Source organism: Microplitis mediator, chromosome 5 (genome assembly GCF_029852145.1).
Source record: "Microplitis mediator isolate UGA2020A chromosome 5, iyMicMedi2.1, whole genome shotgun sequence".
Lineage (NCBI taxonomy): Eukaryota > Metazoa > Arthropoda > Insecta > Hymenoptera > Braconidae > Microplitis > Microplitis mediator.
This window is the reverse complement of record NC_079973.1, coordinates 19,288,206-19,360,294: the sequence shown is the minus strand read 5'-3', so window position 1 is coordinate 19,360,294 and position 72,089 is coordinate 19,288,206. Positions and strand designations below refer to the sequence as shown.

At 28.9% G+C, this 72,089-nt stretch overlaps 4 protein-coding genes across 4 annotated transcripts; 1 reads left to right on the top strand and 3 right to left on the bottom strand.

Moving 5' to 3' along the window:
- Positions 1–5,511: 5,511 nt before the first annotated feature.
- Positions 5,512–7,689, bottom strand: LOC130668034 (fork head domain transcription factor slp1-like). The gene has a single exon (XM_057470021.1). The coding sequence runs from the start codon at positions 7,427–7,429 to the stop codon at positions 6,164–6,166; it is 1,266 nt and encodes a 421-aa protein (XP_057326004.1). The 5' UTR covers positions 7,430–7,689; the 3' UTR covers positions 5,512–6,163.
- A 30,062-nt stretch (positions 7,690–37,751) lies between these two features.
- LOC130667350 (trypsin 5G1-like) lies at positions 37,752–40,382 on the top strand. Its single transcript, XM_057468863.1, has 4 exons — positions 37,752–37,815; positions 38,008–38,348; positions 39,903–40,109; positions 40,185–40,382. Exons 1-4 carry the CDS (start codon positions 37,752–37,754, stop codon positions 40,380–40,382), a joined length of 810 nt encoding a protein of 269 aa, XP_057324846.1.
- Positions 40,383–54,317: 13,935 nt separating this feature from the next.
- On the bottom strand, positions 54,318–63,793 carry LOC130668033 (uncharacterized). The gene is made up of 5 exons (XM_057470020.1): positions 60,726–63,793; positions 59,511–60,608; positions 57,294–57,821; positions 56,873–57,178; positions 54,318–56,780 (listed from the first exon to the last, which is right to left on the bottom strand). Exons 2-5 carry the CDS (start codon positions 59,568–59,570, stop codon positions 56,385–56,387), a joined length of 1,290 nt encoding a protein of 429 aa, XP_057326003.1. The 5' UTR covers positions 59,571–60,608; positions 60,726–63,793; the 3' UTR covers positions 54,318–56,384.
- A 147-nt stretch (positions 63,794–63,940) lies between these two features.
- Positions 63,941–66,290, bottom strand: LOC130668037 (uncharacterized). Its single transcript, XM_057470024.1, has 3 exons — positions 65,387–66,290; positions 64,532–64,834; positions 63,941–64,450 (listed from the first exon to the last, which is right to left on the bottom strand). Exons 1-3 carry the CDS (start codon positions 65,903–65,905, stop codon positions 64,055–64,057), a joined length of 1,218 nt encoding a protein of 405 aa, XP_057326007.1. The 5' UTR covers positions 65,906–66,290; the 3' UTR covers positions 63,941–64,054.
- Positions 66,291–72,089: the final 5,799 nt, after the last annotated feature.

Below are 72,089 nucleotides of genomic sequence, written 5' to 3'. Positions count from 1 at the left end.
AAGAAATATAACTGGACTGATGCGAAAAAAAAAAAAAAATGTTTGAATCTGAGGGCAAGAAATGAGAAGGCTGAAGCATTTTGTGTGTCTATTAACCACAAAGCAACCACCATCACTATCATCAAAGAACGACTCAGAGAAAAACAGTCACCCTATAGGCCATCAACACAATCTGGCTCCCCCTCCGCCCTTCGAATCCTTTTTGCTGATGAATAAGGAAAGCCAAAGCTAAAGCTACATCCACTACGATACACTTCTGTATACTAGTGCACTAAACTACACTCTGGAGCTCTCTCTCCCCTTGTTCGTCACGTCATTGAAATAAAAATCTAGCAGACGGGGATCTTTTTTCTCCCCTCCATATTGTATATCTCAGTAGCTGGTAGCTGGTAACCAGCACACACCCCAAGTGAAAATAATAATGTAACACACCGTCACTAAAATCTATTGACGTTGCTCCAACATCCCAACTGACGATCATTTCATGCATTCACGTTTACATCTCTATATATCTCTTCATGTATACATATGTGTGAACAAATATATACATATAGCATCATTGAAATATCCCTGTACATAAGTTTTATGACTTGCCCCCATAGTAAATATTATATAGCGACCGTTCAAGATGGCGATGTGTCAAAATATAAACGTAGACAAAAATCGAAAAAAAAAAAATATATATATATACATATATAGGGGACGGGGGAGGGGATAAAACGGGGTAGGGCGGGCAAAACGAGGTACCCCCAAAATTTTATAAAAAAAAATATTTTTTTTTAAATGTTTTTCAAAAATTTGAAAATCTCTTTTGTAAATACGGTTGAGCATTATTTTGAATTTTTTTTGAAAACTTTTTTTTAAAATCGAATGTCAGTCCGAAAATGTTAATGACTTTGGTTTTATGATAAAAACTATTAAAAATTTTTTTTTTCTTCCTTTCTATCCAATAATTATGTAAAATGTAATTATGTTAATTGCTTACAAAAAAATTTAATTTAATCAAGGTTATTTAATATCCAGAAATCGTTTTTTTTTTTTTCACTTTTTTTAGGGGGTGCCCCATTTTGCGCCCTAAAATAAAATTTTCTTTTAACGGCAACTGAAAGTTTTTTCTATTTACTTTAAATATCCAAAAAAAAAAGATAGCGTATTTGAGTTTTCGAAAACTTAGTATTTCTTTAACTACCCCCCCCCCCCCCCCTCCTCCTCTCCAAAATGATAAGCTTTAAAAAAAAATGATTTAATAAATAAAAAAAAAAAATCATTATCTGTATATAAATATGTAAGCAATATAAAATTAATTTATTGTCATATAATTAATTTTATAATATGAATCATAAAAGTTGTTTTTAAAAAATTTAATGATATCTTCAAAAATAGAATTGAACAATAAAAATGTGTATCGTGGACGATATTTTAATTTTGTTGTTTACTAATAAATAATAAACTAAATAAAAACGTCACGTTAATAAATATATGTATGCATGTATGTATATAGGTTGATTACAAAAGCGTTATACGGTTAGCATGAAGCAAATGCGATTGCTCGTGATGGATAAGACGGCACCGCGCAAAAGCAATGGGTAAATACCTACGCATTGAAGCTGTCGTGCGCGACACAGCACAGAGACCACTCGCCACTTGGCGCAATTGGCCACGCAAGTGTTTACTGTCCCCTCAAGCTGATGTACACTACGTGACGCTATGCAACTTATTCTCCGTTCCTACATTACGTTATTCATCCCACCATAAAACGCCGCCACACTCGTCTAAACTCTCTCACAATCTGTTTACAAGATCATTTACTACATTCTCACTAACTCTTTTATACATTATACTAAACCGTTCATAGTATTATTATTATAATATATAGACTGTAATCAAACAATTAAACGTTTTTTCTGTTTAAACACTTTTCAACTTTTAAATTCCACCTTAAATATTTATGTCAAATACTATTTTGTCTTGTTGATTTGTAAATAAATAACATAAACACATACAAAAAAAAAATTCGCTAAATATGAATCATCATCATCATATTAAGTAGCATCTGAATTTGATGATCCAAAGTTCAATTCGCAAGAACCCACGCGCGTCTTGTTGACGAGTCACCCATTTATAATATATATGTATATATATATATATATGTATGTATACTTAACATGAAATACATTAGACAAACTAAACATTACTGCATTAGTGTATATATAATTTGTGTAACTCCTGAATTAAACCCTAAATCTTCTACTCAACGTCGTTGGTGCCTCGGGTGGCTCACATATATATAAGGCTCGAGACAACATATATGTATATATATGTACATATATACTGGATGATCGAGTAGACCATACAAAATTACCTTAATAAGAGAGTGGTACAGGCCAGTCTACATAGTTCAACATACACATACATATTTACAATAATTTATGTGTATACGTATATATATATATATATAAATATATAGTCAAGAGGTATATAAGGATGCGAAGCACGTCTACCAGTGGGTAGGCTGCGCGGGTCACAATCCCATCTGCTGATTTGAACCGGTCCCTCTACTCTGCCTCTCCGCGAATATACTCATTCACTTACCAACTCTTTCTCTCCTTACGTATTATCGTATATATGTATGTGTGTGTATGGAGTGTAAAGTAAATATATGTACTTTCATTTGAGTCGCACTACTATGCTGTGATGATCTACTGTGTGATATATAGGCTACATAACACTGGCTAGATAATATGTACAGAACAAGAGCACAGCAGGCGAGTACGGGCCCTTCAAACGCGCTTAAAGTCCACGATGTGGACGCGAGCGTGGACCATTATCTTATTTACGCCTCATTGTCTCAATGTATCATACCAATATACTGTCGCCCGCACCGTGTACGCGCCCTGTAAACTCATCTGGATATGTGCACGCGTATTACTTCGTGTTAACTTATGTGCCATTACATGTAGCTAATTTATACAAATAAATATACATCTATATAGATATATTGATATACGTTGATCATTATTATTGTGTATATTATTTTATTATCTTCAATGCTATTTCATTTTCTAAGTGGACTACATTGAAAAATTGTTATTATTTTTAATACACTGGAAAAATTTCCAAATGGAAATTTATGTAGACAATAATTTTAACTCAATTTTACACTCGAGCAAAGTAATTTTAATTTTTTTGTACGATAAAAAAATTTTGCTTTTTAAGACAGTCATTTGTGATATTTATTCATTTAAAAATTATATTTTGGTTCTAGGGTAGACTTGATATTGTTATTAAACGTATTTAAACTTGCCGAGTATGTATCAAATAATTTTTTAATAGCAACGAGTCCGCAAGAGCGTCATAAATAAAACACTGAATAATTTTTTTAACCATTTTTCCAGTGTAATAAATTATTTCAATTACAATTTCTCTATTAAAATTATCTGAAAAAAAAAAAAACGTGGAAAACGATTGACCGTGCGAGCCAAACCTACAACTTCTTCAAGCTCAAAAAAAGTTATGTTCTGTCTCAAGTTACGAAAATTCAAAAAATTACTAAAAAATGAGATAAATTGTTATTTTTTAAATTTTTCATCGTCGATATCTTTTGATCTCATTAAACGATTTTGGTGTTTAATGCGACGTTCGACGCAATTTCCAGCTTCTCACGTCGAAAAAAATTTTGGATTCAATCGGTTCAGTAATTTCGAATTTATTAGAAAAAACGTTGTTTAGAAAAAAGAATGTTTAGTTATTCAAAAAAAACCTTTTCGAAAAAAAAAATTTTTGGGATACCTCGAAACGCACTGTACCGATCGAGTTAAATTTTTTACAGAATCTAGGAATTGTCGAGCCGCTTTGAATATCGCATCAAAAATCCAAATCGATTCATCCGTTCAAAAGTTATAAATTAATTACATACATACATACATACATACACTCGGGCATTATCTTGAAAATAGTCTGACTATAGCTTCCTAAGACCTCAAAACTTTGAGATCTGTTCAAAACTCGGTTTTCGAAAATCGGACTGCAACCTGTCTTTCCTTTTTTTTTTAAACTTTCAATTATTTTAACGGGAAGTTAAAAAAAAACCTAGAATAATGAGAATTTATAAAACCAAAATATTATGAGTATTTTTAAAAATTATAAGAAATAAACTATTATCATAAAATCTAAAATATTTTTGAAAACGTCATTCATCCTTAATCTCTTCATTTTTTATTGATTTTCATTAATAATATCAAGACTCTTCGTATTAAATATTTTTATTCAGATGAATAAATTTGATTATATTTTATATATAGAGCTTATGGATTATTCATTTCAATAAATTGATAATAATATTTGTCATTTATACACTAGATATTTTTATTTTTTTAATCGGATCAAATCTCAATATTTTACTAAAAAAATTTAAATAAAAAGTTACTGGATATATATTTTGATACTTATAGAATAACTATGAATGTTCTGAACTTAAAAAAAAGTGTGTTAATAGTTTTTAGTACGTGTATGATATTACATGTGATATAAATAAATGTAAGTTGTAAGGTGTCAATGAAATGTCAGCTAAAGCATGCATGCAAATAGTGTAATATTTTTTAATGTATCGTGACATTAGAACACCAGTCGATGAACATTATCTACGGTAAATGTAAAGAGATTGAGTTTAATAGTTCATAACGTTCAATCAATATATAATACATATTTTCACTCAGTTCTGTGCTCAAACGTCATAGGCTGATCAATTACAAAGAAAGAATGTATGCACAATCTGAATTATTAAAAATGCTACATAGTAAACATCAGCTCGATTTATTTTCAACTTAAAAAAAAAAATTTCAAAAATCTTAGCTTTTTTTTTTTTTGGTTTTTCTAACGAATAGCAATAAACCATCAATTTATCTTCATATTACTACTCGGAGAAATTTAAAAATGAAGAGACACTTGAAGGCCAAATTTTGGCCGAAGACATTAAACCCCCAACAAGATGGTGAACCCCAACAACATGGTTCAAATACAAACAGAAATATTTTTCTGAAGGTCACAATATTAGTTTATGGTCATTTTTGGGATAGAGCAATAAACAGTTTACCTGCATACACAACAAGAAAGTTATCTTGGAAATATTGTTTATACCGTCTCTCTATTTCAATAATATTATTCAAGCTACTGTTACTGTATTCTAAAATATACTGTATTATCATTTTCAATATTTTGGGTACTTACTTTGACATTGACATTCTTTTATTCTTAATTACATCGAAACGAAAGAACCGCTGGCTAATTGATTTTTGACGATAATGACGAAACAATTAAAAAGTTTAAAAACTTTATGAAAACAACGAGTAATAAAAAAAATGAGACTATTGTCTACCTGAAAAAAATATTATTACACTAAGCTATAAAAATTATGAATAACTTATTTTAGGTAATTAAGCAAAAAATTAAATTTAAAGAAATAATCTAAAGGGTTTAGGTAATTGATGATCTTAAAAATAATAAAACAAATAATTTATATAAAATGAAATTTTGAACATTTATTTTCACATTTATACAGACAATATCTGTCACCCTCTCATTGCTTCATTTATATACAAGAAAAAATTTTGATATTGAGATATCAATAATAAAATTAATTATCTATTTATTCTCTCTCTCCTCGCTCTATATAATTATTTACATCTCAGCGCTCTATTAACAAAATCAATTGCAGTACAAATACACATCGTACATAACGAGAGTTTGATGATAAACTTCATACATTTATTGGTGCATAAGTTTATCAATACATATAATATATACATAATTATAATTCCTATGTACAATTTTATATATATATATATGTGTATATATATAATATATATTTGTATATATATATATATAATATATATAAGTTATATTCTTACTTTTTAATATCATCACTCATGAGACTCATAGCCTCAAATTTGGTAATTGCAACTCATTATCAAACTCATCAATAATTAATAAAAACAAAAAAATCTACTTGTTCAAATTTATATAAAATTATATCACTTTTGTTAAAAGAAAAATCCAGTCAATAATCACTTTTGAATTTAATTTTTTTTATTTTAAATAACATAATTTACGTGAATTGAATAAAAAAAAAAATTAATAATTAAAATAATAAATGAATCTAATAAATTCAACTTTGTCGACCGGTAAGAACAGTTATAGGCTTAAGTAATAATTGGGGGGAATTTGGTTGAAGTTGTCGTGTCTGTTGTCCGACGGAGTTGCAAAGAGATACTGGTGGTGAATGTGGTGACATTGGCTCGGGACTGCTACCTGGAGATGCCGTCGTCGATGTTGGTTGACTCGGAATATGCTGTCCCAAGTGGTACCGTGGCTGTCCGAAAACAGCTTGATGATGTTGCTGCTGCTGTTGCTGTACAGCCAAATGCCTCAGTGTCGCATAGAAATCGTAAGGATTTGTTGGCGTTGGTACACCAGTAGGTGCTGGTATACCGTTTGAATAACCAACTGGGGCAGATTGGAGCAGCCTTTCCATGGAAAATCCTCCATGAGCAGAAGGTGCTGCTGATGCTGGAAGTGCATGTGGCTTACAAGGCATGCCAGCATTTGCAGCACCAGGTAACAAACTTGCTGGATAACCAGCTGGAGTTCCGTATGGACCAGTTGCCGGTGGATATCCCGCCGCACGATGTAAGTACGGTAATGTATAGATAGATCCTGGCCACGCATGCGGAGCATATGGAGTTGGATAAATTGTACTCATAAGAACATTACGTTTAAATGCAGCTAATCTCGATCTTGATGCTGCTGTTGTTCTTCTTCGTAATTTTCCAGTACTTCCACCAATAAATACATCTTCAGAACTTGCATCTAACATCCAGTAGTTGCCTTTACCAGGGTCATCGTAATGACGTGGTACTTTTACGAAGCACTTGTTCAATGATAAATTATGACGAATTGAATTTTGCCATCCTTGCTTATTATTTTCATAATACGGAAAATTTCGCATGATGTACTCATAGATACCATTTAATGTCAAACGTTTTTCTGGACTTTGACGAATGGCCATCATGATGAGAGCATTGTAACTGTATGGCGGTTTTTCAGTTTTTTTCTTACTCTCATCGTTATTTGAATTTTGTTGACTGGATGGACTATCAGATGATGATGATGCGTTTCTTGAACAATCTAACGGCGGTGTTTCAGCACCGTCGCCAGTAACATCCAAATCACTTGATTCATCACCACTGTCGTCAACATGAGATACATCTGATACCGAAATAGATTCACTTGTCACGGGTGTTGAGGATTGCGTACCAGAGCATGCTTCTGGTAAGATGCTCCGAATACTAAAGTTCGTTTTTAATGCTGTGCGCACTGGTGGCGGAGATGCCGTAACAGTGTGTTGCTCACTTGAACCTTCCATATTAACCATTTTAAGTCACTAATATAAAATTAACAAACAGTTTATCCAATAATGAAATAAAAAATAAATAAAAACACTTTTATTTATCACTTCAACTGATCACCACACAAACTTGATTTATTAATACAAGTTATAGTTTGTTAAAAATGATGATTATTTTTCAAGAGAACAAAATCCCTTCACTGTGAATCCGTGATAAACTGAACTGAACTAGTGTCGAACTGTGCTGCTCGAGTGATCTCTCGGTTCTGTCGGTTTCCCACCCTCTCAGACCCTTATATAACCAAGTTAAGCCCCGCCTAAATTTTCTATAAGACGCGCCCGTACTTTGATACTCAACCAATGGCAGTGGATTGTTGTCAAGTTAGATCCCCACTCGGTATTATGTTTGTGCCCAATGTTTGACAGCAAACAACGCAAACAGAGAGAAGCTCAGCGTTGGTTGAAATAAATAATAGTGGGGAGCGCAGCCGCAACACATATTCGAATACAAACAAATCCGGTTGAGACTTTACACACTTTGTCTGATCTTATGTAGCTCCGTTTTATATACAATGCGATATTAAATCCATTTGCTTCTGTATCTTCACCGTTTATCATACAAACACATACAAGGTATGTCTGAAAATACTTTATTTGTATATATGTTGAAGAGCGATAGATGTATGGATGATTTGAATCAATGTCGCTGATGCTCTTATTATGTGCATCAACCAGTCAATAAATTTAAAACAGTTATCAACTTTATTATTACTATTTTTATTCATTTTCTTGACACTTAACTTTGTGTTACATAAATCGCTGACACATATGCTAGATTTTAATGGGCATTAGTTGACGATGATTCACTCATCTATGCATCAATTCATTCATTTTGAGGTTGGAAGGTTACTTATTCTTTTATAAGAGTTTATTAATCAAATATATAGCGATTTATGAGATGTAATTAATTTATTTTAAATTATTTCATTTTTTTTAAAATCTAGTATAAAAAAATTATGTGCTTGGAAGTGATTGGGAAGACATTTTCAAAAGAGGAGTTTGCACTTTTTTCTCTATTGCACTTAAGTCCACGAACAGTACTATCTTTGTTGCACTTGTGCAGTAAATGGAAACTTTATTGGTCGAGTTTTTCTCTTAAAAACGAATATTATCAAAAAATTAAAGCATACTTCGCAAGATTAGACAGTAGTGCATCAATGTACAGTCCGTAGTGTGTATTTAGAGATTTTGCTTCCGAAAAAAACTCAGCCGAAAATATCTGATAACTAATAATAATTTTGAGTTTGGTAACGTAGAAATTTTAGACAAGGAAATTAATTGGTGGAAACGTAATGTTAGTGAAATGATTTTTATCAAAATAAATGATACTGTGAATAAAAGAACGGACACCAATAATTTAAGTATTCTATATGATGATATAATAAGAAATTATAAATCTACTAGAAGAAAATAATTTAAATTGCAATTTTAGTTTAGGTATGTTCATGAGGATTGGATATTTATTTGTAATTATATTTAGTTTGAATTTTAGTACGTAGCGCGGTCGGCGCTAGTATAGTTTACTGATGTTTTTAAATTTTTTAAATTGTATAGTATGTTTCATGTACCTAATGTTTTTAGTAGTGGGCTAACCGTTGCCACGTAATGACAATTTTTATGAGTGGCGAGTTGACTTTATTTCTGGAGTTTTGTAATAATTAATAAATTTACCAGTTTTGTTAATTTTGTAAAGATTTATATGACTAAGGCAACTGTGCAATGTAGGATAGTGATTGTTAGAATTCATATTATGGTAAATATTGTAATTATAGCAATTGTTATGTTATGTTGTTAGTTATTAACATGTGAAATTTTCAGATGCCTGATGAAGGTCGAATAAACGACCGAAACGTCGCAAAAATAATAATGTAATTTTATTATGATGATCCTATCTTGTCCACATTCCTGAGATAAACAATTTATTTAATAAAACTATGGACGATAATATTAATTATAATATCTGATAACTTTTGTTAGGCTAATTCACTTGCGAACTGATTTTTCTGAAGAATTTAATGAAATTTAAATTTGATATTACGATAAATGTCCTGAATGTACTTCTAAAGATATCGAAATTCTCGAGTAATTGTGATGCGAGATATTGATAATCAAAGTGCATATAATTAAGCTGTAGTTAGTCAGACTGGCCGACAAAAAAAAGTTATTTTCACGTATATTTGAAAATATTTAGCTTGATAATCTTTAAAAAACTAATAGATTGTAGGAAAAATATTATAAAGTAAAAAAAAAAAAAATTTATACTACTCATTATTGTATATCGAGTGTAAACGATATTCTGAGAAAGAAGAAGTATTAGTGATCTATAGTCTGATGAGCGATAGCAAAAACTATAAGACGCAAGTGAATTACCTTTGAACTCACAAAAGTATTAGAAATATTCCAAGTACTGAAGGAGTTAAATAGATAATCTTAATGACTATGACAAACTTTTACTTTAGAAAAAAACCAATCAAAGTAGATGACGACATTAAAAATAATCCTGATTGACGCGATAATTGCCATAATGGTTAAATTGCCTATGCTGTAGCACTAACTTTCGTTGTTTATAGATAATAAATGTAAAGTAGTTAGGCTAAACTCAATGGTCATAAAAGTTATCAAATTTTACTCGTTTTTGTAAAAATAACAATAGCCTTTGTCAAAAAGAAAACAGATTGTTTTCAAATGAACTGATTTTTGTATACATGAAAATTTTAACTATTTATGCTTAAATTACAATATAGACACCGCAAATTTATGACATTCATTTGAAAACGGTTCCTTAGAAATGAATTATAAGTAATTTAAGTGAGAAGAAAAAGTGATGGAGGTATAGCTGAATAGAAATAATTAAAACGTTACTTTTGAATGCAAGTAAAATTATCTTGGCGTACTAATATCCCAATTTTCGAGTAAATAGCTCATACTTTCTATTGTAGCACAAAAATAAAATTTATTTCTGTCTGAGTAGACAGCTGGACAAAATTGCAGAAGAAAATTTTGGACTATTAGAAAATGTTTATTGATTTCACTCACACGCAGAGAATTTATAGTAAAAATTGCCCAAAAATTGCACACCTCGAAAGCGAAGCGGCGAGGTTCTGCTTTATCACGGACCTGTCAATTTTAAGCAATTTTGAAATAAACTCGATATTCTTGAGAATCATACTATTTGTTTCAGTAATTTATGTTAAAATTTTATAATAATATACACGGAAAGAAAATTATGGCAGCGGTTCCCATAATTTTGTGAAATTTTTTCCTATACCATCATAGGAATTACGACCATAAATCATGGGAGCGGTTCCTATAATTATAGGACCAGTTCCTATAATTATGAGAATGATACCCATAACACTATAGGAATGGTTCCTATAATTATAGGAATGGTTCCTATAATTTATAGGAATACTTACTATAATATTATGGGAATCATTCCCATAATATTATGGGAATAGTTCCCATACTATTATAGGAACCATTCCTATAATATTATGGGAATGGTTCCCATATTATCATGAAAAAATTAATTTAAAGAAGTATGGTAATCACTTCTACAATACACAGAAATATTATTAAACATAAAAACAAAAATTCAAACATTGAAACAAAAATCGTATTTGGCAAAAAAACATTAAAATTTTTAACAAGAATTTTTTGTCAGCACAAAACATTCAAGAAAATTCAAATTTTGGGAAATTTCTACACTATTGTGCAAAAAAAAAATTTTATGATATTATAGGGATGGTTCCCATAACATTGAGGGAATAGTTCCCATAATATTATAGGAATAGTTCCTATACCAATATGGGAACCATTCCCATAATAGTATGGGAATGATTCTCATACAATTATGGGGATGGTTCCCATAACATATATGGGAACCATCCCTATAGTAGCATAGGTACTATTCCCATACCATTATGGGAACTATTACCATAATGCATAGCAAAACTTCCCATAATTTTCTTTCCGTGTAGACTCTCAAAGATGACTATTTTTACTATACCACATAGCGATAGATATTTCCGATTTTCAAAAAAATCTATTACTTCATTTAAATATTTACAGTAACTAAAAAACAACACGGAGAGAAGTTTTTGGTACCGTTCCTAGTTAATGAAATATCATCCCATACCGATATGGTAATGATTATTTGGAATTATGGGATGTAGGGCCGCCATGCTTTCTGGGAAAAGTTCCCATAAGTATAGGAACAATTCCCATCATTATAGTAACAGTTCCATATCTCATGTGAAAGAATTATGATAATGATTACCATAATATTATGGTAATGGTTACCATATTAGGGGAAGGGGGGGGGGGTGAAGGGGGGGGGTAGGCAAAACGGGGTACCCCCAAAATTTGATAAAAAAAAATTTCATATTTTAAATGGTTTTTAAACATTCCAAAATCACTTCTGTAAATATAATTAAGCGTTACATTGAATTTTTTTTGGTGAACTTTTTCAAAAATCAATTGTCAGTTGAAAAATATTAATGATGTTTGTTTGATGATAAAAACTATTAAAAATTTTTTTTTTCTTTGGTATCCAATAAACATGTAAAATATAATTTTTCTTCATGTAAATTACTTACAAAAAAATTCAACTTAATCAAATTCGTTTAAAATCCAGAAATTTTTTTTTTTTACCTTTTTTAGGGGGTACCCCACTTTGCCCGCAGAAATGAAAAATTTTTTATTTCAACGGTAACTGAAAATTTCTTCTATTTACTTTGAATATCATTAAAGAAAAAAGATATAGCGTATTTGAGTCCGCGAAAACTTAGTATTTCCTTAAGTACCCCCTTTTGCCCCTCCCTCCTCTATATGATAACGATTCCTATAATATTATGGTAATGATAACTATAATATATATATATATATATATATATATATATATATATATATATATATATATATATATATATATATATGGGTGCCGTTCTTATAACAGCAACACTTTATACTACACAGAATAGTAATTTTATCAAAAATCTTTCAAATTTAGGTTCGTTCGGAAATATTCGGCTCTTTACGTTTATTTTAGTACTAACGGGTTAGAATGAATTTCGTGACGTATTGAGTCGTAAGCGAGCATCTCTATGTAAAACATCTTGTTAATTTTATTTTATATTAATATTGTAGATATGTATTCAAATGCTTATGACACGTCCTCAATATGGTAATTATTTCCGATAACTACTGTATTGAGGTTCGTTATGACGAGCAAAATTTGTATGTAATCTCAGCATTTGGACCAGCATAACTTTACCAAAGTCAGTTATTTGAGGTTGAAGGGGGGCGAAAATCTCAACGAGGAACTTTAGGAAAATTTAATGACTGGATGGTCTTTATTGTCGTTACACGGAAAACAGTTGATCTCAAAATTGATTTATAATTACTATGTAGAAAACAAACCGGAACCATTAATGAGTCCAATAGCTTTCACTTTTGGCATAAGTTAAACATTACTAATTCATAAATAACACTTAAAAGATCATACAAATGCTTTTAGTTATGTTTAATTTATGATAACACATTGTACTTATGGAATAATAATTATCTAATTTAATCCGAAGTAATAACAGCTATCGGATCTCATTAGTAGTTTCCGGTTTTTTTCCACAGTAATTTTTGCTCACTCTATTTTCCATGTAACGGTAACTTATTCAAATAAATAAATTGTAATTTATTCTAAAAAATTAACATGCTCATATTTTAAGGTTACTGAGTGATTGCATGTATGTTGAGCTAATAAATGTATCTATCCTATTTATGTTACCAGTTTTCTTTCAATTGCATTTTTTTTTTTTTTTTATTTATTGCCTTTACTTTATATTTTAGTAAATACTGTAATTTAGCATACAAAAATTTCTAAAATAAAATTTAATATATTACTTTGTTAAAATTACAATACAAATTGTAAATTATCTATTCTATGATTTTATCTGATTATTTATGAGTATATATGATTATATATGAGATCCTATATAATTATATGGAATTATATATGATTATACATGGAATTATATATAATTAGATCTGATTAGACCTGGCTTATGAAGGCTAGGTATAATCACATATACGTCTATATATGATCAGATCTAAGTATGTATAAGTCTATATATAATTAGATCTCATTAAATCTAACTGATGAAGGCTAGGTTTAATCATATATAAGCCTATATATGATCAGGTCTAATTATATATAAGTCTATATATAATTAGATCTAACTATACTTGAGTCTATGTATAATTAGAGCTGATCAGACATGACTGATATAAACTTATTATATCTATGTATGATTAGATCTGATCAGACTTCAATGATATGAAACCTATGAATATTTAATTATGTATATAGGTCCAATATATACATATATCTATAACATAGTGTGACAATTTTAATATTAATATTATTAAATTTTTATTTTGTAGTTATCAATCAAACTTGGATCCCCATTACTTGAAAAATATTCAAAGGTTTTGGCAGCAATTTGAAAGTATAAATCGATATCAATTTATATATGGATATTTATAAATTTATAGATATGATTATATCTATTTAATGAATTCTATTGTCATTTATGTACAAAACCAAATTCATCATTAGGTGCATTATTTACGAAGGATGTATCAATTTGATTATTTGAGTTAACTAATGCCATGAATTTATCTTAATTATAAGTATATAGTAGACTAGAGGATCAGACTATCGTCCAGCTATTACTAGAGTTGAGCAGCATCGACGTGGGTCATTAATTGGACGGGTGACCCCTTAGTATAACAATAGTTATATAGTTAACCGATAGTATTTTTTTTTTTTTCAATTCAAATTCAACTGACATTTATATTAACGAAAACAATAAATGTTAATTAAATTACTTAATTAATAATTTACAGATATTTTCAATAAGATTTTAAAAATGACTATATTCATTCATGCATGATTATATCTAATCATATATGATTATATATGATCAGGCCTGACCAATTTTCAGATCTGATTATATATGGACTCATATATAATTATATATAATTATACAAAATCATTTTTTATCGGGTACTGAGTATTTTATTGAAAAAAATTTAATTTATTTATTTAAATAACGTTTTGAGACTTGTAAATTTGATACGCAAACATTTTTGACTATACAGAAGTATGTACTTTTAATATAATTAACTCGAGTAACTTATCATTGATGAGATTAATCAAATTTGTTGACATCATCAGCAAGAGGTTAATCAACGAATCAGACAAACTAGAATCAGCGTCAATTATTATATTATTATATAAATTGACACAAAGGAACTCGAAAAATTCCTCACTCAACTCAAGTGACATATAAATTTAAATACACATAATGTGTACATATTTTCTGATAAAAATGGAATTTTTTTTTATAAAAACAATTTTTCCACGTAAAAACGGAGAGTATCAATCTTTGAAAAAGACCGCAAGCAAGACCACCTGGATAAATATAAGTTTTCCGTTCAAAAATCTAATAATCACCATAAAGAAAACTCAATGCTTTTTTTTATAATACATAAGAATGTATTGTCAAGCTATGTCCACACGGTGGTCGCTCGCCACCGAGAAAAGAGCTTCAAAACGTGAAAAAACTAAAAAACAATAATCCGGAGATTGAGAGCTAAAAAACGAGTATATTTAAAATACACACAACTTATAAGTTACAGGAAAAAAAATTATCTTCTAAAGATTGTGCCGCTTTTGACTCTACTGAAATGGCGGCGGCACTTTTTGTGTGTGTACTACCGAATGATGTCTTTTATTCATCATGCGCACCACTCGCTCCTCCTGCCGTGAAAAACGTCGTCACCCCGTAGCGTCACTAAGATTTACTTCCATCCCTTATTCTCTTATTCGCGGTATTTATAATATTTATATGCTTCAGTGAATAGTATAATACAAATTGTTTTATTTATTTGCCAAATTCTTATCTACGAAATTTTCATCTGACAGATTTATGAGTACGTAATTTAAGAGACTTTAGATATTATTCAAATAGTGACCATCATACCTAAGAATCCTTTCTGTACTTAAAACTTACTTAAACTCTTGAATGCTAATATTACGGTCTATTGATACATGAAATTTATAGTTATCATTTGACATTTATTGAATTTTGAAATTATGCCACTGTGTTTTCACTCAAAACTATAGAAATGTTAATTTATACAAAGAGAATGTAGTAAACATACAAGTTGTAAAGAAAATTTAAGAACCAGACCCTTATTTTTCGTAGGCTAATGAGGGTATGCACTTATCTATATTCTTTTCACGCAATGACAGAAATATTTATAGCAATACAAACAATTATGTTGACGTATTTGAGTTTTTCCGAAATAAGTAGAGGAAGAAGTTGGATGGTGGGGTGACTTGGTCAGCCCAAACAGTAGAGCCAATTTAAAATTTGAAAAACAATTTTTCTCTTTATTCGAGTGTTTGAAATCTGATTTTTTTTATTAGAAAGTAGAAAAATCCCATTCTGAGGTAAAATGAGCCACTACTGAAATTTTGGAGATTAATTAATTTAATTATTGAAATGAACTTTCATTTTCAAGGATAATGTACAGAAAAATTCAAGCAAAAAACTGGGTTTAGTTTTTGCAATGGCCCATTTTGCATCAGTTTCAAGGTCTTCCCAATTCTCAATAAAATAATTCAGATAACAAACACTTGGGAAAACAATTCTTTTTACTACTGATATTTTTAAATTTGCCACACAGCCTGGGCTGACCAAATTGCCATGATCCTGAAGTTTAAAAGCAATAAACAATTTTCAGATTTTTTTTTTCTAAAAATTAATTACAAAAAAAATGCACATGTAGAAAATTAAATAACTACAGGTGCAATTTTTTAAATATTTTTTTTTTTATAATTCACCGTTTTGAAAAAAATCCAAAAATTATTAGCTGTCAGCTAACTTCCGTATCATCAAATTGCCATCACATTCTCTTCTAAAAACTGTAACTAACCATTTTTGAACAAAAAAACAAACTTTTTCTTGTTTAAAAAGTGGTGTCTGATTTCGCCCCACTTTTTCCTATTGTAGCCAATGTTAATAAATTTATTTGACATGAAAAGTAAATTTATCTGGCAGTGTAGGCATATAATTGATGTGCAGACTTTGGCCCACCGGGAATTTAGATCACTAAAAAAAGGGAATAGTCTAGGCAGGCGTAACTAATTGAAGACCCCCAGAGCACTCATTACATCGTTATCATGGAAGCACGCTGCATTCGACACACCCCGAGAAACTGGCTCTCTGGAAGTAGCAGATATTGTCGCCGTCGAGACGCTTCTCTTTTTTTACCAAGAATACGTCTTTAATTCTTTATTTTTTTTCTTTTTGTAGCTTTTCTTTTCTCTTCTCTATTATATTCACCTGCATGTGTATAATAGTAAAGTCAAGATTCGAGACAACTTATTTTTGGGTACTTCTTGCCATTTATTTCATTTCATCGTCATGGTATATTACAAGGGAATACGTTTATATTATTAACTGTGAGAAGATGCTGAATCGGGTGTATTATGGATGAGTTGAGTAAGAGGTACACGGACCAGGTATCCAAAGTGGACCAACAAATACGAGTCTATTTCACCAACAGATGAAATTTGTAGCACGACAGTAGACATCTGTTGGTAAAAACCTTAAATTATTTACTTGTCATACTAGTTTATTTCAATGAAAAATGGAAATTTTGTATAAACATTTAATTTTTAACTAGAAATAGAAAATTTCACTATCATTTTGATTTCTAAAAATATAATAATTACGGACAAAAAATTCAGTAAATAATTTATTGTAATTACGTATACACATTCAGAAGAATATGGAGTACAACAATTCAAAAAAGAACTATAATGGTTCAAAAATTTTGGAACAATAAATATTACTTCGAATGTAATTTTTAACTCTATAGGTTATTAATAAAAAAAAAAAATATGAAAAATGATAATTTTGAATTGAATGCTAGATCGAGATGGGGCAAAACGGCCACCCAGAATGTAACGGTCACGTTAAATTTTCCAGTTTAAAAACAATTAAAAGATCTCATAATAAGCATTTTCATACCTTTTTAGTAAAAAAAAACCGTAAAGAATTTTTGATCTGTTACTAATTTTGGAATTGAGACACAAGTGACATTGTAATCTGTAAATTTTTAATATAAAAAAAAAAAAAAAATATCACAAAGGTACTACTAATCTATTCATAACTCTTTCAAATTTGAGATTTCGGCCTCTGTTAATTATTGAATAATACAATTTCAATTTTAGAAATTTTATTATGTATAAGATTTATAACAATTCGATTCTATTATTGTAATAATAGACCACAAATATCTGCTTCCAGAGAACTATATGTCTCTAAGAATTTTTTGAACGGAGAATTTCTTATAAACTGATTCAAAAGTCAAAACTTTTACAATTTGTTAATAATTCTTATCTTTAACTCTTTATTTTAGAAATATTCTAATCTAAATGATATTTTCGTTTGGAAATTTTCACATGACCAAATAAATTAAAAACTCTTCAAAATAAAATAAATTATCAATATTGTCGATCAGGGTGTCTGTCTATTTTTTTTCTCTCTAAAAATGGATTAGTGAAGTTCACTGCAAATCAGTGGATAGTCATTATTTCTACAGCTATAAGTAGACCACTAATTCGACCAGTGGTATACTTATAGATGGTTCCCAGTGCATATTCACTAATTCGCAGTAAATTTCACTAATTCATTTTTAAAGAGGGTACAAAATATAAACTTTTTAGCGGAATTTTAATTATTGAAATATTACTTATAATCATAATTTAAAATTCTATTGACTGAATTGGGTTTGAAAATAATTTCTTGGACTAGAGTCAAGAAAATCTTTGTATAAGTCAACTAAAAATTCTTAGTATTCATATTTAACCATATGAAATAAAATGAGGTTACTAAAAACTCACAGGTGACATTAATCTACCCAAGAATTTTATTTATCCAATAGTCAAAAAGTCAGAAGCTTATTTTTATAGTAAATCGAAATTCTTAAAAAAAAAAATAATAATAAAGAAAAAAGCGGCAAAATAAAACGTGTTCAAAAATTTTTTTAAACCAAAAATTAAACGAAGAAAACACACGGTTAATCTTTTTTTCTTTTGACTAGATCGTGGCAAGTTGCGCGCTTGAGATGATCCGTACCGCAGATACGCGACGTGTGAGAGGGTTAAATCCGCTGCCGACAAGGGAGAAAAAAGTTCAGTCAAGCAAATAAATCGAGCAGAGACTGGATTAGATTTGCTGAGAAATGAGAATAAAGATATGTCAGACAGAAGGATAAACATGCGCGACCATTTCGTAGAAACTGACCTACGTTTCAGAAATATATTTCATCCCAATCGTTTTTTTTCTCTCTTGCTTTCATACTATATTTTGTATATGTTCACTTACTTTTTCTATTCACTAATGCGATTTGAGTGCTAACTTAAAAAGTTAAGCAGGTTAACCTGTCGACGTAAGCGGCTAAGCTGCCAAAATCTTTGGGTCACTTGTATATTATTCGGATCGCGTCCAGTATTTCGTAAAAAAAGAATCGTTTATATTTTGAAATCACGTGTGTTCCTGGACTTGATATTTTCTCATTTCAATAATTTTTTTACAATTAAATTTAAAAAATGTCCAAAATTAATTTTGGAAAAATTTTTAACATCAAATAGATTTCGTTCATAATAATTAATTTTTTTTTTTTAGAATTTCATCAATTGAATTTCAAACCATTAATTATATTTTTAAAAATAAAATTTTTTAAATTTTTAAGTATTAAAAAAAAAAATCATTTTTAGAAAAGTATTTAAAATTTAAAGACAACATTGACGAAAATACTTAGACGTGTTGTCGGATAATCCGTCGTCAAAGTTGTAGGTTAAACTAAATAATCTGATGTATTTTATCTCTCGTTTAACTTATATATTTTTTCCCCTTATGTATAAAGGGAAAAAGATGGCTATGTAGCTATAGATACTAAAGTAGTAAGAAGTAACTTAGGAAAGTAAAACACCATAGGGCGTTGAGCTTGAAGTGAAAATAAAAATAATGAACAAGGACTCAATGTCACGGGGTGGTCTGTTGTTGAGTTTAAACCGTCGTCGCGGGCACTAAACAAGAGAGACGGACTCAACTTTGAAGGAATTAGAAAACTTAAACATTAACTTATCTTCTCTAATATAATAGGCGACTTGGGAAATAGATGATGAGAAGTCTCAACACAATGCGTTTACCCAGTAAATATATAAGAACTAAAATCAGCGCAAAAAGGATCACCCTTTCGATAATATTGTAGGATTTAAATCTTTTAAGACCACCGACTATACGTAAGCTGTCTGCACTCCTTTAAGTCAGGATTTTATTATTTGTTAGAAGAATACCTCAATCTCATTTCTGCCTATTAAACATACTTATAGGATTCAAACGTTTCATTTTGAGCATCGGATAACTTTGAATACAAAAACATTTACCGTAAAAAATAGATTTTTTTCTCAAGTTTTTTTTTTTTTCTTCTTTTTCAAAACAAAATCTAACGATCAAATTAGAAAAAGCTATAAATATTGATGTATGTCGATGACATTACAGTATCAAATACACACAAGTTTTTACGGCAAGAGATACACTATACTGTCTTTTTATCGTCGTAACCAAACGCCAATTATCGACGCCCCCGAGGAGCGAAAGACGAAACCTTACGAATGAGTCCAAGGTAAGTTGAACTCTCTTTATTAACATTGGAAATAAAAATTTTCATGTAATGTAAAATGATCCAATAACAATAAAACTTAAGTTATTAAATAAGTAATAATAAAGTTATACCAATCGGTAGGATTATAACAATCCTATAAAATTTTAAAATTCACATTTTTCTGTGACAAATCGAAAAAATGTTTGTGTACTCTCTTAAATTTGAAACAGTAAGAATAGTGACTATTTAATGTTCACTAGTGAAAAGTATGTCACTAATTCAAATAGTGGTATACTTTTTACTAGCAATAAGTGACTGCTATTCACTGCCAAATAGTCATTGTCACGTGATTTTTACTTATTCGTTTTCAAAGAGTATCAAAAAAAAAGGCTCTAGTTTTTTATCTATGTTGGCATAGTTACTCATTTTCATATGCTTACTTTTTCTACGTAAAGCAAAATGATGTAACTTTTCCTTTGTAGGCATGTAAAAGACATTTTTATGTTAACATAAAGATTATTTCTATACATGTAGTATAGAAAGATTACAATACAATATAAAGAAGCTTACTTTTTCTTCCGTGTACTTTAAAATGTATTGCACACCTCAGGCGCAAAAGCGCTTTATTCTGAGGGTGCTTTACGACCGATCTGATTTTTTTATTAATTTCCTACAATACCGGCAGGGTAAGGCGCTCATTTAACGGAAGTCTGTGGTTCGAGTCTACTTCGACGTAATTTTTATTTATTTTACATAATATGGTTTCTATTAATAATTATTTTGACATGTTAAAAAAAATTCACACGGAAAAAATGGATCAAAAACTTTAGTTATAATTACTCTGTGCAAAGTAACCCAAAACCATTAATGGATCCGATAGCTTTTACTTTTGGCATAACAGGGGTTCGTACTTCTCTCTCTATTACACTCAAGTCCACGAACGGTACTATCTTCGTTGCACTTGTGCAGTAAATGTAAACTTTGGCCGATTTTTTCTCTTAAACAAACGAATAATGTCAAACAATTAAAGCGCACTTCGCTAGATTAGACAGTAGTGCATCAATGTGCGGTCTGTATTTTGTATTTAGAGATTTGGTTTCCGAAAAAAACTCAGCCGAAAATATCTGATAAGTAAAAAATTACTTTATTCCATAAATAAAAGATATAAACGCTTAGTGATTTTTCATTTTACTTATGAAATAGTAATTTTTTACTTTTGTCAAAAGTAAACCTATCAGATCCCATTGGTGGTTTCAGGTTACTTTCCATACAGTAATTTTTGCACACTTTTTTTCCCGTAAATCTGTTTAATTAATGTTATGAAATAATTATAAACAATTCGGAAATTCTATATTCTTCTTACGAATGCACTAAAAATAGTGAACAAAAAATATATATATATAATATGTACTTGAAATTGTTGAATGCAAAACATCGTCACCTATTTCTGATTCGACAGCTTGTTAAAAGTAACAACGTACGTCCGAACAATTGAAAAGGCTCTTGAACGGTACATTGACGACTAGAGACTAGACCGGAGATAGATATATTTTTTATTTTTCTTTCATTCATTTTTTTCCAATCGGTATAGTTGGATGTTACGTATCTAAAACCACTGCTCTATAAAACTTCAGAACATAACATCTTCACTAAGTTTCAGGTAACACTGTAAAAACTTTGACGCTTATTGCGGTCTCGGGGCATATTATTTATAGCCAGCATTTGTGACCACGTAGAGCTGCGATGTATATAGCCCCGCACATAACAGAGGCCATACGGCGCATAATAAGGAATACGGCTTTTTTAGATGTTTAGGAGAGAAAAAATGTAGAAGCCAAAGATTGTGAGGACAAAGTGGAATATTGCTGTGTACACTACACACCAGTATAGCTAAACACGGAAGAGACCCGTTAACAGTCTTTATTGCCGTCATTTATGACTCTAAAAAATTTATAAGCCCAATTCAAGTTACTCTCAAACCACAAACTGCCGTTCTGTGTTAATCAGTAAGAATGGAATAGATGACACGCATCAAGTTAAACCCATATATAAATATATTGTTACATAATTCACGTGGTATAAACACGTGAAAGTCAATATAAATTCTAACGTCTGATGATGCCATGTATGTATTTTTATAAAAAAAAATTTATAATAGAAAGTAATTTTTAATATCAATATAATATTAAAATCAGTTTGAAAAAATTCTATAATTCATTATCATAAACTTTTATTATAATTTATTATTTTATTTCTATATTATTACGATCGTTTATGACATAACGGATTTTACTATAATCTTTACTAAATATTTTTTTTATTACATAAAACAATAATTTTTACTGTTGCACCTAATTTTATATATTAATCATTTCAAAAAATGGTCTGCAATATTTCAAATATTTTTGTATATGCACAGAGAAAAAATTATCGACTGAAAATAAATATTCGTGATTCAAGAATTTTCATTTTGAAAACCTCAATTTTCTCGGATAAAGTAGAAATCTCCTCTTACCAAAACAAATTCTCTTCGCTCGAGAAAATCTGGACTTGTTTTCCGAAAACGTTTTCCAAAATATTTTCTTGACTCAAAATATCTTTTTCTTCTGTTTATAATTACTTTTCCGTTGTAAGCATGTTAAAGCCTGGGTCACAAAAATAACTTAATTTTGATTTTTCTGACTTCTAAACTTACTTTTGACTTAATTTACTTGATTTTGGCTACACTTACTTTTTTTACTTCAATATGATTTTTTTAACTTAAAAATTTAAGTCAATTTTGACTTGGATTTGACTTAAAAATGTAAGCCAACTAAGTCAAATTAAAGTCACGTTGACTTAGATAGTCATTTAAAATTTAAGCCATTTAAGTCAAATCTAAGCCAAATTAAAGTCACATTGTCTTGGATTTGACTTAGTCATTTAAAATTTAAGCCATTTAAGTCAAAAGTCAAATCCAAGACAAAGTGACTTTAATTTGACTTAGTTAGCGGAAATCATTGCTAAGTAAAATAAATAAGATAAAGATAAATAAGACAAAGATAAAGATAGATAAGACAGCTTAGCCAAAAGCAAGTCAAAACCAAATTTGTTTTCATATCTTCAAATCTATTTTTAATTTAACAAAAAAGAACGCAAACTTGACTTGCTTTATTTTCAATTTTTCAAATTACGCCAAAATCAAGTTATTTTTTTGATCCGGGTAATAACAATAAATGAAAACTTTTATACTAAAAATAAAAATTCAGAAAAATAAAAACTCCAATCCAGAGTCAAACCTTGAACCTTTATACACGGAAAGAAAATTATGGGAAGTTTTCCTATGCATTATGGGAATGGTTCCCATAATGGTATGGGAACAGTACCTATACTACTATAGGGATGGTTCCCATATATTATGGGAACCATTCCCATAATAGTATGGAAATGATTCCCATACCATTATGGGAATGGTTCCCATAATATTATGGGGACCATTCCCATATCATTATGGGAACCATTCCCATAATGGTATGGGAATCATTCCCATACTATTATGGGAATCATTCCCATACTATTATGGGAATGGTCCCCATATTGGTATAGGAACTATTCCTATAATATTATGGGAACTATTCCCATAATGTTATGGGAACCATCCCTATAATATCGTTAAATTTTTTTTTTGCACAATAGTGTAGAAATTTCCCAAAATTTGAATTTTCTTGAATGTTTTGTGCTGACAAAAAATTCTTGTTAAAAATTTTAATGTTTTTTGCCAAATACGATTTTTTTTTCAATGTTTGAATTTTTGTTTTTATGTTTAATAATATTTCTGTGTATTGTAGAAGTGATTACCACACTTTTCTTTAAATTAATTTTTTCATGATAATATGGGAACCATTCCCATAATATTATAGGAATGGTTCCCATAATGATATGGGAATGGTTCCCATAATATTATGGGAACCGTTCCCATAATGGTATGGGAACCATTCCAATTGCATTATGGGAATCATTCCCATAATATTATGGGAATAGTTCCCATACTATTATAGGAACCATTCCCATAATATTATGGGAATGGTTCCTATAATTTATGGGAATAGTTCCTATAAATTATAGGAATCATTCCCATAAATCATAGGAATGATTCCTATAATATTATAGAAAGTATTCCTATAAATTATAGGAACCATTCCTATAATTATAGGAACCATTCCTATAGTGTTATGGGTATCATTCCCATAATTATAGGAACTATTCCTATAATTATGGGAAACATTCCTATAATTATAGGAACCGCTCCCATAATTTATGGTCGTAATTCCTATGTTGGTATAGGAAAAAATTTCACAAAATTATGGGAACCGCTGCTATAATTTTCTTTCCGTGTAGCTTACAAGAAAATTTTCGTCAAAATAAATTAAAAATAAGCTTATGGCTTCAAGTACAAATCAATTAACGCAAAATTTATTTGATCAACAAGCCCATTGAATGTCAAAAAAAAATTTAATCAGACTAAACGAATATATAATAATATACAATAATAAAATAACCCAATTGTATTATGTGAAATTAAATAAAATTGAATCGGACGACTCGTCCCATGATATGTGTCTTTGTGCGTATAAATATAACTATTCTTAGCGCATTATAACACTTCCTGTGTTCACACATGATAGCACTACGCTCATCAACCCATCTATATACATTAATAAGTAAACTAATCACCATAACCTGGTCCTTTTGTCCATCAATGGAGTCATTGTTGAGTTAAACGTCTAGTGTGGCCCAGAATGGTGACCGCGGCCACTTGTGCGTTTGCTTTGCTACACCCAGATTAAATTTTATTCGATAGCATCGACCTTAATATTCTCTCCGGTGTATTGAGTATGTCTTTGTCTAAGTGTTGGATATACACGTGAGCGTCAGACCGCATAAGCATCACAACAACGTTAAATATATGTATATACCTCTTACTCGACTGATCGCTTCCTCCAATATATCGAATTACTTATTTCCAAGGTTTTTTTAATTTTTTTATTATCATACTAATACTATTGCCTACAGTACAAAACAGCAGTGGTATAGAAAACTAATCCACTGCCTGAATAATATATTAAGTAGTGAAACTAATAATTATTATCAATATATATTGTATATTATCGTGATGAACAATAGGAAAAAATTTTCTATTGAATTGAAAAATATGAATTTTTAAAAATACAAGTAGCTACTTTGATTTTTTAGCCTGATGGACACTCGGAGTAATTTGATACAGCATATGCTAGATAATATTTTAAATTAAGGTCTGGTTTACTTCATTCAGTAGCCAGCACAATGGATTTCTGTTTGTGGTTAAAAAAAGTGGTCGAGTTGTTTTTTTTAAATTTCAACGATTTTAAAAGAATAAAAAAATGTTATATATTTAAATTTTTATTACAAATATATAACATTCCGAAGGTAGTTCTTTTGTAATCTATGATTTTTCATGTAACAGATCAAGTATTTCAGGTTTAAAAAAGCTTTGGATATACATAAATATAAATATATCAATCGTAAAAATGATGACACCTGGGCCATCTGGAAGTGAGAAATTCCAGTGGTATGGCGGTGGGTATAAGCTATAGTTTTTGAATTCCTACAATTTATATATTTTGTTCTGTTTGTGGTGGTGGTTATATTATGGTGTGTATATATGGCGGCACGCACTTTACATTGATGTGTATATTATAAGAGAAAAAAAATAAAATAACAAGTCAGGAAGTGAAGGAAACAGCAATGAATGATGGATCTACATCCAATGGTCACGTCTTGAGGATATGAACCCAAGTAGGCGTGAATGGCTAGATGATTGTATAAAGAATTTAAAAGTTTGTCGCGAGTATTCTTAAAAATACACTGCCCAACAAAATAACCAAAACGATCAGAAATGAATGGGCGGTTGCTCTTGTTGCAAATTCTTTGTGATCTTATATAAAAAAAAAAAATATATATATATTAAAAAAAATGTCAAAGAAGGAGAAAAGAAAGCATCGGTTATAAAGAAAAAGAGACCGCTGAATATAATGTTGTAGCCAATTCCTTTTATAAAAGGCGACAACGAGCACGACTTGGTCGTCAGATTCAAATAGAAAACGAATGGGTCCCTTTATTTTTTGTATTTGGTTTTATATGTAAGCTAGTTTTTGGGATCAAGTCGTTACGTTTTCATTTTTAAGGGAATGCATACATGTGTGCATGTATGTATGCATATAAGTGTAACAGGAAATCATTTGGTAGGACATTGTCGGAGGAGTGATACCTATTCTGACTTTCAACAAAATGACATTTGGATACTTGTGTATTATAAATAAGGACAGCATCATCATCCAGCTTTCAGCTCCTGTGTATGTTGGATATACCGGCTATTTGTTCATCATGCTGGGCTATTCTTGGTCGCGTGACTTGCGGAAATTGATCGTGTCTAGAACACGATGTATCTTGTATACAGTCTGTATACATATAATAATGAGTAAAATAGAATATAATACATGTGCTGAGACGTGAGACATGATTTTTATTTACTTACAATAAAATATCAATTGACTCAAAGATTCATGAAAAATTGATTTAACCAGTAACAGATGCTCTTACCCTGACTAGAATTTTTCATAAGAATCTGACAAGGCCCTTATCAGGTCAACCTTATTTCACATAAGGTCCAGATCAGGATTTCGTCATCAAATCCTTATCAGGGTTACCTTATTGAAAATTATTTGAAAAAAAATATTAGATTGCAAAAAAAAATCTGAAAAACGATTGACCCTGAGGGCCAACCCCAAAATTTCTCACTGTTTTTGAGCTCAGGAAGCTCAAAAACGTTATTCTTCGCAAATTTTTGAGCTCTTCGAAGTCAAAAAATGTTTATTTTGTTGTTCAACCAAAAAAAATACATTTAGCTGACAAAAAATTAATTTTTGTTATACGATATCTTTGGAACGAACCAACTGATTTTGACGTGCTTGGCGGCAATCGAAAAGGCTCATCAATATTTAGAATTGATTAAATCTTAAACGAAATTGGGCAAGTAGTTTAAGAGTTCTATAAAAAAAAAACAAAAAAAAAATTAATTTTTCGTATAACTCGTAAACTACTTGACCGATCGAGTTCAAAATCTAATCATATCTAAGTATTGATGAGCCTTTTCGATTGTCGCCGAGCACGTCCAAATTGGTTGATTTGTTTCACAGATATCGTACACTGAGAAAAAAGTTTACTAACATTTGATAAAATGATTTATTAACATTTGATGCATTATATGTATTAAATATTTGACTTTACTTATTAAATATTAGTCTAAAAATATTAAATATGAATTTTTTACATCGACTCAAAATTACTAAATTTATATTAATAATTTCATAGGTCGCTGATCAATATTTAATATAAATTCATTAATATTTGATAAACTTGTATTTATTATTATGTGAGATTTATATAGTTTTTAGACGTCGTATCTTTACCCAACATTCTTACTGATAGACTTGTTACAGTTAATAAATTGTTTTCATGCGTGTTTAAATAATAATTAAAGACAAAAAATAAAGTGTCATGGAAGAATTATTAAGAAAATGGGACTGGCAAAAATTATTTTTAATTTTGATGTTTGTGTCCATATTTATTAATATTTGATAATGGTTTATTTGGAAACAAGCTAAGTAAACCGTTTACTAAATATTGATAAATTTTACACGGAAAAAAATGAACTATATAAATTAAGAATGACAAGTAAAATAATGACAAAGTGATCAGTAAATTCCATCATTCTAGATAGTAATTTTGTCATTTATGATTAAAACGTGAATAATTACAGGATAAGTATGAAAATTTATTGTCTATGTAAGAAAAATTACTATTTGAACTTTAAAAATCGTAACTGATATTTAGAAAATAGACGACACGTATTATAAAATTTACTATTTGAATGTTCAAATTCCCCATATTGACAACCGGGTTCCGGGTTATAATTTCAAATAGTAATTTTTAAAGTTTATTTTTTTCCGTGTATTAATATTTGATAAATTGTTCTCTCAATGTACGACAAAAATTAGCTTACACTCATCCATACATACACGGCCGGACATCCAACCAAAAATAGTCAGAATAGCTTCCAAAAACCTCAAATCACCGAGATCTGATGAAAACTCGATTTTCAAAAATCGGATCGAAACCAAAAACTTCCCTTTTTTTGAAAATTTTCAATTTTCATAACGGAAAGTTATAAATAACAAAATTTTAATTAGATCCGGAGTATGATCTAATAGATAATACAGATTTTGTTACATAAAAAATATTGTTATGTACTTAGCCTCCTGTCTGTACTCGTTTTATAAATTTGAGCTGTTTGATTGTTGAGATGGGTTTAATAGCTTTTGAAGTCATAAGAGGAGCTTCTTATTTTTTTCATTAAATTTATGTTACGAGTGGCATGTAGCGATGAATGTTTTACTGTCCATAATTTTGAGAGGCCCATGTGAAAATAAACACCAGTAAACGTTATCTTGTACATTAATTCTTAATATAATAAATAAATCTCTATACTGTTCTCGGTACGAAACCTCTCCATGAATTACTTTATTATCAATTTTGAGAAATCAAAAATATAAATCCTTGAAACTAAAATTATATGTGAACTTAAAAATATTTATTTGCATGAAATAAAATAATAAATAACGATAGACAAAAGTTGAAAATGAAATATTTCTGGATTAAATCATATGAAACGTATGCAAAATTTTAGCTCATAACGTTTACATTCTCACAAAAATACCAAAAGCTGTAAATATAGACTATAGAGAAGAAATCTACATCAAAGCAAGCCGCAACTCAGATTGTTTAGCTTCCCTCCTGTGGAAGTAAGTGTAAACTATCTGCTGAAGAGTTTACACAAGCAATAAAAAATAATTATCACACTTATACACAAAAAAAACAACAGTCACCGATTTTCATTAAATCAATTCAAATTTAAAAATAATAGCACACAATAAAAGAAAAAATCAACATACGTTAAAAAAGTCAACAAACTATGCTAATAATAAGCAAATTTACTAACATAAGAAATAGAAGATGAAAACTATGTTTAGATGAATAAAATAAAGGAAAGAAGTATTATCATGATTATTATTCTTTTTTAATCTATAAGATATAGATACATGAGAACTAAAAACCAAAAAGTAGCATACATTTAACTCGGTTGATTAGAGAAACGAAGATTTCCAAGAATTACTGCTACATGGTGGTCTGGCTACCGTACGATAAACAAACTTCTCTCAACTTTCCGACCTTTGATGCTACAGCGTTGATTAATCACAACGTGAGAGACGATTCACCGAAGTCTTATTCAAGTGTGTAGACATGAGTTTTATAAACAGTTTGTGAACTTGAATCTCTATTCAATAATAATAATAAATTAATCATCTGTACTAGTAGTAGTTTATCGCTTTAATACTCATACTTAATAGCGTAACTATTTCTTGTGTACTAAATCTACGAAATCATCGTACAAATAATTGCTAAATGAAGATCATAAAATTATAATTTTCCAGGCGTTATACTCCATAGCTAATCAACCTGTTTGAATAACAACCAAGTCAATTTTCATTCTTTCTTATACATTTTGTTCTTGCTTCACTTAGAAGGCCGTAAAAAAAAGTTTTGATTTTAACAAAAAAAAAAAGTCTGTAACGTACTAGTTAGCAGTAATAGTATAAGAGAGTAAGTAAAGAGTCTACATTCTGCATAGTGTTAAAAATGGTCACCTTGGTTAAAATCCGTGACTAACACGAGTAAAATCGTGCGTGGGCCCGGAAGATCCACCGCTGGCTAATGTCGGGTGAACCAGTCGGGATTGGCATCACGCTGTTACCCTAGACCTCTCAGCACTACTTCGAATACTGACCAATACAACCGATCTATTCAGTGTCTTTCTCAGACCCAAGACATTTTGGATCCATTAAGTTAAATCTGTCATCTCGTTTCTCGTTCTTTTTCGTAAAATAGTTCTAACTGGGGACAGGCACACCCCAGGACATGGACACGCGCACTTCGCGGTGACCTTACGGGCATTCTGTCTGATTATCGGGTCTTGGGCATTGTCACGAGCCCCGAGCACGCCTTGAACAACGCCATGGACCCAGCAGGATTTTAAACCAACCTGGACTCTGACATATCAACCATTTTCTGCCTTCATTCAATCTAGTATAGTATAGTGAAGTATAGTATATGCTACTTTAAACGTGCGCTAAACGTGTAACATGCGTTTTCTATAACTGTAAAAAAACGCGCCCCCGGTGTGAGACGTTCATTTACCCCGAAATTGCGCGTTAGTGCTTCATACCTCGGACTAAAAGTCTCCTGCTGTAGTAAACCTAGTCTCCATTTATACAATTTTTTACGTGTATTTATATAGAAATGTATGTAACGCGAGGCGTCACGGATTTCAATTTAGTTTTTTTCGCTGAAATCAATTCAAATGAAGCCTGTTACTAATCATGATGATTATTAACTTGGAATTTATACAGTTCAAATCTTTTTCGAAGAAAAAGTTTATTGAAAGTGTTGAAATCTCTCGTAAAATCAACAATGGAAATAAATATATTTAAAAAAAATATTTTAATTTTAAACATTTAACTTTTTCTATTGAATGAATTATTATTGAGTGTAAGTCAGATTTTGTTGATTGAATACTAAGAGAATTATGACTTAATCTGGAGTCACTGGGTTTGGTATTATATACAAATTTAGTCAAGAGGAAGAGTCTTTCATTCATTTTTAGTGTTGTTATATGGATATATAATAAAGTTTTTTGGATGGATATATTATCCTATAAAGGACAACCTGCCGAGCGAGTATAAAGAATTTAAGATGCGCGAGAACTACATACAGTTTACAAACGTGAGATATTTGGAGTAATTCACATACAATTCAATAGCAATCAAGGTGTATTCAAAAATCTACCGAGAATGCAAATTTTAAGTTACAATAAATATATAATCGGATTTCTTTTTTTCTGTACTTTTTTAAAAGAACACGCATCTAAGAAGTGTCAAGAATCACGTTCATTGATGAAGGATCACCAAATGATCCATCATCTCCAGTGCTCAAGTTTTCATAGAAAAAAAAAAGAAAAAAATTCTAAAAATTAAAATAGTTACTTTAATTACAAAAAAGTATTTTACTATTTAAATAAAATCCAATTGAGCTCACAATTGTCACAAAGTTAATTTGGTTTTATAAATAAAAAAACAGCTGTTTTTTTTTTTAATAACCAAATAAAACGTTTCACTTCCGGTGGATTCTTATAATCCCAAAATCCAAAAGTAACTTGTTTTTAAAACTATTCAAGATATCTAGATCTCGTAGCGAAGGAATGTGTCAAAATTATAATACCGGAACCTACAGAAATTCAAACAATTTTAGTTTCAACAAATGAGGGTGAAGTGTCAACGAAAAAAATATCTAACATTGATATCACAGTTAAACTAACTAGTTAATTCAAAAGAGGAAACTCTTGACAGAATTTCAAATGTATACATATATATAAATATCTGGTATGTGTACAACTAAATGGCTTTAATACAGCGTGTGTTTTACATTTCATAGTTGACGCAGTAAATCCCACAAAATCTCTAAATCTCTACTCACGATTTAAAACACCCTGTGTGTAAATGTGTTTATTAATTGCACACCTCAAATGCAAGTCGACTGGGTGTGCTTTATTTTTAAATTCTAATACGCAGTTGTATTGTATGTTTACCAATTGTACACAAAAAAATACACGGGGGGGGGGGGGGGGTGGCGCTCAAATTTTTTCAAAATTATACAAAGAAGCAACACGGACATCACAGGGTAATTTGGACCACTTGAAATTTCTTAAGAAAAATTTTGTAATTAAAAATAATCAAGTTTTCAAATTTATGATTTAAGACGAGTCCATTTTACCCCTTCCTCTATTTAATTTTTATTAATCCAACCATCGTTAGATTATCTTATCAAAACATTGAATAAAAATATAAATTTCATAATAAAAAATAATTTTAAGTCGTTTTTTTTTTCCGAACCAAAATTTGTTTATTTATTTTATGTGTATATATTTATTAATAGTGATTGGGATGTATAAAATTGAATGAAGTGAAAATAAAACGATAAGTATAATAAATTAAGTTGATAGATTTTTTATTCTGTTTGATCAGTCGCGACAGTGTCTGCTATAAATCAAGTTTGCACAGCTAATTCCGTCTACATAAGAGAGCCGTCCAACTGTTTATACTTTAAATCGTGAGAGACGAGCTGACACGGTATGGTATGGGATTAGAGAAGAATTTCAAATGTGTGTTGTAAGAGAGAATGAGATACTAGTATAAGACTGATGATGATATGTGTTACGCTACAGTGTTTATGACTGAGAGGGAAGAAGAATTTGGGCGGATAGAGATGCAAAGGAGATAGACAATCCAATAGAGTCCCTTGCTGAATAAACATGCTATTTTTGTGTGAATACAAATATATTTGATGACTATACTAATTAGTTTTTTCTAACGTTTTCATAGCAGTAAAATCTTTTTTTAATTGAGATATTTATATATGTAGTTATAAATATGAGATATTTATTTAGTAACGTGTAACATATGTTTTTATAGAATATACATACTTTATTTTATAAAAATATATATATTTGATATATTTATTATGAAAAGGTGTGATTGTCATATTTAAATAATTATTTTAAATCGGGAGTTATTATGACTATCAAAGTGTTGACAAATATTTTATAAATATTTTAATATTTGTTATTTATTATATAAATCAATATTGTCACATTTCACGAAAAAAAAAACAGCTACGTAATTTTCCTATGTTACATAGTAATATTTATTTTGTTCGCATATCAATTATTACTATGGTAAATAGGAATAATTCTTATGTTATATAAGAATTATTTCTATGCGAACATAGGAAAATATTTTATGTAACATATTAGGAAAATTTCCTATGCTAACATGGAAATGATTCCTACACTCTAAAACCAAGTGTGTAGTCAAAATTAACACACTTGCAAAATAACATTGAAACGCCATAAGCAATCTATAGATTTTTAACACACCGTGAAACGTGTTTTAAGTGACTACAAAAAACTATAGTTTTGTTTATGGCAATTAAACATAGAACACATTTAATGTGTGTTAAAATAATACACTTGTAACACACTTGGTTTTAGAGTGTATACTACACAAGAATTACTTCTATGTTCTAGGACACAGTAGAAGTTCCTATGCGAACATAGCAAAATATACTATCTAACATAGGAAAATTTACTATGTCGCATAGGAAAATTTTCTATGCTAACATAAGAATAATTCCTACGTTATATGTGAATTATTTCTATGTTGACATACACGGGAAAAAATGCTGGAGTAAAATTTACCACACCAAACTAGTAAAAATTTTACTACACTTTGTGGTCGCCGCAATGACAACTGTAGTAACATAAGCCACAGTGTGCGTGATATTTTACTACTATAAAAGTTCTGCTTACTACTGTAATGTAGTAAATTTTGTAGTTTCCACAACTACTCAATGTAGTATAAAATACTTGTTTTGTGGTTTTGGGAACCACACAATTTTATATGAATTGGTATCTGTTACTATTTTTGGAGTATACAATACCAGATTACTTGTACAATCTACTCCAATGTGTGGTAAAATGATCGAAAGAAGAAAATAACAGCGCCACCTACAACTTTTTTACTCCATTCTGTGGGTATCCTCAACTTGTGTCAGTGTATTTAATATTATAAATAATATTATAAAACATTATAAATAATAATATATATAATTAAAAATATTTATATATATAATTAAAAATCGAGGCGTGCAATTATAATATATATAATTTAAAATAAATATATATATATAAAAAATATAATACAAAAAAATTTGTTTTGTATTACCTGCCATTCTTCCTTTTGCTTACCTCACCTACAACTTCTATTAAATTTTATTTCTATGCTCTTATCAATGAATCGTGATTTTAATGCAATTTTTTAAATTATTGCCTATGGAGTATTTGTTATTTATTAGAATTATAACTTTTAAAACGATGGTTTTTATATTTTCTACTAATAAAAATTAATACTTAATTATTCTAAGTTTATGCTTATACGAGAATTTATAGATTACAAATGTATTTTTAAAATTATCCTTATCAGATATTGATAAAAAGTAGGCTTTTGAAATTTGAGTCCTTATTATTTTAAGTTATTCATTAATAAATTCATTTTTATATCATTTTAATTTGATATACTGTAAGTCCGAAGAATCTAAGATTAATTTTTATATTTTTATAACGTTTTCAATATCATAAAAACTAATGATCGTTAACTAACAGATATTTAATTAATACATTACGAATAAAATATATTCTACTATGTTGTGGAGCGAAATGAACCACAGTGGTTATTTAATGCTAGTTCTTATTACTACTTACTGTAGTAAATGGTACTACAGGTTGTGTACGACAGTGTACTAGTAACTGTTACTAAACGTGTAGTTATCCTATATATTACTAGTCAGTGTAGTAAATGGAACTCCATTTGTAGTAAATTTAACTACACATTTTTTTCCGTGTAGTAGAATTTCCTATGTGAACATAGGAAAATATATTGTGTAAAATAGGAAAATATACTATGTTGGCATAGTAACTATTACTATGCAACATAGGAAAAATTCCTATTTTACATAGAAAAAATTATTGTGCTAACCTAGGAACAATTTCTATGCTGACATAGGAATTTTTCCTACGTTTCGACAGTAATTTTTACTATATTAACATAGGAACTTTTCCTATGTATTATAGGAACTTTTCCTATGTATTATAGGAAAATTTCCTGTGTAACATATAGTTTGTTTCCTATATTTCCATAGGGAATTTTCCTATGTTGACATAGGAAAAATTCGTATGTCCACATAGTAATAGTTACTATGCCAACGTAGGAAAAATAACTAATTTTCTTTTCTCCGTGTTCATTTCTATCCACTAAATTATATGATTTTGAATTTATCTTCTGTAATTTAAAATTTTTAATTGGATTATTTTAGTAAATAAATTTCTAAGAATCTAAATAATGTACAATAATATTTTTACAAATTTTAATTACATGAAAAAAAATATTATGCACGTAATTATTTCGTTTTTAATTATTATTATTCCATTTTTTTTAGTAATTTTCACTTCACTTGGCAAGCGACTTTCCTTGTTAAGAGGATCATCACGACATGTTGTGGAGACTAACGAGCGTTAAATAGAGCACACAATGTGATGAGAGAACACATTTATGTTCTTGCATACATACACAGAAAATACACCCATTAATATGTATAAATGTACGAATATAAATACAAGTGTGACCATCAGCAGCCACAAAAGCCCGTTATTTAAAACGCATACATAAATAAAACAGTTAAATTCGATGTTTTACACAGAGTCGAGGCCGCTGAAATGTGGGTGCGAACGGTACGTGGTAAAAAAATAAAAATAAAAAAAATGAATGTGTGTATTATGTACATATATATACATATATACGTTCGTTAGAAAAGCGTGCGAGTATTTTGGACCGCAGGGTGTCGTGTCTCCCTACGGAGTAACACGTCTCGTTTCGTGTATTAACATGGAGCACTTGGTCGTAAGGGGTACAAAGGGGACGTATATATGCTGAATGTACGTCTGAGAGAAATGAGGGACAATATAACTAAAATGTATGTTATGTGTACTACATATAATATAAACCTGGAGAAGTAGAGTAGAGAACGAAATGAGGCGGGAGCTGTTAAGTTGTCTAACAGATGTCTCACGACGTGAATCTGGCCAACTAAATAGTCATCTCGTATACTTTAACTACAATCACGTGTATTTTTATATATTTCAACTTAGATTTTCCGACAGTTACATGTCACATTATATAATTGGCTTTAATATCCAAACTCAATTAAAATTTATTTCATTTTCTAGTTTTCGCATTAATAAATAAATTTTTTACTAATATTTAGAACCTTATTTTAAATAATTTATTATCTGTAATAAAAATTTTAGATTTTCCATAAAACTCGAAAATTAATTCAGTACTACATTGAAAAAAATAAATTTTAAAAGATTTGAATAAAAAAATAAAATTTTTAACAAGTTATAAAAAAGTTTATTTGGCACTTTGTAGCACATCAAAGTATCCGAAGGAATTTATAAAAAGCACACGTTAGTTTAAGACGTAAAACCTTTATAATAATGTAACTATTGTAAAATAGCGTGTTGATTGAATGGAAACCATGGAGAGAATAACTTCTCACCTGGTCTCATTTAACTAAATCCACGTGAGCTCCGCGTGGGGGCGTGTAACGACTTCCTGACCTGGCAATTTATACTTACTTTATAGTTTCCCGAGTGTGCTGTATTATGTGTACGACTTTGCTGACAACTAGAACGTGTTTTTGTTGGTTAGACTACAAAATATATACATATGTCCAATAAGAATAAAAAGAAATAACGCGCACGTTCCACTATGGCGTAACTTTTCAGGCATTATTGTTAAATGTACCTTTATTTATAAATTTCTAAAGCTTGGCAACAAAATAGAGCAAACTAACAGACTGATCACCTGCCACAGCCGATAAAAAACCAATAAATGCATTCACTAACCTTGCCTTCACTTATGACTGCTAACAAGCTCTTGATGTTAATCTTTTCTTCTCTATTCACCATCAATAAGCTTCCAAAAACTCCTTTATAAATCTGCAAAAATGTGGTTCAATAGAATCATTTTTACTTTTAAATTTTTGAATTCATGCTTAGAGAACTTGATCATTTTATTTATTTTTTATTTAAACATTTAATTTGAATACCTAATAAAAATATTTTTAAATAGTTAAAAATTTTTTATTGATTCTCAGAAAAAAAAATCTAACCCATCATTTTAATTAACTCTTTAACAAAAAAAAGTATAACATTGTAGCATTTTACAACCCAAGAGCAGTATTTATGAGACTAAAAGTAGCAATAAAGCCTATAATATTAACACAAGTAGAAACCAAAATAAAACTACTTTGTAACTACCGCAAGTGAATTTTTTTTTATAAATATACATATTATATATACGAAATAATATATGGAATAATATTTAGTAGGCGGTTAAAGCTATTAAAATACTCATCTCATGCTTCTTTAAATAATAAAAAAAAAACGTTAAGAATTCAATAAAAAAATTTTTAATAATTTATTGCCTAATAAAGTTAAAATTAAACTTACAGTTATTACAATTAAAATATTAATAAACTTTCCAAGATATACGTAATTGGTCGATTATTTAAAGTATTAATATACATTGACGTAAACCAAGTTTTAATTAGTCTATTGCCACGATTATTAATTTTATTACATCCCAGTGTTATATTTTATGAAATATGACAAATATATAAGGCGAAGCAATCACAAAATTTATCATTTGTTACTGTACTGAGTTTAAATCACATCACGATGATTGAAAATAAAATCCTCTGTTTAATTACTTTCATAATCAACATCAGTGTCTTTGCTCCAGGTAATGATAAAATAATATATTTATTTATAATGTTAAGTATAAAAAATATAGAAAGATACCATATGTATTACGACTGTTCCCACATATCTATTATCATGGGAATTATTCCTGTTAAAATTTTCCCTCAGTGTATTTTAATAATTTGTTATTCATTTTATTGGTTTATATAAAATTTTGAATATTTCTACATAGAAGTGACGGCCAAAAAGCCAAGTAGAATAGTTGGTGGCGAATCAGCAAGAATAGAAGATTGGCCAGCGGTAGTTACTGTTGGAAATATTTTGACAAACGAAACGTGTGGTGGTGTACTTATAAGTCACAAGCATGTATTAACAGCAGCGCATTGTATTGTTAGTGGTCGTGAAGAAGATGATCCATCTATGGATCAATTGGAGTATTATAATGTACGAGCAGGATCAAGTAGTTGTAAAAATATGGATCAAGATAAATTGATTCCTGTGGTAACAGTAAATATTCACAGATTCTTTCTTAGATATCCACCGACGCCTGAAGCCGACATAGCGATATTAGAGGTAATTAAAACATTACACACCTCAAGCGCGAAGGTTCTGTGCACGTGTGTACTTTACGATCGAAATTATTTTTTCGACTAACTCACCCACTTTAAATCATCTCTACAATTTTTTGCTTTCACTAAAATGGATTAAATTGTATACTAGTACAAAGATAATTTATTAAGGAATATGTAATTTCGACCCAATATTAATTCGGTTCATTATTATCCATTGATTCAAAACGAATTATTTTAATCCAAGAAACCAATGCTGTCAATTGTCCTGTATGAATCTTCGGAACAACGATAACTTTTGTCGTAAGGACCCTTTTGAAAATCACTATCTAAATTTTTTTTGTTTTGTTTAATTGTACACGGAAAAAATATACAGTACTGGTTAATGTTCTGCGCAGTATTCGACGAAAAATATAGGGAAAAATCCATTTTAATATGACGGATTCATACTAGAACAGGATTTAGTCATTGCTTAAGACGTACTTTTACTTTTTAAACACTAACCAGTGCTGTGCTACACAGTACATGAAACATTTGACTGGTTACTGTGAAAATAGTCGTCGTTCATAGTTCAAGAGTATAAACCTCTCAGCACATCTCCTGTTGCTGTGTAGAATGCAAGAACTTACTATTTAGTGACAGGAATGGTTACTTATACCTCATAATCTCATTAACCTCCAAAACAGTGCTCAGTTCTGTTCTGTCATGAACGGTTACTAACTTTAGATATTTCTGCAGTGTCAAGAATAGTAAAGACACATATGAAGTTAGTAACCGTTCATGTCAGAACAGAGGACTGAGTACTATTCTGGAGATTAATGAGATCTATGAGGTATAAGTAACCATTCCTGTCACTAAATAGTAAGTTCTTGGATTCTATACACGAACAAGAGCTGTGCTGCGAGAGATTTGTATACTCTTGAACTATTAACAACGGCTATTTCAACAGTAACCAGTCATATATGTTTCATGTACTGTGTAGCACAGCATTGGTTACTGTTCAAAAAGTAATAGTACGTTTTAAGTAATGACTTACTCCTGTTCTAGTATGAATCCGTCATATTAAAATGGATTTTTCCCTATATTTTTCGTCGATTACTGCATAGAACAGTAACCCGTACTATTTATTTCTTTCCTTGAAATTAATGAAAAACTTAAAACCTATAATTCATGAAAAATTTAGCTGCCATTTTTCATTTTCATTAGTATTATTTTTTCTTTTTTTTTCCTTTTTCAACTGCTGGCAGAAGCTGTAGTGTGATAGTAGAATTCAAAAATAATAAGCGACATCTAAGAAAAAAAGGCAGAATATTTTTAAAAAATTTTAAATAATAAAACCCAAAAATAATATAATGACAATTAAATTCAAGTAATAACATAAAAATAACCTTGTTAGTTCACGGAATTAAGATATTTTGCATACTATTTTGAAGATAATTCAATGGAGATTAATTCCATACTTTTCAAAAATTTATTTAGTTCAATAAAAACGGAAAAACATCAAAATATTTTAGTAATAAATTTAGTTACAAATCTAAATTGATAATTATATTCGAAGTTGAAAAGGACTATAGACTTTGAACCAGCGTTGATACCGACAAGACAATTCAGAGAAGGTGAGACAGGAACGATTCTTGGTTGTGGATGGACCAAACCTGAAGACAGTTCTAGTGTCGATGATCTTAAAAAAGCATCAATGACTATTATAAAGGTTGATGACAGTTCTATTAAAGCAATTGCAACTACAGGAATCGCATTTTGTTATGTAAGTTATATAATTTTTCTTCAAAACATTTATCTTCTTTAATGATTTCATGGTTTGTTTCAATGATTAATTTAGGGTGACAGTGGTGGTCCATTCATGATTGGTAATACTGTCGTGGGAATAATTTCAAATTCATTTGACTGTACAGGCAATACACCTGGGTCATATACAAATGTATATACATACACAACATGGATTGATGATGTATTAACTTATGGAGGGCAAAGTATATTTTCGGGAGATGTCAAAATAAGAAAGAATAATTTTTCCTAAAAAATCGTTAATAAATGTATTGATGTGTATTGAGAATAACCAATAATTGGTAGTACAAAATAAATATAAAAACACGTAATTTTGTAAAAAAATAACGATAATTATTTTGGTCAAGTCGATAAACTCGCCAATAGACGCATAAATAATTTAAATGTAAAAAAATAACAAGGACACCCCTTGGAGACACTAACGACTTGCATCCTACACATCATTGGTAAATTTTGTTGCTAGTCTCGTGTCAGGTTTTGCTCGTCCGTTTGTAACAAGTAAGAAATAATAATGCAATGGATGTCGCGTGTGCCCTCCCCCCTTTTTTTCGTCCCGTCTTTTTGTTCTAGCCGCGGGGGCACTAAAGCCACACGTGCAACCATCGGTATCCCCCTTTTATACATAAATATACAACACAATCTCTGCGTCATAAACTTTACGCACATATAAATATATTAATATGTATAAATATTTTTTACTTGGCTAATAATTTATTACACGGAAAAAAATTAATCGTGAATGCAACATGATGCAGTCTTGGTAAATAAACATGATGAAATCATGTTGCATTCACATGATTTGTCATGTTTCGGCTACATGATAATCATGTTGCTGTAACATGAGAAAATCATGTGAATGCAACATGATTTGTCATGTTTCGGCTACATGACAATATGTGGCAGCAACATGATTATCATGTAGCCGAAACATGACAGATCATGTGAATGCAACATGACTTTCTCATGTTACCGCAACATGATTATCATGTAGCCAAAACATGACAAATCATGTGAATGCAACATGATTTTCTCATGTTACCGCAACATGATTATCATGTAGCCGAAACATGACAAATCATGTGAATGCAACATGATTTCATCATGTTTATTTACCAAGACTGCATCATGTTGCATTCACGATTAATTTTTTTCCGTGTATGTATGAGACATGAGTAATACTGAGTTATATCATCTAACAATTGTACACTTATCCAAAAAATTAAAGGAGCAAAAAATTTTTAGAAATTTTTTAGTGATTTTTGGAAAGCTGTATTTTCATGAAAAATAGTCGTATCGGAAAATCAAAAAAAAAGTAATTTGAAGCTTAAAATTTCTAGTTTCAAGATCTACTGGCAAAATTTTTTTTTGAGTCACGGTTATTGCGTAATAAAAAATAGCTCGAGATAAAAATTTTCTAAATTTTTGGCTTTTGTTTTTTGGGTATACGGGCCCGGAAAATTATTCAGTTAGGAAATTTATTCAGCTACAATTTGCTTTTTTGGTGGTCTCTGTACAATATTTTGTTGCTGAGATATCGGTCTTGAAATGAAAAAAAATCCTTTTGTCTTTGATTATCGATATGTCAGCAACTAAAGGTCGCGCCGTAATTTTGAGAGCAACTTTAGAAACTTGAATCACTCAAAATTTTTGAGTTTTAACAAAAATCACTCTGCATACGAAGCAGGAAGTTTTTTTTTCGCTGGAATGATTTTGGAGTGATGTGGATTTCATTCCAACTCACATTCACTCCGATCCGGAGTTTTAATATTAAAATAAACTCCCCTGTGAAATAAATTTCACTCCAAAGTGATCACATGAATAAAAATTATCCGCTCCGAATTCACTCCAGATTCAATTCTAATTTACTCCACGAATAATTTAGAGTTTAGGTGGATAACTGCATTTTATTTAATGTTGATAATAAAATTTTAATACTTTCAGTTAGGCTGTAATTTTTTTTTTCAGCAAATTGTATAAAATATTTGAAGACCACAAATAATTTAGAAAACCTATTTTATTCTCAAAGTTACTTTTTACTCATATGTCATAAATAAAAATATCTCAAAAAGTTTATAACTGGTAAAAAAATAAAAAATATATTTATTCAGCAATAAGCATCAAAACAAACTAAATAAAATTTATTTAATCCATAGTGGACGTACATCCCTTGTGATCGTACTGTTCACCCGCATGGGCACGTCGACGTGGTCGCTGTCATTAAACTACTCGTTACCGAGAGACTACTACCTAGCATGTCTGCGTCAATCCAAATCTCTCTCCTATTTTCTCATCTATCTTTCTATCTCACTTAATACCATAATCCTCTTTATTTTCTGTCTCTGTTATTTCAGTGACTCGAAACTAAACCAGCAACACCCGCCAGCCCATTTCTCCCCCTCTCCCCTTTTCAGTCGTTGTCGTTTCCGTTGCATTCAGTGATTGGTTACATTACCGATACGCGCGTCCCGTGTCACTGTGGTGCTGGTGCTGTTAGTGCAATCGTGGTGAACTCACTCTTTTGATGAGGAAAACAACCCCTAGATTCTACACCCTATATACACATACACCAATTTATATATACATCTAAATATATACATGTATATTTCCAATCCACGTTTGTTCATCTCAAAATATCTAAAGTCAACAATACTATACTATATTATATATATATATATATATATATATATATATATATATATATATATATATATATATATATATCTGCTTTCTCAATTCAAGACATCTTAAATCATTAAAAGCTTTCTCATAAAATTATTTTACAAAAAAACAATTTATTTATATTAATTTATATAAAAAAAATATCTATTGAATATTAGGGTGATCCAAAAAATAACAAATTTTTTTTTTCTCGAAAACAGGTTCAAAAGTTTTATTTAGATAAAAAAAAGACGCCTGTGAAAATTAGAGCTCTTAATATTAACATTAAGAGGTTCCTCATCGCACTTTGCTATTTTCCATAAGAATAACATGGAAAAATTTTTTTTTTGCGTATTCTGATTTTCATAAGTTGCTAACGATGTGTCATAGGAATAATTGGCAGGCATATTTTTGTAGGTAATTGAATACTCTACAAAAAAAGTTTCTTATCATTTTTTGATAAATCTATTTGTTCAAAAGTTATTTAAGGTTGAAGTCAAATTCATATTAAATTTTGAGATCTTTTTACTTTTCCGGCGAAACTATCAGACCTATTACAAAATATCATGGAACCTTTTGTGTAGAAAATTTTATTCCCTAGAAGTTATTTCCAATGAAGTTTTTTCGAATTCCGCATTGTTTTCTAGTTATTTTTATTTTAATGTCAAGCTCTTAAAATCGATCAGAAGACTATTTTTCTATAAGCATGAATAAAATTGTCTACAAAAAAGGTCCCATCATGTTTTGTAATAGGTCTGATAGTTTCGCCGGAAAAGTAAAAAGATCTCAAAATTTAATATGAATTTGACTTCAACCTTAAATAACTTTTGAACAAATAGATTTATCAAAAAATGATAAGAAACTTTTTTTGTAGAGTATTCAATTACCTACAAAAATATGCCTACCAATTATTCCTATGACTGCTCGTTAGCTACTTATAAAAATCAGAAGACATAAAAAAAATTTTTTCCATATTATTCTTATGGAAAATAGAAAAGTGCGATGAGGAACCTCTTAATGTTAATATTAAGAGCTCTAATTTTCACAGGCGTCGTTTTTTAACTATAAATAAAACTTTGGAACCTGTTTCCGAGAAAAATAAAAAATTTGTTATTTTTTGGATCACCCTATTGAATATCATAATTAAATATTGTAATGTTTATTATTTGATGAAATGAAAAAAAAAAATGATACATCCGTCAATAATTTGTACCTGGAATATAAAACGAGAGAAGGGTAGTAATGATGGCACTGCGGGAGATCAAGAGGGTGAAAATTATATGTCTTTATATGGTATGTAGTTTACATCCTAGATATATAATAAAACGAGTGTGTAACCCCTCGATAGTTTATGGCTTATGGAAACTGAACAATTTGGATGTAGCAATTTGTATGAATACACGCGTTCTTACCCTTTCAGTTAGCTCTAAGTCTTTATTGATAATCGTATGAATGTACAATTTACATGTAACAAATATATAAAAAATAAACATAAAAATCAATAATCACAGAAATTAAGCTTTCAGATCAACCATAAACAACAATAACAAACAGAAACCAAGTATACAAAAGTTTCTAGTTGTTATAAACATACTTTCTTTTCTTTTTTGAGTATTTGATTTTGACTTTTTTTGTGTTCCACTACACTTATGTTACTTATATAGTGTAGATTCGAAACAAGAAGCTTTGCAGCAGCTCTGGCATCGAACACTCGTTATAACCCAATATAAAGACATAGAAATTTCTCATGGTCACTAACTCTCACGTACAGACCCTTGTACTCGTCAAATAAAACATAAAGGCTCCCAGAAACAAACTACTTGAAAAATTGTCCAACACTATTACGGGATGAAAATTGTCTCTTGACTCAATAGTTTTATATTTTTCAATATAAAAACTTATATTTATATTAGACTGATTCAAAAAAACCGACTGTTATTTTTTTAAATTACACAGAAAATATTGTTCGAAATGATGAAACAAACATACTGCTAAAGTTTGAGCTCTTAATATTAATTAATTTTTGATATCCCATTTGAATATCATGGGAAAAATTTTTTTTAAAGTTTGGAATATTGTCACTGATTAGCGAATCAGTATATCGGAAAAAATAACAAACATTTTTGTTGGAAATTGAATGCTCTACAAAAGAGGTCTGTTATTATTTTTCGATAAATTGAGTTCTTCAAAAGTTATTCGAGGTCAAAGTTCAATTCATAGTAAATTTTAGTATTATTTGACTTTTCCGGCGAAACTATCAGACTTATGGTAAAATATTATAGGACCTTTTTCGAAGATCATTTATTTCTCACTAATTTTCGATAACCAAATTTCCGAACTTCTTTAATTCTTTGCATTTACAAGTAAATAATTAAAATCGGCCAGAATACGATCTTTAGGAACAATTTGACATTTAAATGCAAATAACTAAAAAGCTTCCAGGAATTTAGAAAACTTTGTATAAAATAAGTTGTAGGAAATGAATTAATCTGCAAAAAAGATCTTATAACATTTCAAGATGTCTGATAGTTTCGCAAAAAAAGTAAAATAATACTAAAATTTACTGTGAATCCAACTTTGAGCTTGAATAACTTTTGAATAATTAAATTTATCGAAAAATGATAAAAGACCTTTTTTGTAGAGCGTTCAATTTCCAAAAAAAAATTCCATTAAATTTTCCGATATACTGATTCGCTGATCACTAACAAAATTCCGAACTTTAAAAAAAATTTTTCCCATGTTATTTAAATGGGATATCAAAAATTGCGATGAGGTGATTGTTAATATTGATATTAAGAGCTCAAACTTTAATAGTATTTTTTTTTCACCATCCCGAACAATATATTCCGTATAATAGTTGATAATAAAAACAGTCGGTTTTTTTGAATCAGTCTAATATATGTCAAAAATATAAAATAGTAATCAGCAAGCATGCAGAAAAGAATTTAACAAACAGTAATTGAAATTGATGTTGAAATAAAAAATGAACGAAAAAATAGAGATGGCTATCAAGAAGCTGTCATTATCCAACATTGACAGAACAACGGACGGTCATGAAAAAAAATAAAATGTAGGCATATATATATATATAAGAATGTATGTGTGTATTAAATAATAAAAAAGAAAAGTTATCGGCACGCACAAACGAGGATAGAAAAGAGATATGATGTACATTTATGAAGTGCCAGTCACGTGTCGTGTAGCAGTGATACAAAGATATCATTTTCTGTAGGTCGGTTCACAGACTTGATGTATGTAATATCTAGTACACTGTAGGGATACACACGTGTCACGACGTGAAATCTCAGAGCTCTTGTTTATTACATAGCACACCCTAGAAACATAGACCGACGCATCAAACGATTCATCGCTTGATCATAATCGCATTTAGCTTTTACCATTCATATCCATAGATATTGTATACATCTAAATCACGTACAATTTTTGCTCCCGGCTATTTTATATCTAACAATAATAACCATCTGTATCTATTACCGTTTACTAACTCTGTTACAGTCAATCATCTCTCGTTCCCTTTTTTCACATACTTTTAGAATATATCAATTATCAAAATTCGATTTTATTTGTGCAATCATTATTTTTAATTTATGAAGGAGTTTGGGGTAAAGTTAAACATCTTTTCGAGAAAAACAAAATTTTCAAATTCAAAAATGTTTATATATCATAAATGTATGTAGAAATTTATAAAACAAAAGGGGAAAAATATAATTTCTCAACTATAAAAAAAATCTTTTGTATTAAAACTTTTTCTTTTACAAATATTATTCAAATTGATATTGGATTCGTCAATTTACTATACACGGAAAGAAAAAAATAGGTGCTGCAACAGGACGCAGTCCTGTGGGAGCAACAGAATCTTCCCTGTGGAATCAATAGGATAAGGAACAAGTTTCATGTACTAATTTTTTTTCTCCATATAGTAAAATTTCAAAATTTGAAAAAAAATTTTAAGTTAGGAAAAAAATTCTAATTTTAAAATTAAAATTTTTTTTCGAAGTTAATTTCTTATTTTCGAAATTAGAATCTTCGTTCGAAATTTGACTCTTTTTTCAAATTTTGAAACTTCAGTATACTGACAAAAAATGTTCGTACATGAAACTTGTTCCTTTTCTATTGATTTCACAGGAAAAGTCCTGTTGCTCCCACTAGTCCTGTTGCTCCCACAATATGTGGGATTAATTTTTTTTATAAGTTATTTACATAAAGAAAAATGACATTTCATAAAATTATTGGATGTAAAGGAAGAAAGAAAAAAATTTCAACAGTTTTTATCATAAAACAAGTTACAGTAGAAACTTTGTAAGTCGAACCTCGATAAGTCGAAAACCTCCTAAATTCGAAGAAATGTTTCATCCCCTTTCCTCCAAGCCCCAAAACCTCCGTTGCTCGAAATTTTTACCCTCTATAAGTCGAAATAATTAGTGAATCCCTACAAGCTATTTTTGTACATTTTTTATTATTTATTATTATCTCGAATTTAAAATTATTACCGTATGTTAGGATTTTATTAGGATTACCAGTTCTACGAAATGGTAATGGAATTTATAGCTGACGTCAGGTTTTCTGTTAGCGATTGTAAAATAATCATACCTTTAGACTTAGTTAAGATTCACTGCAATACACATATCAATTTCGACAGCTCCTGCTGCCTAACTCGAAATCCTCTATAACTCGAAAACTCTATAACTCGATTTTTTTTGCCTCTCCCTTGGAGTTCGAGTTATAGAGGTTCTACTATTTACATTTTTCGACTGACACTCGATTTTTTAAAAAGTTTAAGAAAAAAAATTTCAAAAAGTGCCCAATTATATTCACAAAAATGGTTTGGGAATGTTTGAAGGACAAACTATGTTTATAAAATTTTTGGGGTGGCCCATTTCGCCCCTTCCTATCCCGTTTCACACCTCCCACCCCTCTATCAATTTAAAATAAAAAAAAAAATTATCAATTACATTCAAATATTTTTTAGTAAAACCGAACATATTTTCTTATGAAGCCTTTAAACTAATTGATACAATGGTTCTCCTGAATACATAGAAATATATATATATTTAAACATATCATGTAATTGATTTATTAATTGATGTTAACAGAACTAAAGACCGATCCCTACTGATTTATTTAACAATTTTCCAAGTAGAATTATTGAATCTTACGTTTAACTAAAAATGTACTAGGGAGTATCTTTTTCCAAATAAGATGTAGTGTGTGTTAAATTTTAAATACTCAAATTTCAAAAGCCCGAACGACCATATGGCGTATTTATCGGTAGAATAAATTTATTATCAAGTTAAAAATGTATTTTTAAAATCGATTCTAAGTAATTTGATTCAAACAACAATTTTTAAATTTTTCTTGCTTAATTTCATCAATATTTAAATGAATATTATCTCAAATTACATTTTCTGTAATTATAAAATTTACCGGAATAAATTTAGTCTTTTTAATAAATTATGAAATTAAGTAATTAGCAATAATTATGAAAATTCATTTTCACTTAAAATTTAGTTAACGAAAATAATTCTAAGAGGGGCAAAATTAAGAATAAAGGGTTAAGGGAAAATCGGATGAAATTTTAATTTACGTCTGTGCGAAGGATTTCATATTTCTTCGAGTCAGGAAAAAACATTGTGAGTTAGGTCTATTCTATGATTAACTGATAAAACTAATTCTGAGAGCTGTAAAGTTAAGTATAGACAAAGGGGTAAACAATCATTTTGTATGGACATATGAATAGGCTTATATATCTTAAAGTATTGAATGTTTGTAAAGAACATTATAAAGTCAAGTTTGGAAGCTAAATAAACGAGGTAATTTATGAAATCCTATTATCCCAGATTAGTCTTGGATATTTCCAACAAAGCTCTAGATATTGTCTACCGATAATTTTCTATGAAAATAAAATCTTTGATATTGTAAGTCATGCAGGAAATTTACGTCTGGCTACCTTTAAATATTAAAGTTAAATAAAGATAACAGTTTTAACTCTAGCTACCGTATTCATGATTTTTGACTTTATAATGTACTTGATAAATTTATTATTTATTTCCTTGTTTACTAAGAAATATTAGTTGACAAACAAAGTCGACTTTATAATTTTCTCACTCCCATAAAATTTAAACCCCAGTAGTTGTACAAAAGATTTCTTACGGCATCCCAAGAATATTGAGAAAGTCAATTTTGAAACTTTACTACCTACATTTTAACTCTGCTGTACATTTATGATGCACTTCTTACCTCTACGACTCTGCTGTGTCTTTGTACTTTGGGGATAGAGTACGAAATTAAATTTTAGGAGAAAAAGAGCTGAAGACAAAATAAAAGTAAGGAAAATTTTAGTTACAAGTGAAAGTGTGCGGCTTACCTTAAATTTAAACTACACTTGCACCCTAAATTGACCCATAAATCCAGAAAGTTATGATTTATAGTATTTCTCTAAAATTCAAAGACTTTGGTGAAAACTCAATGCAGCCATAGCCACAGAATCCCAAAACATTCGCGCTATTTTATCTGGTTATTTTGACCTTGCGCTATTGTTAATTTTATGATACCTGCAAGTTGTAACTCATAATTTTATGATGTTTCACACAAAAGTACAGAAGCTAAAATTTTATGTATTTTAGAAAAGTTTTATAATATTTATGTCAAATATCCGAAAACCTTAAGAATTTTATTTTTTTTTTTCAACTCTCCAATAAAACAAGACGACTTCAGACGAGGGTGAGGTTTACTGTCCGAGATGAAGTATTCAATTATGTTTTATTCCCTATCACATAATATTTTTTTCATAATTATGTACTTTCATTTTAAGAAACTCCGCATTTTAATTTCTAGATCCAGTTAAAACGAAACAACTCATGACCAATAGCTCAATGTACTATACGGAAAAAAAAATAGATAGGAATACCCGGGTCAAAAAAATAACTTGATTTTGACTGCTATAATTTTTTGGACTTGTATTTGAATTAGTTAACTTGATTTTGACTACACTTACTTTTGATAACTTTAATATGATTCTTTTTACTTCAAAATTTTAGTTAAATAAGTCAAATTCAAGTCAAGTCTGACTTGGATTTGAGTTAAAAATTTAAGTCAAATTCAAGTCTTAATGGATTTGAGTTAAATTTTCAAGTCAAATTAAAGTCCCAATGGATTTGACTTAAATGACTTAAATGTAAGTCAACTAAGTCAAATCCAAGACAACATGACTTCAATTTGGCTTAGTTGACGTTAATCGGTACTAAGTAAGATGAATAAGACAACTTATTAGTCAAAAGCAAGTCAAAACCAAATGTGTTTTCATATCTTGAAATGTGATTTTCATTCATTACAAAAAGAACTGAAACTTGACGTGCGTTTGTCTTGCTAGATCTGCTTAATTTTTAATTTTTAAAATTACGCCAAAATCAAATTATTTTTTTTGACCCGTTATTATGCTACACAAGAATGATCGCAAAGTATGTAGAAACTGATGTTTGCATATTACTAGTTTTCGTCATAATAGGAGTGGATAGTTCTTATACATACGACTGAGTACGATTCAACACGACAACCATTACTATGCTACACTGAGAAAAAATTTTTTTTTCCAATTACAAATACTTCTCTTAAACAAATATTCACTCAGTACTATACAAACAAATAATATTCTTAATCATAGTAAATACATACTTCAATCGAGTAATATTTTCTTGATTTAAGAATTTCTATACTTATTTTAAGAAAATGTACTTGGTTGGAGTACTCCAATTTTAGTAAATATGTACGTAAATCTTTACTAAGATTAAACAAATATTTACCTGGTACTATGCAAGCAGTTATATACTTGAAAAAAGTTTTTTTTTCTCAGTGTACACTTATGTCGAAATTCGGTTAATTAAAATTACGTATGATGATTATTCTGAGGTTTAATAAGTATAAACCAATGCGACTTTGACAAAACTTGAATAATGTTAGAAACTAAACCTTTTCTAAAACTGTAGAAAAAGAAACCGATGAGTTTTAACCCACTAAATCGTACACGGTAAAAAATTTATGTGTGAAATATCAAGCGGTGTACTTTTTAACATGGTATGATCGTTTTATTTCTCACTGTTTAGTGCACGGAGAAAATTTAATGATAGAAATTATTATCTAGATGATTTATACAATCATATAGATTGTAACATTCACCATATTTATACACAGAAAAAACAGATATCTTGAGTCAAGAAAATATTTTTGAAGACAAACGTTTTCGGGAACCAAGTCAAGATTTTCTTGAGCCAAGAGAATTCGTCGTGGTTGGAGAAGATTTCTACTTTATCTGAGAAAATTTAGGTCTCCAAAAAAATTTTCTTGAATCAAGAATATTTACCTTCAGTCGAGAATTTTTTTTTTGTGTGTAGTTGTTGTTACAATCCTGTATGTTAACTAGAGTTAATTATTATTATTCTAAATAGTTATATTTATAATTCAGATGGTAACAGTTACTATCAGAAATTATAATGGTTACAAGGTTAAAAAAATACTAAATGTTAATAATGACCAAATGTTATTCATTACTCAGTACTTGGATAATTCTTATTTTGATGAGCATACTCAATCATTCGAAATTATTGACAGAAGCTCTCTCGCTTAGAAATTTTTATTTTACGCTGATCTAGACGACTGTACAGTAACTTATTTCAACACTTTAAACAATAAAATGTACGTTACTAAATTATGGATTTAAATAGAAAATATTTGTTTACAATTTGAAAGTAAAATTAAAATAGGGCTAGTGCGCCAACGGAGAGTTTATAATATAAATAATTTTAATACTTGTATTTTAACTTTTAAAAAATTGTCATTTTCTTGTACAAATCTTATAAATAAAACTTCAGTGTGTTTGTCATCATATTTGGATTCGAAAATTTACAATGTTGCAGCAGTACTTGAAAATGATTGAATTTTCGATCAATTTTTTCATAGCATTCAATAATATCAATTACCATCCTTGATAGTAAAAATTATCATCCTGATAGTCACTGTTACAAAATTTATTGCAGAAGTTATCATCAAATAATTAATAATTCTATTAAAAAAAATTATAACACTAACTATTTCTGCACTGAAAAACGTTCCAATCATTATGGATGATTGGAATTAAAAATTTAGCATGATTAACACAATTATTCAATTTTCTCTGTGTGTTATTAGCTCAAATACTGTCCGATAATATAATCTGTATTTAAAAATGATTGAATAATATATACCAGTACATCATTATTATTATTGATGACGATCATTTTAAAATAAAAATTAAATACCTAGCATTGAAGTAATCGAGACGTTAGAATAAAAAAATTTATGTATTTACACCATAGGTGGTGTGATCGATGTAATTCACGTGGTTCAAAATTCAACACCGGACGTCATGTAACTTCCACACCGACGGTGTTGAAAATTTTAACAATAAATCATTCACAACACACTGCAAACTTAAACTTTTTACAGTATATTTTTCTCTAATTTGCTTGTGCTTCGATCGGTTCAACAGATGAAAACAATTATAATTGTTGGATTTAATTTCAAATTTAAATTTAACTATTTTACAAGCTACATCCATATGGAGCGACACCTGTCGCTTGATCTTTATAATTATTCCCTATATTATCATTGTTATTATTACTTTTGCAATTCACATCATCACTACATCAGAACAATAAAACAAAGATAGTGTACTGTATTATTAATCGAATAAATAACAACAGTTATATTAAACAAAAGTGATTACTCTGCAACCCGTTGTCCTCTCCAATAATCCTAATAATAATTTACATGAAAATTAAGTTTACTAAAATTTTCAGAATTTTTTCTTTTCAGTAAAATTATTTATCATCAAATTCTTCATTTCGGTTTTCCAATATACATGAAATATTTTAATCATCAAAATTTTATTGACTAGATTGTAATTTACATTTTAGTTACAATTGAAATAGTCATTTAACTGGACCTTTCTTGAAAATGAAAAGAAAATCTTTTCAGCATACAATTTTCAAGACCGAAAATAATAATTTTTCATCATTAGAAAAATTCAAAAAATATTTCTTGTTGACACATTCATTTCATCCCCCATCTAAAAACATTTTAAATCTATTTTTAATTGCCAGAAAAAAAGGTTTTATATCCATTAAGACTAAATACATTTATTTTTCCGACTTTTTCTATAATTTGATAAATTGCAAATAAAGTATCGATAACAACCAAAAGCAACAATTTATAGAATAAAATCCCACGCATTTGGAATATAGCATGCGCATTATTGCCCGCATCTTAACATCCGTTGTCAAACATGACTGTCGTATTTTATTCTCCAGACAGGGTCTTTAGCGCATCAATTTACTTAATCGCGTTTGAATATGGTAACGATAGTTGAGATATATTATTTATCGATTTCATTGCGCCTATATACACACATATATATTCATAACCGAATCCCACGGGTATATTGTCATTTTATGTATATATAAGATGACAACCTGGCGCGTGCAATCAAAACTTCTCGCCAATCAAACTTATCACAGTAAATAAAATATACCCCTATATATTGAAAAAAAAAATATATAGTCCACTACTTGACAAACAATTTTCCAATCGGGGATTTCACTTGTATCAAAAAGGGACAATTTAGACTGCGGGTAAAATACTATATACTATTATATTGTATACAGCTACTCAAGTACAATAGTACACTCTGCTACTGTTTGTCACTACACTTTAACCAACATACATTATATTTGTATTAGCTATTTCTTACCATCAACGCGACTTTTTGAATTTATCGTTCGCTGTGGGCACTTTGTTGTCACTACTGTATATTCTATAAAATCCTTACTTTCTTATAAAAGTCACATTGTATTATTCATACAATTTTTTATTACTTCACTATATTTATATCTTTCAGGCTTTGACAATCAAGATGAAAAATACCTATTTTTGTATAATAGACAATAAATTATCTATTTAAAAATAATCTTATATCAAAAAAATTAGTATTACTTAATTCAATTTGTCTGACAATAAAAATTATAGGTGGGAATAAAACGTAATTTTTATTTTTCATTGTAATGATTTTTATTATTATTTTTGTTGAAGATAAATTTAGTAACCCCATCAAATATTTATTCTCTAAGCCGGATCTTTATTGTGAGCGTAAAAAAAATTATCCGTCCAAATTGGTCAATCAGAAAATGCCTCCCGAAAAATTCTAACCCAAAAACTGTTGAATATTTTTTGTGGTTACTCAACACACAAGACGATGATGGATTTCTCTCAAAACAAATTCAATCAAAACGTCCCACCTGATAAATTACAGGATTAGTGTGTTTTGTGTACAAAAAAAAGTCTACGCATCACTGAAAAATAAAATTTAAAAAAAAACTCAAATTTTTTATTTACATTTATTTGAATAAATAACAAATACCATTCATACACATTTTCAATAATTATTTAAAACTATCTCATGTATAAAATAATTTATATAGATTATTTTAATAACAATAATTTAAAGTTATAAAATACTTAAATTCACAAATTTATCAAAAATTTAATTATAAACAACTTAAAAAATAATAATTTAAATTTTAAATAAAAAAAAATTTACCTAAGTTAAATTTATTCTATATATACGCACGTTAATAGAAATCTATAAATTGAGAATAGATTTTTATTTTTTCGCCCCACGAGTATTTTCTCTCGACATGACTAATTGCTTGGGTGCTACTGAATTTTTAACAGTGCAAATACATTTTGACGACCGAGTAACCTGGATACCCACGACTGTGTTAAACCATAAAGCCTCGGTAATGTTATTCTACAATTGTACATTAGACTGTCAGAAAAATTTTTTTATTCATTTCTACAAAATTCAATTGTAATTAAAATTTAAAATTCAGGTTCATTGTACTTATGTTCTTTAGATTTATAATCCTTCGAAAAAATATTGGACAACAAAATTTTTTTCTCAATAATTCAATTTTTCTCAAATTTAGAGCATTAACTTTCTTTCTATGAGCTCTGTTAAAACGACTCTAAGGACCATTTTTATAGATAATAAACTCTTCTATAAGAACTTCAATTGCAAAACGAAAAAAAAAGACATTTTTCTAGTTGACGAATAAAAAACGAAAAAAAATTTGTGATCCTAAAAATTCGATTTCTTCCCCCTAAGTTTCAATCTCTATAACTTTTTTTCTAGCAACTTTAAGCGTATAACACAAGAGACCTTTTATATAGAGAATTCAATGTTCTACAAGATCTCAGAATTAAAAAATCAGAAAAAAAAATTTTACAGATAGTTATTTACAAAATAAAAAAAAAAAATTTCAATGTCCTTTAAATAAGAAAGACCCCCGCCCCACCCCTGTGCGCCAGCTCAATTTTTGAGATATAGCTGAAATTTTGAGAGAATTTTTTTTTTATTAAAGTAACTTTTGAAATGTATTTAATCAAAAAAAAAAAAATTTTGTTTTTCTGACAGTCTATTGTATACATGTATGTACTTTTACTTTCATTATACTAAACATATTTTTTCTCTCCTAAACTTAAATATAGAAAATTTTCACGAGACGCAAAACCCCATTATCTTTAAGAAGATTCATTTCTTTCTCTCTTTATGTTTAAGAAATGACATATATATTAGACAAAAGTAATAGTACACAAAAATCTAAGTGTACTGATTTCAATTTTAAACTATTGTCCATTTCTCCTATGGACATTATACCATAGCAAACTTTTACAAAATTCCGGTAGCTGTTAGTTTACCACCATTTGATTTACTACTTGTATATGTAGGTGGTTGACTTGTGCGACTTATTGACTGACTTACTGTGCAAAAGTATATGTATATATATAGATATATATTTTCAGTACATAAATTTACAAACAGTCGTCTCGGAGTGCGTATAGAACGAGAGTTCTTTGGGTAAAGAGAAATTTAAGTTAAAACATGTCGTTTAACATTCCATTTGACCTTTTTCTATCTTTTTCGCACTCGTTGGTCACAATACTAGGCCTTAAATTTCACGTGAATCTTTAGCGTTATCTATTTTACTTTTTCATTTTTCTTATTCTTTTCTTATTCCATCAGAACCCAGAAACCACCCATCGAGGCTTGCCACAACAATTTCTCTGTTCACGATGTAGGTTAGCAAGACCAACTCCACAGGATTTTACCTACTGCTTTACTGCCCTATTATAAATCAACTTTTTTTTCTTTTTTTTTTTCTCAACAGTTCAATGCGTTTCTCGCTGTGTTTGTAAATTTACAGTAGGAGGTTCAAAAATGCTACTGTACCAACCACCGTACTGTGTAGCACTTGAAAGTAGATCCTTTCAGAAATTTGCCACAGTTACGTAAGGGTTTACTAGACATACCATTTGTTTAATCTGATTTTTAGAAGTCTACTGACGTTATAAAAATATTAAAAATTTTCAAATTTTAATATCAATTCAAATCTAATAAACGCGCGTTAAAAAATAAAACAAAAAATAACTATCAATTGGCTACTTAATTTCTAATGATATCTAATGATTAATCTAAATAACCTTTTTCTAACATCGCAGGAATCATTTTTTTCAACGCTCTGACAGCTCGTGGATTTTTAAATATATTCATTTTAGTTGTACCACTTTTGAAACACTCATCTATCGCTTCTATATCCGAAACATCGGCAATCATTCGTGGATAAAATATTAAACCAGACATAAGTCCATAGATGCGTCTTTTATACATCGAACTTTTAATATCTTGAAGTGTTGGCGGTGCTGTAATACAGCCGTAACTTTTCATTGACTTCGACAATATTTCGACGTATTTTTTAATAAAATAATCATCATAATCAACTTTAAGATTAACCTCAGGACATGTGTTGATAAAATAATGTAAATCAACTGCTGGTGATGTCCAAATTGACATTTGATAATCCAACTACAGAAAAATTCAAACAATTAGTCACGTTTATTTACATTTTTTTTTTTTTTAAATTACATATTCTTATTAATATTTAAATGTTTCCATACCATTCGTACTTCAAGTGGTATAGCATTGTCGTTTTCACGAAACATAAAGTTACCAATCCAACAATCTCCATGATTCAATACGCAAAATTCATCATTGTCGTACTCAGACACTTTCAAAAGTTTTTCATGTTGTGTAACTCTCCGTAATTTTTTTAATTTATCTGAGGCACGAATTGCCCAAGGTTCAGACCATTTACGGATTTTATCAGCTATTTGATCAATGATAAAATCCAACCAATCGTACATATGAGCATGTGTTTCTTCGGACGATGAGCTCGACGTAAAACGTAAAAAACGTCCAGGTTCCTAAGCATTTAAAAATGTTATTCTAATTTACATTTTTCTTATATTTTATTGCCACTATGAGAATCCTAACAACAGACATTAAATATCTTTAACTGTATTAGAAAAAAAAAAATACCTGATCGTTTAGTGCAACTGATCCAGCATGAAATTGTGCAATAGCTTCGATAGCTTTTAGCATGTGCGCTTGTGATAATCCTGCTTTGCGGCATTTATTTTTGAAGCCAAGAGGCTTCAAATCTTCGAGAATAATTGTCGGAGGTTGGGTTGATCCACAAAAAAAACGTGGCCCAAATTGTCGACCAGCAAGCCGCTCCATAGATGGTAATATATTTGTGAATACCATCAATTCGACATTAAATATACCATTCTCGCGAATATAATCTAAACTGAACCCCGGCAATGGTTCTTCTTTTAATATCAAGTGTACTATTTTTTTAATTCTTTTGAATGAATCATTTTTTTCGACACACGTGTATCGCAACGAAAACCTCCATACTTGACTCAAAAAATTTTGTCCTTTTGTGCATGCTAGGCGTTTATTTATTATTGCAACATCTTGAATCGTATAATCTCTTAATCCATTTTGTAAAAATTTTTCGAAAATCATGTTAGTCCAATCAGTGTTTTTAAAGACAACTCCATTCTTTAAAAAAAATTATTTACTCTTATTAGCATATCGACGATTAAAAATAACTAAATAAATTACTTTTCAATTTACTACAAGGAATATTAGTTAAGTGAAAAAAATTTCTTTACTTTAGTTAAGACAATACACTGTAAAAAATAGGGAGTGAATTCGGAGTGGTTACGGATTTAATTTCGATGCAAATTCACTTCGCCCGGGTCAAAAAATTAACTTGATGATGACTTTGTTGACTTATTTGATCTGCCTTTGACTTAATTATTTTGACTTTGACTGCTAATAGTTACACGCTGAAAAAAAGTTGTAATACTTCCCATCTTAACGGAGTAACTATTCCCATCTTTACATTTTAATGATTCTCATTCTTTCATGTTAACTTTTCCTATCGGGGATGGTAAGCATTCTTATTCAAGATGATAATCATTACCATCTCACGGGGCAAAATTAAAAAATTTTCCAGATATAAGAAATATTACTATCTAGATGGTAACTGTTACTATCAGAGACGGTAATCATTCTTATCCGCAATGATAATCATTACCATCTCAGAAGGTAAAATTGAAAAATTTTTCAGGCATAAGAAAAATTACTATCTAGATAGTAGTAACTATTACTATCGGCAATAGTAATTATTACTATATGAGAAATGAATAGTTAACAGAAAAGCATGATAATGATTATCACATACAGATGGTAATCATTGTCTATTGCAAGATGGCAATAGTTAGCTTTTTTTTTCAGCGTGTTCCATCAGGTTATTAAGAATTACGATGTTAATAAAAGGTATAATTAGTTAAGATAATACAACAAAATTTTCTCAGTGCATTTACTCCGGATTTAGTGCGCGTTTACTTGGCAAATTTTTTACAGTGTATGGATTTTACTGAAAAATTAAAATCAAATAGATTTTACACTCTAAAACCCAATGTGTAGTCAAAATCAACACATTTTCCAAACAACATTGAAATGTTACAAACAGTCTATAGATAGTTAACACACCGTGAGATGTGTTTTAAATGACCACAAAAAACTATAGTCAAATTTTACTTATTGCCTTAAATATAGAACACATTTAATGTGTGTTAACATAATACACTTGTAACATACTTGGTTTTAGAGTGTTGTTAAGCTATTTTGATTTTGTATTTTTTTTTTGTTCAATAAATTATTTTATTTTTATATATAATTAATAAAAATAGTTGTTTTATATTATTTTTTCTATCCAAGAAAATGTTATATATAAAAAAAGTTATTTTCTCGGTATCGATATTTAAATAAAACAAAAAAAAAATGATTGATAATTTGAAAAAATTAAATTTATTCAAAAAAGTGATAAATGTCGATCAATAAATAAATTTTATTTACAAACAAAACAATAATATTTTCATAATAATTAATGAAAAGCATTGTAAAGTTATAATCCATTTTATGGAATCAAATAAATAATGTTTTAATCAACTTCGATTACTTGATATAAAAATAATTTTTATATCGACTATTAAAGTCAGTTAATTAATAATTAAGAAAGTCTATGACTTTAACAAGGTCATGATACCATCAGATTTTAATGACATATCAATAAAAAAAAAAAAAAAAATGTATTAAAAAAATAAACTAAGAAATAAAACCGGTTAGAAATAAAAAATGAAAAATATGTTTTGTTTATTTTTAGTAAAATAAATAACTTACCTGCTTAATATTGTCAATAGATTTAGGTAAATTTTCAACACTTCTAATAACTGTTTCCATATTTATGGCTGAAGCGATCTCACTTCCCAATTACTTCTGATAACTCACAACAGTATACTAACGCGGTTTCCACGATTTTAAATGCCTTCAAGTGTACTCACTTTAACATCTGTTAATTTATTACGATTAAAAGATATATTAATGTACAACGTTTAAGTCTTATCTTTTAATTTAACCAAAAGTAATAATGATTGCCGATTACTGAATATTAGGGTCAATAAACGACAGGCAATTTAAAAGAAAAAATAAAAAAACGTTCACAAATATTCATATTTATATTCATAACATAATAAATGACAAATAATATAATCATATGCAAATAAAGGTTATAAAAAATTTATTTATCATGATAATTTTTAAATTTTATTGAACTTCATTGAAATATCCAAGTTTATCCATAATTGGAATTATTTTTGTCAGCGCTGCTGCTTTTTTTGTATCATTATAAAATTCCGTATTCTATTGTTTTGTTTCAATTATAATATCTTTAACATTAATCATACGGTCACCGTCATTTATAACTTGGAGATAGTATACTAGTATATATACACTGAGAGAGAAAAGTGTATATTTCCAAGTAAAATTTCTTGATTTAAGTATTATTTTACTTAAATAATGCCAAGTAAATATTTTCTTAATTTTAGTAAAAATGCATTGTCTGTAGAAATTTATGAGTAGATTTAAACAATAGTTGTAAAGATAAGAAATATTATACTTCGATGTAGTAAATTTTTTCTTGTTTTTAGTATTATGAGTTAAGTAAACATGGTTACTTGAATTTAATTTTTATTTTTCTCAGTGTACTAGTCGAGATAATATGGCCATAGAACGTCTTTTATACGTTGAAAACTTTAGTTCTTCAAAAGTTGGTGGATTGGTTTTGCAACCTAGATTTTTCATCGTTTCAACGAGAGTTTTCAAATAGTTTTCTAAAAAAATATCATTTAATACAAATTTAATTTCTAATTCAGGACAAAGACTAAGAAAGTACTGCAATTCGACGGCTGGAGATGTCCAAACAGATAATTGGAAATCAACCTAATTCAAATAATATATCAGCAATTATTTACTTAAAACCATATATACATACTGCTGTGCAATATTTGTTGATATGCTAATTTAATAATTAATTAATTAGTAAGTATATATACTTACTAAACGAACTTCCAGTGGCTCATTCGTGTCATTCCCACGAAACATAATATTATTAACCCAACAATCACCATGATTCAAAACACAAAATTCATCTTCATCTCTTTGAAGTGATTTTTTGAGATGTTTTATCAATACGTTTGACTATTTCATTAGTTTGCTAGCTGTTTTTGCCCAGCTTTCGTCAGATCAGCCACTAATAATTTTACCGAGATATTCTGTACATCATTCCATCATTTTTAAAAAATTGTCTGGAGCATTATCAGAAAATTTTTAAAGTATAACAATTTAATTTTTTATCATAGAGTAAAAAGTCTCAATAAGTAATGAGCCGCCTCTTATTGACACTGTATTTTTTGATTAATTTAAAGAAATAATGAAGATACTGCAAATTATATAGCGTGCCAATAATTAGCACATTCGAGTGATCATTCAAGATGCTTTATATTTGTCAAAATATTTCAATTGTTAAGAATTAAAATAATTTATTTCTTTAGTGGAAACATCAAACAACAGAATAGTTCAAAAAATTGATCAATTATAAAGATGAAATAGAACTCGGAAAAAATGGACTTAGGAAATTGAAGAATTTTTATTATGCTGTGGACCGAACTGAAACAGGAAGTTGAGTGGCCAAAAAATTATTATGCCACACAACACAAAATATTATACACTTAAAACTTATTGATAAATTTCAATCAACATTATTTCCCGGGTCAAAAATAAAACGTGATATAGACTGTAAGATGAAATGGGAAAAACAAATTTTACACTAAAAAATAGCAAGCCAAAGGAGGGTGAATGACTGTCGTGGATTACCTGACTGTTCATCCGAGGACAATTGATCCACGACAATTAATCCGCGACAATTGATCCTTGCGACGATTGATCCGCCCATAAAATATACTCACACACATATGAATGTGAAAAATTACGCTTTTTTTTCACTAATTTTGTGTGCGTGTAACATAAAAAATATACTCACACACAAATTTTTCACATTTATATGTGTGTGAGTATATTTTATCGACGGATCAATCGTCGCAAGGATCAATTGTCGCGGATCAATTGTCCTCGGTTCATCGGTCGTGTCACCCTGTCGTGCTCAAAGTAAAGATAACTACGTTCAACCTAAGATGAAAAAAGCTCTAAAAGTTGACAAAAATGTAATGTAAATAAACAAAAGCCGAGATATTATATGAAAATCGTCAGCAAATCGATAACATCAAAAGAAAATAACGTGTCAAGTTTTATTTTTGACCCTAGTTGTCTAAATTAGGAATTATAGTAGAAAATAAAAAATTTCTAAAGGCTCACAATAATAATTATAGTGCAGCATAATAATTTTTTGATGACTCAACTTCCTGTTATAAATTTTGTCGACAGCATAATAAAAATTCGAACATTTTTTTAACACTTTTCATGAAGACATTTTTTGTATAAAATATGCTTTCTTTTGATTAATAATAAAAAATATCTATTGTTTTGATTAATAAATATTTTTCCGAATCCAGTTGATCTCAAGATTTTATGATAAATAGATAATTATTTTGAACGTATATACACAAAAAAAAATAAATAATTCATAAGAAAAATATACTAGGCAATATGAAGAATTGAAAAAACCCAGTGATAGCTTTAAAAATTTTTTACGTGCAATGCACCTTGTAATCGTTAAATTTTTGAGATATCTCATCAACACTTCAGCGAACACAACATTATCGATAAATCATCGGGGCCGATTATGATATTACTCAAAATTTTCCAATAAAGTGATTACGATGAAAAATGCAATGAAAAATAAACTTCGGTTGCAAACGTGTAATTAAAAAAAAAGTATTCAAAAATTACTTCATTTACACAGTCACTGACCTACTCGTTGATAAATGATGAATGATAAATATATGAAACTGTCATATAGGTATACAATTTCTTGTGCATTATCAGTTATGTAAGTATAATAGATAATACATTATGATACTAACAATAACGTTTGAATATATGTATATATCTATAACACTCGTATATTTATGATTGCAAAAATAACTAATGAAAAATAAAAAATAAAAAAATACATATGTAAATATAATATTCAAAAGATTAATCACGTACGCTTTGATATGCTATAATAGATTAATAAATAATTATCAAAGTAAGATTATAATCACGTATGGTATAAATACTTTTATGACAAATTATTGCGACGATGGACTAACAAGAATTATGTCTTGACTCGCTCGTAAAACATACAACAGATACCGGCACTCACTGGCATTTTAATAAGCACTCTACAATTTTACACTTTCGATTATCACGTACAATATCTGAAGATAAAAACTATAGATGTTAAAATGTAACTTTCACAAAAATTATTTTATGTGCAGAACTATGTACCAACATATGATGTTTACCAGCAAAATTATTGTTATCATAAATGAGTCATAGTTAGGGTTAAAAATAAAATTACCAATTAGGCAACTTTTGTAATGAATCAAATATAACTTTATTCGCTAAATTCAGATCGGACAATTTCTATTTTTAGGAATTTTGAATTTTCTAGTGGTCTTCAAAAGTTCGATTATTTTAATAGCTTATGTAAGATGGCTAATTAATTGGAAAAAATCTGAAAAATGTTTGACCCTGTGAGCGAACCCCAAAACTTCCAGCTGTTTTCGAGCTTAGAAAGCGTTATTGTTGGTAAATTTTTGAGCTCTGTGACGTCAAAAAACGATGGAACCGAAAAAACATACATTTCACTGAAAAAAAGTAATTTTTATTCAACATCTTTGGAATAAATCGGCCGATATGTTTGTGCTCTGCGGCAATCGAAAGCTTCATGAGACTTAGATTTGATCGTAATTTTCATTTCTCGTATAACTTGTAAACTACTTGATCGATTGATTCTTAAACCTAATCAGTTCAAAAACTTATAAAATCCATCGCAAATCACATTCGAATCGATTGATTCGTTTCAAAGATATCGTCAGACAAAAAAAGTTTACACACACGCATACAAACACACGCACACACACACACGGCCGAACGTCCTCCCGGAAATAGTCAGAATAGCTTCCTAAGACCTCACAACGTTGAGTTCTTATGGAAGCTCGACTTTGGAAAATCGGACTGAAATCAATAATTTCTCTTTTTTTGGAAAATTTCCATTTTTTATAACGAAAAAAAACAAATTTAGAAGAAACATCAGAGAAAAATTCTTCTATGCTAAAATAAAATGAGGCTTTTAAATGTGCACCTTATATAACCCAATATTTATTATGGTTATTAACAATTTATAAAATCAATTCACTGGTATAATGTTGTTTTTTCATTGATTAATCCAAATACCCTTGGTTATCTATTAAAGGAATGAGTTCAACTAATTTATCAATAATTTTTGGGTTATCATAGATTTTAGTGTTCCACGCTTGATTGTCCAATACATTTTTGATAGTACCAATGTCGTCAGGATTAATTATAATTTTTGGATAAAATACTAATCCACCTGCCAAAGCTAACGATCGTCGTTTCATCATTGACAATTTAAGTTCATCAAAAGTTGGTGGTTTTCTTTTACAACCGATTTTTTCCATTGTTTCTACAAGTGTATGTACATATTTTTCTATAAAAAAGTCGTCGAATATGTATTTAATGTCAAATTCAGGACAAATGCTCAGAAAGTACTGTAAATCTAATGCTGGAGATGTCCAGACAGGGAGTTGATAATCAACCTAATTAAAATATTGCGAATAATTTATAAAGAGTCTATTGCTAACATTAAAATCAATTAACTAATAAGTAAATTTACTTACTAAACGAACTTCCAGGGGCTCATTTAAGTCATTTTCAAGAAACATAATGTTGCTGATCCAACAATCACCGTGATTTAAAACACAAAATTCATCTTCATCATAATTAATGTTATTTTTGAGATTCTCTATTATACTTTTGGACAATTTTTCAATTTTTGGAGCTATTTTGCGACATTTTTCATCTGACCAATTATGCATTACATTTCCAAGATACTCAAGACAATATTTTATCATATTTAAAAAATTCGGATGCGTATATTCACCCAACAGACTTTGACGATAATGGTGAAGAGATCCCGGTTGCTAAAAGATTTTTATGAATTTTAACTACATAAATTTATTAATGATTGATTAATTCAAAACAGTGAAAAGTTATTGAGCAAAACAAAGAAACCTTTGAACAATTAAACCGTCAAAATAATTTAGCCAGTATTTTTAGAAAAATTTAAGAACTCAGGATATTATAATTTATTTAACATTAATATAGAATTAAATTGAATTTTTTGAAAAATTGGTTGTTGATGCTAATGTCCACAACTTAAAATAATAATTTTGAAACGTAGTTATATCTGACTATATAAACTGAACACCGAACTTCAATTACATATTTAACGGGTAAAAAAATACTCATTGAAATTAAGAAAATAAATTATGTACAAAAATAATTGCACTCCATTTTGCCCTTACTTTCCTTCAAAATATTCTTTTAAATGAAAATTACTTCAATCAGTGAATATTAACTACACAAATTCCAAAGTATAATACTGATTTACTCAGTGAATATTCGATAACTATCAGCATTTTTCATTGGCTCATTAGCTAATAAATAAAAATAATCAACTTTAATTCAAATACCTTTTCATCTAAAGCAATAGATCCAGCATGATATTTAGCAAGTGTTTCAATTGCCATAAGCATATGAACTTTTGAGAAACCCAATGTTCGATTTTTAGTTCTGAATCCAAATTTCGATAAATCTTCCATAAATATTTCTGAATCATCTACTGATTCATAAAAAAATTTAGGGCCAATTTTTATTCCCACAATTTGTTCTATTTGAGGTAATACACATTTCAAAATTTTAGATTCAATGTCGAAAACATTCATCTTAAACATATGTTTATGTGTTTCATCAGATAACTCTTGTTTTATAAATAAATGAACAATATTTTCAATTTTATTGCATGAACCGTTATTCGAAATAGAGTATGTATACTCCAATGATATTTTTTTTAAATTACTTAAATAATGTTGGCCTTTTTTATTATCATTTACTTCCTGAATAATTTTAACATCATCGATATCATCATTTTCTAAGCCTGAACGTAATATCTCGAGTAAATATTCCTTTTTGTAATGATTTTCTCGTTTCATTTTTATATATTAAGTTGTTTATAAAAGATTGTTGACAGACAATCCTGGCAATCTGGTATTGGTAATTTGAATAAATAATTAACAACGTTAATTTGTACTGTTTTTAAATTCAATATCAAAAAAATGTGCACTCAATATGTGTATCGAATATGTCAATATAAATTTTCCCTTCTTTATTATTTTTATGTTAACATAAAAATAATTTCATTTCACGGTATATATTTTATTGTCTTTATACACTGGACTTAACAATCAAAACAAATTTCATTTAATTATCAAATTAATAATATTTTCATAGTTGTCAAAATCAAGTGATTTAAATATTATTGTTATGTTTAACGATATATTCGTTTAAATATAAAAAAACAAAACTCGTTTCTCGAAAACGTTTACTAAACAACTGTATGAATTTAAATAACATTGACTGCTTTTATACATTTATTTTTAAAAAATACTATCTCTTTTAATTGCATTTAAGAGGTGATATGAAGAACTCGTTTATAGATATATTTTTTAATTAATATTATCAATAAGTAATTATTTATGTTTGTATCACTATATAACAACTCAAAACAATTATTATTGAACGTTTAATCTTTATAACCTCGTTTTTTTATTGCATTGATGAATTTTTCAATGCATATGATTTCAGTAATCAATACCGAGTCAAAATTAAAAAGGTGGTTTGAACCTCAAAAGCCTCAGTTCTTTGGATCTTAGACTTGCCGCTGAATGTAATATGGTATTTAAGTCCTCGATGTCGTAGAAGTATCGTATGAAGGAGGAAATCACCTTTTTAAAATGGTATCTTAACCCTCCTTGGCCTACCATATATTTTAAAATGCTATTCAAGTCCTCAATGTCCTAAACGAAGCGTATGAAGGACTAAATCACCTTTTTAAAACGATGTTTCAACCCTCCAAGGCCTACCATACTTTTAATATGTAATTTCGAATGAGCTCAATTCTTTAGCATGATATTATTCTTACAATAATAGCTGCGTTTTTACTAGATAAAGATATAATTGAGAGCGTTCGAGTAGCAGTGTGGCAGTGGTTATGCTTCATATTCGTTAGGTCTTGGTTTCGAATCTCGGCGGCAGCAGATTACTTTTCAGCATTTTTTGTCAATTTGTTTGACAGTTTCCGTTATCCAGTACATCGTTCGTATTTATTGTTCACATAAAATAATTAATTAATCATATACTAAAAACTTAAAGGTTCTAATTATTCAATTGAAATTTCGAATGACTTAGTACTATTCTATTCGAACGCCTATTCGTCTAACTTTAGCTATTATTATTAATTGTATGCGATCTGATGAGAGTTTTTCTCGGTCTATAAATTTAGACTCTGGAGGCTTATTTTACCTTTTTAAAAAGATGATTTGAACCTAAACTTGGTAAAAGTGGACAAAGTTACCACGTTTAGGTTCAAATCACCTTTTTGATGTATGGATATTCATATTCTAAAAAGATGATTTGAACCTCCTTACCCTCGTGTAGGATTTGGAGGCTCAAATCACCTTTTCAATTTTGACTCAGGATAGCAATTTAAAAAAAAAGTTATTCGATTTACATGCTTTTTAAATAGGAAAACTTTGATGCTCGAGAGGAAGTTCTTAAAATTAAAATTAAGAGTTAAAATTTTCAGGAAATTTTTTCCTGAACATAAACAACGAAATTTTCTTGTGTCAGCTTAAATAATAAAAATGTTCGATTCAAACGAAGCACCCCAATGTATATATATTTATAATTATCGAATTCATCGGGTTTAATAAATTATTGGAAAAAAAAAGAACAACAGTCTTTTCAAAATATTACTCAATACATCTTTTTTATTTATTTAGAATTTCGTTTGTTATTTTTTCCCTGACGATTATTACGACTAAAAAAAATTCAATATCCGATGTCTTTATGAATTAAAATATATTTAACGGTTAATGACCTGGGAAGGACATACTGTGATACCCGAGAAGAATAAGATAAAACGCAAAACACTTCTTGCGTCACTAGATAACGTCGACAGGCGTAATATATATAACGGCCATTGACATGCATATGTACATATGTATATAAAAAGTTCAATGCATATTTACACGTTACATATTTAATTAAATTTTACCAAAGCAAACAAATTTTGATGATTCTTTAAAAAATTTTATTTAAATCATAATTAAATTTTTTTATGATATTTTAATTTTATTATTTTATCAGACAAGTATGCATACATATAGTACATACTCATAGTAATGAGGAAGTTTATCACGTGAAGATATTATAAAGTATATTTGTCATGTCGTATAATGTCAATTCAACTGTTCAAACTTTGGTGAGCTAGACAAAAAGTGACATTTACTCCTAGACACAAATATTAGCTTCGATTAACCTATCAAGACCTCCCTATTTCAATGCTAATATTAGCATTCATTAGCATAACATTTTTTATTACAAAATATCATTTTAAATATATATATATTTATAATTCGACTGTATTATAAGAATTTATCACAGACATTTTTTGATTTATCTTCTTGATGAATCTACTCTTCGAAAATTAATCAGCAAATTTTTTATACGTCAACTGTACAGATTAATGTGATCAACTAAAATTAAGAGTCCGATATAATAGTAGAATAAATTTGATCTGCTCAAAAAGTAGGCGAAGAGAAGCAGAGGCAAAGTGAGCACCATGAAATAGTATAATAAAGCTACCCAAAATTAAATATAAAATCAAAATTGAAAGACGCGAAATAGGGTTTTATAAACATTATCTTAAAAACCGACCAAGAGGGCAAGAAGGACACAAAGCAATTTGGACCACAAAATTTTTGTAACAAATAAATATTTATATAGATATAAAACATAAAGAATCGTTGTAATATACATCTGTAAGAGAACTAAAAACCTCAGAGTGTTAAAAAAATATAAATCCAGTGGCCAAAAAATACGTCAACAAGTAATAAATCAATAAATTTAAAAAATATGTATTTTACCTGAAAGCTAAAAAAAAGAAATGCCCAAGAATTATGATTTATTACTCAAGTATCAAAAAGTAAAAAAATAAAAATAACTTTCTATTTAGTGGGTTCTTGCGGTAGTTTTTGAAGATACTTGGTTTACCGCATGTACGCAAAGTACCCAAGAGCAATAAAATTTTATATAAGTTATTTTTTTTAATTTCAGCGGTATGCTACGCGTTTTGTTAGAGTACACTAGCGTCTATAAAATTATATGACGGTCCCATTGAGTTTTTTTAGGGGCTAAAAATTTTTTCGTTTTCTCTCCGTAACATGTATATAGCTTGTCATTTTACTCTTACTATTTTTACCAGTGGCAATGAGAAATTGCGTGTACACACAGATTTTACTTTTTTAAAAAATAAAAACTAAATGTAAATAATGATTTATGACTTATTTTAGTTTCAATTGGTAAAAAAAAAGTTTGTAGCTTTCTCGACTTTTTTCTTCTTTAATATTCATTTTCAATCCGATTTAAATAATTGTAGCGAACTATGGCCTCGGTTATTTCCGGTCGTAAAAAATCGAAAAAATCAAAGTTTATCTGTTTTTGTTACATTGTAAAAAATTACTGGAGTGAATACGAAGTCCGGAGTGAATGTGAACAGATGACTGTTTAATTATATGATCCCCTCAAAGTGAAATTCATTCCTAAAATCACTGTAAATCGAAGATTTTAATTTAAAACACCTAAGTGTTTATTGCCATTTAAATACATTGTAGTCACTTTGCTTTGAACATGTCAGTGCGTATTATAAAAGATTAGGTTGGTTAAAGTTAAAAACGAGGATAGACTTTTTTATTGCTTGCCTATTTTACAAAGAAATTCATTTGAACTTTAATCAACTATTTAGATCACAATTAGAGTTTCTGCCAGTTTTTTTACGTAGGGGAGATATCAGACAAGATTACTTAAGAATACCAAAATGTAGATCAACAATATATGAAAACTCGTTTTTAATTCATGGTATGCATGTATGGAATTATTTACTGCTAGAACTAACGACAATACAAACTTTTATAGAATTTAAGGTTGCTTGTTTTGATCATTTTTCTAATATTATTAATGAATTAATTAATCTTATTGTTAAAACTGTAAAACATACACATGTGTATATTTTATGAGATTTTTTTTGTATTTTTTGATGGTCCTCAGGATCAAATAAATATATTTATCTATCTATCTATATCTATCACTTTCTAAACGTTTGCAAGTGTGTAGAAAGTGACTACAATGTATTTAAATAATAACAAAACACTTCGATTTACAGTTAAAGTGTTTATTTTAATATTAAAACTCTGATTCGAAGTGAATGCAGATTGAAATAAAATCCAAATCACTCCGAAATCAACCAGCTCGAAAAACAAACTTCCTATTTACTCCGTATGCAGAGTGATTTTTTATAGAACTTCGAGTGGCAGAGAGAATTCGGATTGAAATAAAATCTGTAATCGCTCAATTTTTTACAGTGTATCATTATTTAGCAATAATTCGTTAATTTTGATAGATAATTGGAAATTTTATTCTTCACTTGTATATTAATAAAAAATTAATGAACATTGATATTGCATATTAAACAAGATCTCAATTGTTTATTTAAATTATGTGCGCACTGGCGATTTTATTATTTACTCGAAAGTTGATGGAGGAAGTTAATTTGAATATTAAAGTAATGGAAATTCAATATTCAGTAATAACTCATTTATTTAATGAATTTATACAATTAATCATTAATTTTATATTATTTATTGATGATATATTATAATAAATTATTCCAAAGATATTATGAATGCGTAAAACCCCTTGTTTGATAAAAACTAATTTATATCATTAACCGTCATTTTTACTTGTAATTTAAGATATAAAAAAATTGACATTATTAAAACTCATGTATTGAATTAATTTATATGCATACTGGCGATTTCATTATTTACTTTTACTTATAATTAAGAAAATTAATTTAAAGATTAAAGCTATTAAAATTCATTATTAAGTAATATCTCATTTATTTAACTAATTTATATAATTAATCACCAATTTCATTATTTACTCATTACCTAATACAAAAAATGATTTTAAGTATAAAAGTTATAAGAGCTCATTTAATCCAGATAATTTGTATAAATGATTGGCGTTATTAAACATTTGGTATTCAATAAAAAAAATTAATGTAACCGATCAAAACTATTGAAATTATGTATTCATTTAATAACAACTAATTTATTTTCAAAATGTATATCAATATGCGATAGTATTTATTACTATACATATATAGAGCATATAGATAAAATTACATCTCAAGCCTACAGCATACTTGGATTCATACTCAGATCAGGAAAGGAATTCAACGACGATCATACACTTATACATCTATTCACGTCATTAGTCCGACCGATCCTTGAATATTGCACTATCATATGGTCACCTCATACTCAAGTCCAGATATAAAAGGTAGAAAAGATCCAAAAAAAATTCTATAAATATGTGTCATATTACATGTACATTCGTGGATCCAATATGACTATGGACGATGTATACAGCCAATTTAAAATTGATAGACTCCTAAGTCATCGACAAGTTGGCGACTTAATATTTTTCTATAAATCCGTCAACGAATATATTGAATCACTGGAGATACGTGAACAATTTCAAATTATCCATCCAAGGCCAGGTTGAAGACAACATAGATTGTTGGACGTTATTAAGACAACAAAAATCTATGTTTACCATGGTCCAAGGAACAGGATAGCCAATCTATTAGTCAACGAACACTGCCAGGATACCGACTTCTTTGAGGATTCAATGTCTGCTTTTATAACAAAGATCAAAAATACAATACTAAACAACTAATACATGTTCAATATCATCAATTTTATTTCATTTTATTTTTAGTTTCATTTTCATTATTTATATTTATATTAAACTCAAATATCACTTATAATATATTACTGTTACTATTAATGTATACTGCCGATCGGCGTTCTTTTGCAATAAATAAATAAATATATATTTGTCACATGATAAAAAAAATAATTTTCAACTCAATTTGTTAATTATTTTTTACAATCTGATACGAATCTAGGAGAAAGGGGGAGATACTTAAGGTAATACTACATTTTTCGGGACTCAAATATGCAAAATTTTTTTTTTCAATGATTCAAAGTA

What these genes read in the sequence shown, in the direction of transcription:
- LOC130668034 (XM_057470021.1), bottom strand. Translation starts at nt 7,429, where the DNA reads ATGGTTAATATGGAAGGTTCAAGTGAGCAACACACTGTTACGGCATCT.
- LOC130667350 (XM_057468863.1), top strand. Translation starts at nt 37,752, where the DNA reads ATGATTGAAAATAAAATCCTCTGTTTAATTACTTTCATAATCAACATC. An exon ending in CATCAGTGTCTTTGCTCCAG is followed by an intron (nt 37,816 to 38,007) that starts GTAATGATAAAA and finishes ATTTCTACATAG; the next exon opens with AAGTGACGGCCAAAAAGCCA. An exon ending in CAGGAATCGCATTTTGTTAT is followed by an intron (nt 40,110 to 40,184) that starts GTAAGTTATATA and finishes TGATTAATTTAG; the next exon opens with GGTGACAGTGGTGGTCCATT.
- LOC130668033 (XM_057470020.1), bottom strand. Translation starts at nt 59,570, where the DNA reads ATGGAAACAGTTATTAGAAGTGTTGAAAATTTACCTAAATCTATTGAC. An exon ending in CAGTTGCACTAAACGATCAG is followed by an intron (nt 57,179 to 57,293) that starts GTATTTTTTTTT and finishes TTAAATGCTTAG; the next exon opens with GAACCTGGACGTTTTTTACG. An exon ending in TACCACTTGAAGTACGAATG is followed by an intron (nt 56,781 to 56,872) that starts GTATGGAAACAT and finishes ATTTTTCTGTAG; the next exon opens with TTGGATTATCAAATGTCAAT.
- LOC130668037 (XM_057470024.1), bottom strand. Translation starts at nt 65,905, where the DNA reads ATGAAACGAGAAAATCATTACAAAAAGGAATATTTACTCGAGATATTA. An exon ending in CTATTGCTTTAGATGAAAAG is followed by an intron (nt 64,835 to 65,386) that starts GTATTTGAATTA and finishes AAAATCTTTTAG; the next exon opens with CAACCGGGATCTCTTCACCA. An exon ending in AGCCCCTGGAAGTTCGTTTA is followed by an intron (nt 64,451 to 64,531) that starts GTAAGTAAATTT and finishes TATTTTAATTAG; the next exon opens with GTTGATTATCAACTCCCTGT.